Source organism: Salminus brasiliensis, chromosome 8 (assembly GCF_030463535.1).
Source record: "Salminus brasiliensis chromosome 8, fSalBra1.hap2, whole genome shotgun sequence".
NCBI classification, from domain to species: domain Eukaryota; kingdom Metazoa; phylum Chordata; class Actinopteri; order Characiformes; family Bryconidae; genus Salminus; species Salminus brasiliensis.
The window spans coordinates 14,250,505-14,322,593 of NC_132885.1; the positions used below are offsets into that span (position 1 = coordinate 14,250,505).

Below are 72,089 nucleotides of genomic sequence, written 5' to 3' on the forward strand. Positions count from 1 at the left end.
GTGAGCTTCATCAGAAACCAGAGCAGATCACAGAATCCTGTAGATATCGTTTGAAACTTATCTTAAGGTTAAACTTAGTGAACTATTTTATAACCCAAATAAAAAAGTATAATCTGTGTGTCAGTCAGGTTAAAAGAATTTGATTTCATTTGTTTGATTAGACATTATCCAAATGCAACTTTTCAGAGATCTAGCCAACTACCTGAGACGTTAAGAAGAAGCATTGAGCCAAGCTTCAAAAGGGAAACCCACCCTACACACTCCGGTGATGCTAAATAACATTATAGGAAGAAGAAACTTGAAGAAGATTAAAAATAGAGAGAGAGCTGGGAGATAATCCAGTTACTAAAGGTCTAGGACTATGAGAGATTGACAAAGTTATACAGTTCTTATAATCCGAGGTATTTGATCAGTGTTTATTAAATTAAAGTTGTCCCTGGAGAATTCAGGGTGGTAGTAGCATGAAGTGGTATGTAAATGAACCTTGATTCTTTAACCCTGGTGTCTTTAAAACCCTTGGGAATTTAAACATGTACACTATATATACTCTATAAAAGCCATTTTCATCAGGTTTCCCCCCCCAGAAACCTTATTAGATTAAATAAACACTCATCAGACTTTCAGTAACACATCAGTAACATATCAGTAGATTATAACATTAAAAAAATGCAAGACAATTAACTGAAGACTTCTATTGACTTTTGCTGTTCTCAAACTCAAACTGTGTTTAAGTTCAGATCTGTAGATGTTCACCTGAGAAAACACTGGTCAGGTAGCAGGTCTAATACAGACCATCTCAACATCCTCAACAAACTGTTATAGACCTGCTGCTGACACCAGTCTGGAACTGGGGTGTAACTGGATTAGGTTGGGATTAAGGAGCCAGGATGAGGTTTAGGATTAGGTTTTGGGTTGAGGTTAGGGTTAGGTTTTTGGCCAGGGTGAAGGGTAGGATTAGGTTTTGAGTTGAGATTAAGGTTAAGATTAGGTTTTAGAATTAAGGCCAGATGTAAGGTTACGTTTTCTGGTGCGACTGGGTTAGGTTTTGCCTAATGGAAGTAAAATTCAGGCTACTTGACATAACATATCAACAGTAAATCTACTTAATATCAATAATGCATCAACAGAACATCTTCAAGATATTCACCTTAGTGTATTCAGCAGCTTCAGTGATGTTCCTTCACTGATATGTTGTTGATGTGTTGATGTGTCACTGATACTCTAATAATAAACTTTAATAATAATATGCAAGGCACCACTCAAAATAAAGTGTTCTTGTTTCCTTTACAAATTAGTAATCATCAATAAGGACATTTTTGCTATTTTTGCTATATAAGTATAGGTACACTATATAGGTAAAAGTATTGGGACACCTGCTCATTTATTGTTTCTTTCAAAGTCAAACTAAAAGAGTTCATAATGCTTTTGTTGGGGTATCTATATATAACTACTGTCCAGGGAAGGCTTTCTACTTGATTTTGGAGACTTGCTGTAAGGATTTGTTTGCTTTCTGTGACAAGAGCGTTAGTGAGGTCAGGATGTTTGATGATCACCACCTCACCTCATTCCCATCTCTCTGACTCATTCCAAAAGTATTGGATGGAGCACCATCCATCAACCCAGAGAGCACAGTTCCACTGTTCCACAGCTCCGTGCTGGGGGTTGGGGCTGCCCACCTGATATTAGGCATGGTGTCAAAAGGTTCAAGTTTTGCTCCAGAGAGTCCTTTTCTACTGGCAATACTTCTCTACAGGAACTAGACAAGCTGCATGTGTGCATTTGCACATGTGTGTCAGCAGTGGGTGCTGTTTAAAGTAGCTGAATGAATTCCTTAGAAGGTGTGTCCACAAACATTTGGACCTATAGTGTATCTTGAATTTGGTGTAACTTCTAGGTGACTTATTACAAACATCTCACTCAATGCTACAGGGTTGCCATCAGCTCTTGAGGAGATCCAGGAAAAAGAGGAGACGCCTATAATCACAGAGGCCCTTGTTACCCCTGTGAGCTCCAGCCCAATCAGCCCCAGTCCGGAGAGCCCCAGTCCTATACAGGAGCTGCTGGAAGATGACAGCAGCATCAACCTGTCTGCAGACATCTCCATGGACTCTGGAAGAGAAGGCACTGCCTCCCCCTCTCAAGACTCTCAAGAGGTGGATAACGTGGCACCACCCGGGGGAAGCACGGAAGAAGTGTCATGTGATCTGACCACAGATGGCAAGTACGACACTCTTGCAGGGATGAAAATGATCCTTTTTTTTAGCCTGGTTGAGTTGCCAAAGCTGATACATGATTTTCACTCCTGACAGACTAGCTGCACACAGTAAGGTGAATGGACATCAGCCAGAGACTGATGATGCTTTGCTACAGCCGGGAGACAATGGTGTGTTGTATTTCCATTTTCTTTGTGGTGGAACTGTTTTAGTCGTGCAGTTGTTATTGAGTAACTTGACTTGACTGTGTTTGTTATTCTCCACATGTTCAGCCGATTTTGAGAAGAGGACTGAAGCTGCCTCTTTGGCTACTGAAACGTACACAGTTATGAAAGATGAGAGCACTTCCACAGCAGTCTTTACGCAAGATGACATATTCCAGGGTCCTGCCTCGCCACACACATACGCAGTCACACACACTCAGCAAGCCGAGCCCCAGGCACCTCCTAGGCCCGGCCCTGCAGCAGCCTCGGGGCCAGCGGCACAGAGTGCTGCCGCCGCTATAGCCAGCATGAGTCACACACATGCACAGATTCAGACAGAGACATGGTACACGTCTACTGAGCCTGAGCCTTCAGACAGCCCAAATGAGCTGGTCTCTGCTGTGCCTTCAGCCTCATCTAGCTTAAAGCGGGACATGGCGACATCTACAGAAGAGCTCCACACGCATGTGGTTCACAGCCTTGAGAAACAGTCCTCAATACACACTCATGCCCCTGAGAGCCAGACATCCATAGAAACTCGCGTCCCTGAGAGCCAGACATCCACACATACGCTGGCCTCGAAAAGTCAGCTGGCCACACCGATTCTCTCAGCCACCACTGCAGGCAGCTTGCAATACATTGCTGAGTCTGAGCCTAAACCCAAACCCTCAAACGAGCTCACCCGCAACTACATCCCCAAAGTGGGCATGACCACCTACACCATTGTGCCTCAGAGGTCCCTGGACAAGCTGCGTTTCTTCGAGGTGGAGTTGACACTCGAGTCCCCCAGCAAGACTGAAGCTCAAGAGGTGAGCGTAGAAGGTTCAGAAGCTTTGGAGGATCCTCTTGGTATCACGTCCCAAGTTACAGCACCCCCTCAGTCCACAAATGGCCCTGCTGCTCTGCTCAGGTCTGGCAATAGTGAACTGTCTCACTCAATTCCCTCATCTCCAGCATCGCCTGAGGCTGGTGACTCCGCTTTCACAGCAGATCGAGAAGGCCCTGAGGTTAAGGAGAAGAAAGTTCCACCTGCAACAAGGCCCAAACCAGCTTCTTTCCGCTTACCACAGCACAAAAGAACACCTGGGAGTTATGTAAGCTCAGCAGCAGTGCGGAGCATGAGTCTGAGTGACAGCAGCAGCAGCAGCACTGCCGGAGGGGGCCATTGGGAGGCCCTAGGCAGTCTGCAGACAGAGAGTTACCCTGGGGTAACACAGAACTTCCCACCTTCTCCTCCACCACCCATCCAATGGGAAGAGAAAAAAGAGACGTGGCTAAAACAGGATGTGCCACAGAAACCCACTGCAGACTTCTCTCAGAAAGAGGCTGAAATGCCTGGAGAGACAAGGCATTCCCTTCCTCCCCGCCAAATGAGTCTTCCCTCAAGGGAGCCAACTGCTGGTCTGACCCTGGAGAAGCTGCGGAGCTTCGCAGCACCGAAACCCTACTCCCCTATCACACCATCCCGCTTTGCCCAGGCTGTCTCTTCCGCAGTCAAAAGATCCCATTCCCTTAGCATCAGTCCAGTGGGGCAACAGTATGGCCACAAGGTGCCCCTAGCACTGACCAAACACAGTCCAGTTGGAGAGTCACTTGACTTGCCTGAGTCACCTACTACTGCAGTAAGTAGGACTTGTCTTGTTTTGAATCACTTAAACTTAAAGCATATTGCTCAGTTGTTAATTTTCATATTAACTAAAGTTAATCCGATTGGTTTGATGTGAAATACCAATCTAGAATTGGTAGGCACTGGTCGAATGGGGACATCTGGGGTGTTTAATGCCTCTCAAAGCTACATCACAGAAAGGTATTACATTAACGTAATTACGTTACGGATATAACTCCTGATGCCTGAGATCATTTTCAAGAAAGTTTTGGCCTAAGACACATTTATATAAAGTCCCAAAGAAAAGAGTGTGCAAGTTTCCCACTATTTTACCATTATCAGCAATACATATAAAACTCAGATTGCCAAAAAAGATGACGTTCCCAAATCAGAGTAGTTTCTCATCAGTGAAACAAAAAACTTTGAATGGCACTCTGTACCTACCAATGATTGAATGCAGAAATCATGGAATTTAGGTAGAATTCCTTTTAAGGTTTAGCATCCAGTAACTACTGTGAATTGCTGCAAAGAGTAACTTCAGTGAATGCAATATTTAATATTTAGTGTTTGTTGTTATAAGAGCGAGACCTCCCAAAGGGTACATACAATTCTTCATTTATATTTTTTGGTGCACTCTTCTGTATTTAGGGCTGCACAGTATACCATTTCAGCATCATTGCAGTGTGTACATGTGCAAAAGTCACATCACAGGATGTGGAATGTCACATTAGACAAATTAAATCATACACATCATGCTACTTGCGTGATACAAAAAGAACATTTGCATATTTGCCCATTTTATTTTAGGACATTATTAATATCGTAACATGTCAGCTCTAGCAGAGACCTGGTGAAAATTCTTGTATTTTGTAATATTGCAATACATATTGCAGAAAAGTAAAAATCCAGAGTAAGCAGTGAATTAAAACTCCTATGAATGGTAAAGTCCTATGAAGCTATTTTTTTATGACATAATGGAACTATTTTTTGGTCAATGTGTCCCAGAACGACCTGTCTCCTGAGCTGGTGTCATTGAGGTCATCTCAGAGTTTACTCAATAAGGGAAGACTGCACTGTTCTTTTCTTTCAACCCACACAATATGCCATTTTCGCTCCGTGGCGTCACAGTACAACACCTTTGAGAAAAGCTTTTGTTTGATGATGGGATAGAGTGTGCGTGCCGACGTTTGCGCTGACAGATGATCTTATGCGTTTGTTTCTCACTGGTGTCAGACAAAACCTCCATCTGAGAGCATGTGTGTGAGGGATGTCAGCATGTCAATGTCTCCATCATCAGCCAGCTGCCTGTGGGAGCGCTTTGTGTGTATGTGTGTGTAGCTGTTTGAGTTATCCGCGCAGTCAGTCTGTGTCAGGGTATCCACAGCTTCCATCCGGCTGTATTTAACTGTGTACATTTCACAAGAGCAGCACATTCCTGCTTCTTCTCCATGATGTTCCTTTTGTGTGCAAGTGTGTGTTTATGTGTACACACGTCATGAATAATTGTCTATCGTTGTAGGCGTATGTGTGCGCTTTCACATTGTGGAAGACGTGCACATGTGTATGTACGCCTGGGAGCAGTGTGTAGCAGTCTCTGCAACATGCCATTGAGTAGTTTCAGAATGTTCTTTCTGGTTTGGCTCGGCAGCACACGCTTCTGCGCGCAGAGCAATGACTGTGTGTATGTGGGATTTCTTTGCAGGATCTGGACAGTGAGTGTGGACAGAAGAAGGCCGGCTGTGAGACTCTGACTCCTCCAGCAGGCTGCAGTGACCCAGCACAGAGCTCTCCTCATACTGAAGCCCCTCATCCTGAGGTGACATGGAAGAATGGAACGACTGATCTATCATCAGTGAGTAGAACTTGGCCTTCCTCTAAAGCATTGGTTCCCATACCTGGTCCTGGAAGTACCCCTGCATATTTTTTTTTATGCTGATCCGAGCGGCTAATGGCATTGCATCTGTTCTCGTGTGTGTTTCCATGATAAAACATGTTTATAATGCTTGTAATTTGTAACCCTGTCTTGCTGATCAGTCATGTACAGGGCAAACCACACTGAATAAAAGATTCCTGATTACAAGACAAGAAGTTGTGTAGTGTGAGGGGTACAACAATCCTAAGACTCTGAAAGTAGTGTACGGAGTCCTTTGCCAAAACTCCTCACACTAAAAGCGTTTACCTCAGTTAATCAAATAGTACGTCGTCCTGGATAAGAGCATCTGACAAGTGCGATAAATGCAAATGCCTTAAATTTAGAAGGACGGAAAACCTCATGCTATTCCAAGCTCATCTGTAACCTTTCTTATTGCACTAGCAGCGTCTAAAAAACATAAAGAAGCCAAAACTGGCTACTCTAACTCCAGCCCTAACTCAAGTTGTTCTGTATTTGTTTTGCAGGGATGTGTGGTGTCTCCTGTGACGTGTCCTGCACCAAAAAGTTTGCAAGATGCAGCACAATGTCAGGAGGAATAAAGCATCTTTCCACGTCTTTAGCTTTAGCTTTGATCCCACTGTGCCTTAGTGAGCACTTTTAAGAGTAGTGCCTCTGCATCCTGTTCTTTGGTTTCTCCAGCCATCCCACACATTTCCCCTTTCCTGTCCACACCGAGGACACAGCAGCCCAACATCATTAAGCCAGGGCAGTCGCAGTGCTGGAAGCTACAACTCGCTCCCTGATCTAATGTTCCTGATCTGGTTTAACTCATCAGAGACATGATGAACAGTTTATGGGTCAGTTTTCTGAACATGGCTTGAACCTAGTCCAAGACTATATGTTCCTTTCAGTGGAGAATCCCCATTCAGACTTCTGTGTAGTCCAGGGCTAGGCTTAATCCCTGTCTGGGGAAACCGACCCTGGAAGTTGCAACAGGTGGGTTACTGCACAGAGGAAACTACACTGAGCACTGCGTCTGCCTTCTAGGACTGGAAGTACACATCCCTACTATAAACTGCCCTCTGGCCTCTTTCCTTTTCTGTCTGAGTAGGAGTGTGAATGTATAGTCAGTCAGCTTTTGCCTCTCATATCTTATTGATTATAAAGACTGACCTTTAAATCAGCACTCTTTACTTGGAAAGTTTTAGTGCAGTATATTGTGGCCCTGGCTTCTTTGTGGTGATATTGGAAAAACATAAAACACATTGAGCACCTGAGGGAAATAAATCACTGAGGTTTAAAACCTCTGACCTAACTTATTATGCTTATTATGAGACTTACTGGGTCTGTAATTGTTTGGAGATTTATTAGCATATGTTGTGTTTATTTTATTCTCACTCAAATGTATTATATTGAAATCTTTATTAATGATCATTCATATGGATTCTGAACCTTGAGTTAAGTTGTTTTATATGATTTTTATTTCATTAATTATGAATATGTTCAGTTTTATGGAAGTTTGTTTGTTTTTTCTTTAACTTATTAGGTGTAGGGTGTAGAATACTGTTATCAGCCAATGTGGAAAAGGGTACTGACACCAAACCGGTGACGCCATATACCCGTGTGCGTGTATACTGAACACATACCTTTTGTGCTGGTAAACACTACTAGCACACATGACATAATTGTAAATTACATGAAACACAATGAAGTAAGCAGTATGTAATGGCATGCATCTACACATAGATTATAAAGCATTACACATGTGGGTATTGTGTAAGAAACGGAGAAGAGAGTGGCCAAAAAAAGGAGTTAAATCTTTTCAACAAAGCTGAGCTCAAAAAGAAAGACACTGGGCTGCTCATGCTTGGTTTGAAGACGATACTGCTGTAATCTCTGAAATTCCTTCCAGTCACTTGTGTCATTTCCTGAATGGGCTTGTTGCTGCGTTTCACACTGTACAGCTCAGGACATCTTTAGACATGCTATTCAGATGACATTATTTGCAGCAAATAGGCTTACAGAGCTACCCAGTCATGGTCATGTGGATTTGTGTTATGTTGCCTACTGTAGCTCCCCTTGTGTACACCAATACAGAGTAAATGAAACAAATAAATGAACCCAAATTTTAATGGTGTGAATGTTTATTTATTTAGTTTCCCACCTCAAAAGTATGTCTACCTCATTGTACCTGGTTGTGGAGGAATGTTAAGGATTCCTATACATCATGGAGAACTTATAAAACTTAGAAACATGCTCTACAGCCACTGCACAGCACTGCTCAAGTTCATGTCCACTATAAATGTTTTCCTTTCCTCTCGCTGTCCCCCACTTCCTGTTGGCCTAGGGGATCAAACTAGCAACCATGGCTGCCCTCAATCTATCATATCATATTATATTAATAATAATATTATTAGTAAAGAACTGGAAAAGCTTATACCTTTTACAGTTTGCAGTGGTACAGTGTCCCATGTGTGGACGCTATAACGTGCTATCTTGTTGAGGTCAGTTCTGTTCACTTAGATTTCTTAGACTAAGATTTCAGCAGAACTTGATTGGTTGTGGAATTGTGTGTATTGGTGTGTGTGTGTGTGTGTGTGTGTGTGTGTGTGATTGATCTGATCAGTATGCAAAGGGCCTTTATGGATTGTATTATACATGTCCACATCATTTTAAGGTAACCTTTCAAGAGTACATTAGATCTATCCTATCCTAAGTCATCACATTTCTGGCAAGTCTGGAAATGATTTCCTCAAGTAAAGGAGAACCCTGATGGACACGTGAGTAATATGTACCTAAATAAGACATGCTACATCGATGCCCCTCCTGCTATGAAGCTACACGTCTTAATTTCCTCTAAGTGCGCGCAGCTGGGTGCACGTGGTTCCCTCCAGAACGCTTAGGAGGACTTTCGGGACTTTGCGCATTACAATAGTCTTAAAAACATGGAAATAGTCATTTGGAGTCCAGATACAATGAGTCTCTGCTGAAAGCCCAGTCACAACACCGTGACGTAGCGTTTGTGCATGAGTAATAAGTGGCGCCCCTTAACCCAGTGAGCGCGGTGCCGGACAGCCATGGGAGCAGTAAGAGCGCTGCACAGGCTCCGGACAGCAGGTACAGGGCACCAGCCTACGCCGGTTTACACGCGTAAGTTACCCATAACACATCACCAGTCCTTATGCTTCGTTTCATGTCGTTACTTTTGTATTTTCTCGTACCGTGTTGGCATATATACAGTGGAAGCTACTGTACGTACGCGGATACTGTGTATATATATATATATATATATATATATATATATATATATATATATATATATCACGTTGTGTCTAAAACGTTCACGTCAGCAAACAGGGAGGCACCACCGTTTACTAGAAAGCCCGAACGGCTGCGTCCCGGTTTGTCTCGGGAATATCCTGTGGTTTAGTGTTGCGCTGATGGGCTCTGTGTTACTCCGAGGACCGCGGCGCACGCGAACAGGTAGGCTATGCTAGTGACAGCAGCTTCAGGTAGGGCAGGATTTTAGCTGCTACTGTACTCGTGTCTTTGTGTCAGATCTGCAAGGTGTAGCTTTTGTTAATAAGCTACTTCCAGCGGGTGTGTTGTGGAACTGTGTGATTATAGTGCTTAAGTCAGAAGAATGAGAACTTTACCTTCTTTGCGCACCACCGCTGGGTTTGGTATTTATTCCAAGAAGACCAGCAGCTTCTCGGAGGAATTTTACATGCACCTCACCGGGGGGGTTTGATTGGGGCTACATTGGCGCTCCAAATGTTAGTGCCACCTGTTGGTAAGGTCGAGAAACCTATAAGGGAATTTATGAGGGAGTCAGGCATGTTGGAAACTGTTACTGTTACTGAACAAGCCCTGAATGTATTATTTTTTGAAAGCCAAAACTCTATGGAGTCAAAAGTATATCCTTTCTATACATTTACTGCTATTGCAGTTCTCTGAACTACCTAATCTAGCTGGGAACTGTGTTCCTAGCATGGATCAACCTGTGAGAAACGTGCACTGTTCTAAACGGGACAGTGTTAATAGCTGTAGCTTGTGCAAATCAGTGTCAGTGCCATCAGTTATCAGTGGTGAACCGTGTCTATTAGGCCGGCCTTCACTTTAGCCACACATTTTAAAACTCAGGCAAAAAAAGAAGATAACAATGCTAATTTCTGCTAGCCCCAAAATAGGTTGGAGGGGGTGGGTTTAGGGGAAGGTGTTAAATATACCTAAATCAAGTTTATTATTGAACATTAGTACATAAACATAATAAACCAAAACTATTAAATAGGTAAATTCAGTACAGTTGTACTTTTTTGTACTGTAACTTTTTACAGAAAGAAAATATTAATAAATACATACATTAAAAAAGGTTTTTCTAGATGCAGGTACACGTAGACCAAAGTTATAGGATCATGGCAATGTGTATGGGTGTGGGTGGGAAAGAGTTAAATACCTCTAAACCATGAAACTATGTAAATGTGCATTAATACAGAAGCATTTACTAATTTAACAAGACTAATAAATAGCCCTAATAGCCTATATGACCAAATCATCTCCTTACATTTGGGGATTTTTTGGCCAGACAGGAAGGCAGGATTTAAAGTGACATGTTTAAAGCAGTTTAAAGCAAAAGATCTATACATTGAATGTAGAAGCAAATGCTTGTCTGAAATCTATTTCACATTGCCTGTTGTGTCTTTCAGTGGTCCCAGCACAGAGCTGCCACTGCTGTTTTCCATGTCTAACAAATGACTAAAAACTTCTTACACGACTGCTCCTATTAACAATCAGGGGCATTTTAATCAAGAATCAGGAAATCATTACATTTTTACATTATGGTTTGTCTGAATGCTGATCTTTGCAAGTTCCCCAGCGTATCTGTGTATATGGAGGGAAGGCGCTTCAGCACTGTGCATGTGCTTGTTCAGCAAGTCCTCCCTATGCTGACTGTGGGTCACAGATCTCACCCTTTTTGTCTTTCTGGCTCCTCACCACTTTTCCCCAGACATGCAAAGTGTCTGTTTGTAACATGATTGCATGTTAATGGCACATTGCACTTAACGGGATGAATGTAGAAACTGCAGTGCTAGGGAGCAGTGGGCTGTGTGCGTGGTTGGGAGCATGCTTTGGGCTATAATTACCTGCTCCTCTGTGTCTTTTATATTACCTGGTTCGTACACTGAAATGAAAACGCATGTGAGAGTCACTCCTCAACCGGTTCCCTGCACAACATTCACCAGAACTGGCCCTGCAGACTGTCAGTTTCTTCAGGGAATTTTTTTTACCAGTCTAATTTCATGACATGTTCAAGTGCAGCATGAAACAATAACAACACTGACATGTAAAGGAGGACATTTGGCACTTGGCCTTCACAGTTTGATTAGTTAAAGGTGCTATTTCAGCACACTGTGTGGATTGTCCATTTTTTAAATGAGAATTACTGTTATGGAGAAGAAAAAAAGCAACATTCGACAAAGGTCCCTCATTTTTTTCTTCATTTGTTTGGCCTCATCCTTGCATGGTTGTAATGCTGCAATTGGCATTAGTTTGCTTTAGCCTTATCAGATTATCTAACCAATAAGGTAGTTTATGCACAGTTTGTGGAGATGTAAGAATTATTACATACCAAGCCATATTAGGTGGTTGTTAGTGGCCTAAACCTTAGATTGTTATTGTAGTTACAAAAGAAATGCTTAACTTTGAATAATCTTTTTATTTCTTCTACGTCTTTCTTTAAATAAGATTCAGGGCTTCTTTTCTTCACACAGGTTCTGCTTCAGGCTAAACTATGCAGCCAAAATGAATTCTACATCCAAATGCTTAAGTGTAAGGATAAAACCAAAGATTTTATGTGTAGATGAACAAATTTAATTCCATTTAGAAACCTACCAGTCTTTGCTTCTTACCTCCGCCTGAGCTACAGGTTTCTCAGGGTTCTAACTTTCAGCCAATAATCACTTAACAAAACTACAGAAACTGAAGTTTGTAATTATTAGCACAGATCCTTGGTTTCAGCCTCAAGCTTCAGAACTCTAATCTTCCCTCAGCCCTTTAGATTTATGGACTGGGCTCATGAATGACCTCATCACAAAACCACAATCCCCTACGGAGAGACCTAGGCAGCAGTAGGCACATTTGCAGCAAGGATAAAGTATGCAGTATGTTTATTGTATTGTTAATGATTATGGTGCACATTTTGTATTCCTAACTGTTTGAGCCAGTTGGCATTTCCGTACTTAGCTAAACAGTAATCTGTATGCACCTAACCTTTATGTAATATCTGTGCTTTAAAAAAAAAAAACAATTTTTGATTTAGCCATTGCTAATTCCATCCACCAGCTAAATGACGATGCCTCCAGCACTGGGAGGGAGAGAGCTAGCACATGCATTCTCCGAGACACATGAAGCAAAACCACATCTTATCAAACTGCTGCTAACACAAAGTCATTGAACAGCTGAACATGCTTGGAGGACAGCGCTAACTGCCAGTTATGTTACATCAGCTAACAGACGCCAGCGCTTGCTAGCGTTGCGCTGACCCGCCCAGAGAGAGCAAGGCCAATTATGCTGCCTTGGATTTCCAACGACGGCTGTGGATCTTTTACTCTTTCATACAAATACATAGATTATATACACAGTGAACCTTTTGGGCATGTTTACACTTTTAGAGCCTTTAGTTAATTCATATATTAATATTGTATCAGAATATCAGACTTTTTAAGAATATGTCAGAACACTGCAGCAGTAGTCTCCACTCTGGGAAGGGTTGCTGTGAGAATTTGATTGATTTCAGCCAGTATTAGTGAGGTCAGGTTCTCACGTTGGGTGTTTAGTTTTGGACCACAAATGTCACTCCAACTCATTCCAAAGGTATTGAATGGAGCTTCATCACTCCAGAAAATGCCAGTACCCAATACCCCTCTAGCCTATGCTTGGAATTGGGCATGGTGACCTCAGGCTCATGTGCAGCTGCTCCAGAGCATCTCATTCTATTAGCAGAGCTTTTTGTTGGAGATCATACAAGCTGTGTGTGCAGTAAAATAGCAACGTGCCAATACTTAAAGACCAATCTTGTGTGTACAAGTGAATGAATCTATGCCTCCCGTCTAGATCCTGTGCAAATAACACATTACTTTGTGATTCCGCCATAGTTCCTAATCCTGTATGTTGAGAAAGCCTGTTGAGCTGCATGCTGGGAATTTCAACACTGACAGTGTTGAAAATGATTGCCTAATATGAAAAACATTACAAAATGGACATACACAGCTGTCCTATGCACAACCAGGCGATGTGCAAAACCAAAAACAAAGTGCTGATGGAAATGTCTGGTAGTGGTAGGGTAATGGTAATGATCTCAGACTTTTGAAGTGAACAAATGAAAGGGAACATGCTGTCTTTCACACAGAGGTTTGCTATTGTCTCCTCTTCCCCCATCAGCATAGTTCTTACTCATGCAATAATGCCTAACTTCTGAGGTTCTTTTGGATGCAAAAAATAGTCAACTGTGTGTTTTAGTTATTATGTCCTAAAGGATAGAGATATTCAAGTTAAGATCTCCTCTTAGTCTCACAGACTAGCATTTCACAGACTGACTTTTATTTTGTTTGTTTCCAGTATGTATTTCCTCATTGATTCAAAAGGTTTTGCTTATTTACATTTACCAAATTTTTTTTAAAAATGGACACCTAGTAAAGTCAGCTTGGGGGCTTAAAGGAATCTTGACACCAGTTATAATCAAGTCTATGCACTAGTCTATAATATAAGTCTATGCACCTCTCTTCAAAAGCCTTCAATGTAAGAACAGGACCAAAACATGTGAAGAAGAGAACCTAATTCTTTCTTGCATCTTGGGCAAAATTTAGAGTATCTAAAATGTATCTTATTTAGCCTCTTATTTAGCCAAGTGTGATATAAATCATGTTTTTTTTCCTGTTTCTGAAATTCAGCTCCTGAGAAAAACCCTTAGGTTTTCTCACTTTGATCAGAATTATGTCACAGGTGGCCTAATCTCTTTTTGATCAGACTGATCTCACCTCAGTCTCAGCTGAATAAGACAATTGTAAGATCTCTTCTACATCTCAGAGATCTGTCAGCAGTCTATCCGGGCAAAATAAGACATCGATTTGTGTCCAAAACTTCTCACAGCACTGATGTTGATCACCTCTTTTACCTTAAGGGTTAAAAAGGTTAAGTTTAAGGAAAAGTCCTTGCCATATATCTGTGTTGATTATTTTTGTATTTTTTTTTTTTTGCAAAAAAGAGCAAAACTGTTCTTAATGTATTCTGTAAATGTATTCTCTTTGATATTAAGGGATTTGACTGATAATTTGACTGATTTCACTAATAAATGTATTAATTTATGTGATGCTATATCTGCATTCATGTAAATTCTACCCAAATGAATTTCACAGACTAGCAGGCTATGATCTGCAATTCATCATAAAGAATAAAAGTTTATTTTAAAATGTATGTACTATTTCTTTAGATGTGCTACTATGTTACTATTAGAAGGAAAACTGTAAAACAATTACATTAAAATTCAACAAAGGATTTACTACCAACCATATATATATATATATATATATATATATATGAGAGTGAGAGTGAGAGAGATTGGGATCTTTACTATCATGAGGCCGGTGTCCTGTAGAATTTGGTGACTTTGGTTGGAGTAAAAATTGCCCAGAGCTGGTAAAAGCCAGTTGGTTCACGTTAGCTTTTAGCCTAGCATCGATCCCACTTGCTTACTGTGGCTTTTTCTTCATTGATGCAGAGTTGGAGTTTCTCTTTTGTGGACATTAGGACAGGAAAAAGACCTGGTTCACATACCAACTGCTATTGTCATGACTAGCAGAGTCTGGAGTCTGCTCCAGTATCAGCAACACAACAAGACTGTTACAAAGCAGGAGGAACAACAGTGTTTTAGGTTCATGGTATGTTAGTTCCATGTACTAAACTCTCATTATTCAACTATGCCAAGCCAAATACAGTTTGACATGCTAGTGCCCCTTTAAACCAATCAGGATCAGCTCTTGTGTATTTTGAGCATGTAAACGGCTTACGAGAATTGCTGGTATGACCGTTTTTTTGGATCCAAGCCTCCAATGGTGCAGTTTCAACTGAGCTGTTGTCCAAGGACTCAGGTCTTGATCCTTTCTGGTTCTCTTGGGACCAATAATATGGGACCTTCGGATACACAAAGCTTTTAGTGTTCATTCCATTACGTTCAAAATAATGTTGATGAATTAACATGAATGCATTAAGGGATATGTTTCTTACTTTTGTAATTATATAACATAGGGTTAGCATAGTTTTGAACTCTTTTGAACCATACATATGAGGGTGAAGCTATAGAAGCTTTAGTTTGTTGGAACATGTGGTGGAGTTGCTTTATGATGTGTGCGAGGATTTGTTTTCAAACAGCTACTGAAATGTGGAAATGAACTAAGCCCTGAGTCAGTCTTTAGTATGCACATAGGTGTAGGCTTGTGTGTGTGAATGTATGCACCTACAGTGAACATTTTAGATCTGTTTAGCAGGAGATTTTTTTAACTGTAGATGTGGGTCTCTGTTCCTATTTTCTGCACAGCCTCCTTCTTGAGTGCTCCTCCTTCTCACTCTGCACTGTCAGTCAGCATGGGCTCAGAGCAGCAGCTGAGGGAATAAAGTAGCGTGCTGGTGTTTTTTGCTGTCATGGAGCCAGCGTGATGATGGCTCCTGATTTGGCGCCCCTCTTCTGCTATAATGTAATTAGAAAGCATTTGCATTGACTGATTGCAGAAGAATGTGACCAGGGCTATTTTTGGAATAATGCTACTTGGCCTTAGTGTCCTTGTCTTAGTAGGACTTTAGCATGCATACCTTTGCTAATACACATGAACAGCCATACGCACTCACACTCTCAGATATTACAAAAGACTTACCTTGACTTTTCTTTGGTTTTTGTTAGGTTGTGTGTTTGTTTGTTTCTTTGCTTGTTCGTTTATGTATTTACCATATTTTAACATGGACATTTGATCTTCACTTAAACAATATTGGGAGATGGAGGTAATACACTTAAACTTGAAATGCCTAAAATTAGAATCAGATGCAGCACATCAGCTGCAGATGATTAGAAGATCATTAGAGAGTTTTTGGAAAAGCTTGTCTTATTTAAACCTCAGACATTTAGTTTGGTTTGCTCTTGATTGATCCAAAAAGCTCCCTGAGGCCTTCAGAAAGAAGTCTAGGAAGGAGTTTAAAAAGATTTAGAAAAAGAACAAATGAGTTGTTCCATTTTCTGCAAAACAATTTACATGTGAAATAAGCTACCAACATGGCCAGGTTGCGTAAAGAAGTCTCCAACAATCCTAAAATGACATCACATGATCTTCATGCAGATCTTACCACAGCTGATGTCAAAGTGCAGCATCTGCCTTCAGAAAGAGACTGCACAAATTTGTGCAAATTATCACGGGTGGTGTTCAAGGAGGACAATCTTGCTGTTAAAAACATCCGGGCAAGAAAAAAGTTTGCACGAGAACTCAACCTTAACAAAGACCAGGACTTCTGTGTTATGGGCAGATGAATCCAAAGTTGAATTATTTCAGTAACAGACATTTGTGCACGAGAACCTCCTATCAACTGTGAAGCATGGAGGTGGAAATGTCATGGTTTGGGGCTGTGTTACTGCAGCAGGACCTGGAGAGCTCTCCATCATAGAATCCACTGTGAATTCTTTATTGTATCAGGGGGCGCATAAGGGAAATGTGAGACCATATGTACAAAAACTGAAGCTGACACATCACAGCTGAAAGAATTCGGCATGGAAGACTGGTACACAGGAAACGTCTAATTGAGGAAATACCAGCTTTAGGGTAGGATGACTTTTTTGTCTCACAAGACAATTGCATATCTAATAATTACATTTTACAAATGTCACTGCCCAATGAAAAACATGATGATTTTATAGGAGAATGCAAACAAATTTACTTTGAATAGAAATGAATGTAAAATAAAGAGTTTATTCCAAGTGATTTTAGAGTATTTCTACTTGTGTAAAGGTTTCAGACTACAGAGAAAATTAAAAACAAACAAAATGAAAAATGTTTTTCGTTAGACAGCAGCAAAACTTTTTTTTAACATGAAGATCAAATGTTCATATTTTTAAATATGTTTTTAAAAAAAGAGGTTTTCATGGGCTGTTCTAACGGTTTTATTTTACACTTTAGTGCAACTGGGCTATGTCAAAACTATAATACATAACATAAACAGATAAATAAATAAACAAATAAATAAATAAATAAATCAAACTTGTATCTCCAAAATGGCCATTTTACAGAAGAAGGAAAAGACTTCTGAACTTTCTATGAAAGTTGATGCAAGAAGGTTTTATTTCAAGTCATTTTGGAGCCTTTCTATTGGTCCATTCTTCATCCAACACTTATCTTTATCCAACTACCAAACATAAATTCTGTCAAAATGTAAAAAATAGAGGTGTAAGTATTTTTTGAGTGACAGTGACTAATGCTGCCTTTGGAAGTTCGTACTTATGACTTCGGAGCTCGCAAGTACAACATGGTTTCTGTCCAAACTAACGCCCTGAAACAAGACGAGGCCTGAAGCCTGAAGCCTGAAGCCTGAAGCCTTTTCCAGCGCCAGCCTCTGTCGGTCTTTAAACAACCGTAAACAGCGCGAGATCATTTTGAATTCTAACGGCTTCAACCGTCCGTGTCAGTCGCAGCGCATCAGGACCACACCGAAACGGCTTAGGTGGCGCAGATGAAGTATTGAGACAGTCTGATGATAGGAAACACTGCAGTTAACCTGGTATTACTCTTTATTATTCACTACTGGAGCTAGTGAAGCAGGTGAGCTAGCACTAACTAGCTTTCTGGCTAATACAGTTCGTGTTTAACTGACCTGCTTCTGCAGCAGCATCAGACAGGAATGCCAGAGGTCTGTGTAGTAGGGAAATGCTAGCTAGCGATCTGTTATTGTTTATTATTTTATTCACTTCTTAATACTCGTTTGGAAGGTGCAGTTTTACAGGTTTAACATTAATATTGCAGTGTCACGCAGTTGCTATATTAGGATAAAGAAAGTATTACTAAATGAACGCTACTCTCTCCCTCTCTCTGTCTCTCTCTCTCTCTCTCTCTCTCTCTCTCTCTCTCCCTCTATCTCCCTTTCTCTCTGTCTCTCTCTGTCTCTCTGTCTCTCTCTCTCTCTCTCTCTCTGTCTCTCTCTCTCTCTCTCTCTCTCTCTCTGTCTCTCTCTCTGTCTCCCTTTCTCTCTGTCTCTCTCTGTCTCTCTGTCTCTCTCTCTCTCTCTCTGTCTCTCTCTCTCTGTATCTCTGTCTCTCTCTCTCTGTCTTTCTCTCTGTCTCTCTCCTCACTTCTCTGTCTCTCTCTGTCTCTCTCTCTGTCTCCTCATTTCTCTGTCTCTCTCTCTCTCTGTCTCTCCTCACTTCTCTCTGTCTCTCTCTCTCTTCACTTCTCTCTCTTTGTCTCTCTCTTTCTCTCTCTCTTCACTTCTCTCTCTCTCTCTCTCTCTCTCTCTCTCTCTCTCTCTCTCTCTCTCTCTCTCTCTCTCTCTCCTCACTTCTCTCTTCCTATCTCTCCAATGATAAACTTTGGATAAACTGTAAAGTTTGAAGAAAGTTAGCTAGCTAAAGTTTCTCTCTCTTTGACTTACACTCTCTCTCTCTCTCTCTCTCTCTCTCTCTCTCTCTCTCATACACAGGCAGTCCGCACCACTTCTGATTCAGCTTATCCGTGGCTGTCTGGCTGCAGTCTGGCCCTGTAACAGCCCGGAGGAGAGGAGCAGGAGAGCTGGAGAGCGGCTGAGGGCTGGGGGGTGCGGTGCGAAGTCCATGACAAAGGAACAGTAGGTTTTACTGTCTGGCTGACCTCCAGGCCTCATTACTGCACTAAGTTGCATACCAACAACGAAGAACCCTTTTGTAAGAGTGAGCTGCCTTTGGGGGTTTGCTTTCCAGGTATAAAAAAATGAAAAAGCAGAAATGCAAAAGTGAAGAAGGAGAGAAAGAGACATAAGAAAATGTAGTGGGGTAGTAAAGCTTTTTCAGGCAGGGCTAAGTGGACAGGATGAAGCAGTGGAGAGGATTTTGAGCCGGGGGTGTGCGTGTGTATGTGTGTGTGAGCACTGCTCGTTTGGGAGTCATCGAGTTAAAAATAACTTTATTGTGGTAGATCATGTTTTGGTAGGAGGGACCTGCTTCCCATGCTAGGACAGCCTGTCGGGCAAGAGAGCAGTGTGTGTGTGTGCGTGTGTGTGTGTGTGCACGCTGACAGAAGAGGAGTGCTGCGCCGTGCTCAGCGCACACACGTTCACGCTCGTACTCTACTCCCCTGACGCTGTGTGTGCTCTTGTTCTGTGCTTTAGATGATGCGGTGGATATAAGCAGTCTCCATGAGTGCTATGAGCGAATCTCTGGATGAACTAGACACTCCAGGCAGCCTCGGCGAGAAAGCGGCCATATTTCGGGAAGGGAAGGGGAATGTGAGTGTGCTCGACAGCGGCCCTGCCCTTATCCCGCTACGCTCGCCCTTCCAGCCACCCGGTGCCCTGCACAACAGGAGTACTGCTGCTGCTGCCGCTGCTCTCTTCAGAGGGACTAGGTAGGGCTGCTTTTCTCCCACCAGTGGGTCTCATTGCTGCCTGTAATCATGACTTTTCAGCAATAGGCTTTGTTCGCCTTACTGCTGCTAACAGTGTTGGTCTTTCGTTTTGTGGGAAGCAGTGGGAAGTGCAGAACAAGTCTGAAGTGCAGATCTGTCTGTGTGACTGTTTGAGTGTGAATGTGTGTGCATACATGTGTTAGCGTTGCCCTGTCATTCCAGTAGTTTCCCTTCTTTGTGTATGTGGATCTCTCTGTGTCTGTAACTCACTTTTCTGCGGTTAATCTTTAACATATGTAATCGGTAAGAACATACTGCAGAGCCACAGAGCAGCCTTTGTGCTCTCCCACAGGTTTGGCTGAAAAGTGCAGTAGACTTTGTCCCTGTAAACAGCGTCCCAGCACTCGGCCACAGCACTTCCTAATTGACAGCTCTGAGACACGGGCACAAACTGGACTCAAATCAAGCACCTGCTACTTTCCAGGCCATGCTCAGTAACTCAGTAATCGCAGTGTTAACAGAGGGCTTACGCTACACCGAGAGATGACCCGAATCGGGAATGCAAGGCCTCTGTGTACAATAGTGTATTTAAACCTCAATTCGATTGGTTCACATGGTCGCAGATTCCTGCAGACACGTCGTTCTTTGTTCACTTCACCTTAACTTGAGGGGATTAAACGGAAAGTGGACATGGACAACGCGTTTGTGGCATAAACGAAATTCAAAACAAACAATATGGCCGCCGTGCTTGCTCATAGCATCGGCCTGAGCAGATTGCTTTGTTCGGAACAGTTACGCAGTAAGAATTTCACAGTAAATGGTTGTAGGAATAGTGAGTAGTAAGAGTTTCACAGTAATAAAACACACAAGTCCAATGGTCTAAAAAGGCTTTAAAGAAACATCTTCTAGTCGTTAGGCATGGGCTGCTAGTTAGCAAAAGAGTACTTGACCATGGCTAAGGGTAGGTTCTTTCAGTGGCACACACTGACGCAAAGTCTCCCCCTCAGTACCCTTCTCTGTCCCATTTTCACATACTCCCTATTTTTCTCTCCTTTCACCATCATTCGTCTCTGTTGTCCTAGGGAACATTTATCTCTTCTATCTTATGTGTAACCATTCCAATTGACGTTGTTCATGTTTATGTTTACATTGGCCCTAATGTTAATTTTGTTCATTAACACCCATTCAAGTATGAGGGCTATCTGCTGCATGCTGCCCATTAGGAAGGATGAGCTCACTGCTCCAGCCTGCTGCTCTTCAGCCTGCATGAGTGATGAGATGTGTCTCAGGTAGACACGATGATGTCATTCCCTGGCTTAAGAGCGTGCGTCTCCAGGGAGACGGGACTTCAGTCAGCTGGCCCATCATCACAATGACCTCACCTCTGCCTCCTGTGCCCTGCAGCACAGTCTCTCGATGTCAACATTTTCCTAATGGAAGCAGCTCTGGAGCTGCATTAAGAATATCAAGCTGTGACAAGATGATTTCTTCTCTGTTTTTTTATACACTGTACTGACCTCCAAAGTAATAGTATTTGGATGATTAATCTTATGCTATTTGTCTGTCTGTCTGCCTGTCTCACTCTTTCTTTAGGAAATGCAGAGAGGGAGAGGAGATGCAGATGGAGCTGGTCCCAAGCGCCTTCCCAGACCTTTTACCCTCAGAGTGTTTGTTACCCTGGACCAAAAACAGTGCAACTCAGGTAAGAGACCCGCATCATTCCCAGACGGACTCCCCTACCATAATGCCATTTGGATACACATCCACAGTAGGCTGACATTAGACATAATCACATAAGGTGATTACAGAGCTGTTAAAAGTTGAGTCGTAGCGGGTCAGTCAATATTGCAAAAACAATTGTTTCACTGTAGGCAGGCTAAACCATACTTAATTAAAGTAAACTAAAGAGACTGACTAGTTTTATGGAAAGATGTGCCGGCATTTGTACAGAAGGGTTGAACTGAGACCTCCACACCCCCACATCTCTAGGCGCAATACCCAAGGGAGCCAAGCCATTGCAGTTTTATCGGCGGAAAGTAAACACAGTCAGTGTGTCACAGTGTCCGGTTTAATGTCATGGTAACTATTTTGTGTTAACATTCTGATTGCTGGATGTTGGCCTTTATTCTTGTTGTGTGTGTGATGTACATGATGGGTTACTGCATAAAATATTGCACAAAACATTCACACAGTCACTAGAGATGTCCTAAAACAGTTATTTTGCCCTCTGATTCATCTTTTAATCCTAAATCTGTCAGCTGACAAGGATTCGATCCGAACTCTGTGTTTGTATAAATAATACACTCCGTTTGGGTAAGATGTGCTGCTAATTACTTAAGTGAAATTAGTTTGTTTTTTAATAGCAGTTTATATAATGTGATGCTTGGACTGATTTATTGCCTATTTTAACTAGAACTATTATGCCTAGAACGGCCATGACTCGATCCGCTGGATTAGATAGGGACCTTTCTAGCAGAGACTCTTTCCAAAATTACACTGCAAATGACGTGTAAATATCATGCATGCTCCAAGCTTTACATTTACACACAAGTTAAATTAAACCAGAGCTGAATTGTGTTAATTACTACTATACCGTATCTCTATAAATTCAACCATAAAAGCTTGTGCGTGCTAAATCGAGACCATGCTGACGCAAGACTAAGAAGTCACTCTCACTCTCAAAGAATTAGGAGGCAGTAAGTTTGTTGACCCAGTTATGTGTGTGTGTGAGTATGTGTCAGTGAGGAAAGAAACTGCAGTCTCAGCGTGAATATCTCACAGGGCCTTCACGTATTAGTCCTTTTAGTGTTGGAGTTCTAATCTTGGATCAGCCTTTGCTTTTGGTATCCTGATTAGAAGAACTACAATATGAGTCAGAGGATCTGATCAGCACCTTATAATCACTATCTACAAGTCTATTAAACAAAGGCTTCTCACAAAGCTTATCTCTTTCACTACTGTTGTAGTGCATGTGCATGTGATCTTTATTAAGGCTGCATATTCCCATTCTTTTGGTGGCTTCAGATTAAGTGATTTGTTAAGAGTGGTTTATCGGGAGGTATTTCTAGTAATGAAGAAAAGCAGTTGAGAAAATAGTTGAAAGAGACCCTTAAAGAGGGTGGAGAGTAAGAGTGGAATATAACTTGCTAGATGTGGCTTTTATAACAGCATGGATGTCATGCTGTTCTAGAATGTGTAAGAAATGAGCATTTGATGAATTGGTAGCTAAATTGTATTTAATGATATTAAATAATCATAGCTTTAAATAAAAGAAACTCATCATTTTACATGGAAATGGTGCACATCAATTAAATATTTTATATATAATATATAGAGTCTTAAAAACACCCTAACACATCTATGCAACATTTTCTCAGACAACACACCAACTGCGCAAAAATTTAGATCATATAATGTGAGCATTGTGAAACAACGAATCCTCTCCCCCACAGAAAATATTTCAGAATGAAGAAATTGAGAATGCAGCTGTCACATTATGTATGCCTTTGTTTGTGTTGTACCCACTGGAGAAAACATAAAGAACCTGCATAATAATTTACTGCATTTTTTGTCAGTTCCCCAAACACTTAATGCTTTTTGAGTTTACAGAAAGAAATCTGTCATATATTCGCATTAAATGACACACTTTCATGAATATAATTATACAATAACAAAGAAATCTTCAGATGAACTAATTTATAAATGATAACACTAAACAAATAGACCATGCAGAGTTCTCTCTCTGCACAAAATGTCATCAACCACAGATATGATTACTCTAGGCTAACAACTGGAAAAATAATCTGGAATGCTTGATCTAGCAATTCCCTATCCCCATGTCACTGAACATGTTCTCTGTGTTCTGAAGTAGAGTGACCTGTTGTTTAGGTCTGCAATCATAGACCTTCTAATACCAAAAGGAAAAACTCTGGTATTAAACTGATAAATCTAGTGGGAACCTCATGGTTCTGAGCTTAAATGACTACTGCATGTTGACAATTAACATTGTCCCATATTACTGTGCAGGTTGTCTTTTTTTGTGGATGTGGATCTCTTGTTTATATGGGCGGAGTCTCTTGCTTGGCTTGGAATTAATATTTTATTAATGACCACGCGTGGTAGTGGAGGACCCCATGCTGAGCAGAAGTGTGCCATATCTGTTTAATGAAGATAAACCTTGTCTAATGCAAGAAAATCCAAGCACTCTCTGAAAAAGAAAGCAGCATCAAAATTGTTAGGTGCAACCATAAGACTGTACTTTCATCCTATTTGAAATGACCAGTGCACTCTAAACGCTCACACATCTCTAATACGTAATGGTTCATTATGAAACCAAAAGTTTGCACCTTTATTTTTAAAGGGTGGTTGCAAATTCTTATAACAGTATATTGCATTTCTACGTAAAAAAAAAGCCTGCATAAATGAGTTTTATATTCTTGTGTGGGGCTTTACACTATGATCTGTACAAGAATGATATTTTCATACTAGACCATGAAAATCATGTCCATATTTTTGCAGTCTTCTCCAAAGATGGCACAACAATTTGTTGCAATCGTAAAACATGTATTTAGTGTTATTGTATGTGTATGAAGACAAAAATGAATAAAGAAATGAAAGTCACTATTGAAATGGAAAGTTTGTATAGTGTTATTTAGAGTGGTGAGTTGAGGAAGACTTGAAGCCATGACTGTGGGCCTGTATAGAGGTGCTAATTACCATCAGGTGTGTGTCTGTGTATTTATGTGTGATACAGAAGGACCAGATTGGCAGCTTGTGTGTGTGTGTGTGCCTGTGTATGTGTAAGACAGAAAGGCCAGCTCGGCAGGACTCTGTGTGTGTGTGTGTGTGTGTGTGTGTGTGTGTGTGTGTGTGTGTGAGACAGAAAGGCCAGCTCGGACTTGTGCTAAAGGCTGAAATTACAGCCTGCAGAGCAGCGCACAGCAGAGTGGACGATCTTGGGGCAGTATCAGACCGGCTGTGCACAGGCTCTTGATGAACTGCTTTCAGGGCTTATTATTCTCTCAGGAGCTCCTGCTAGCTCTATAGTCAGTAATTGTGTGATTCAGCACTAGCGCAGTTAATCAGACTATTTGTTCTCATGCTTCTTGTCTGATCAAGTATCTTTTAAAGGAATTCATTGCATATATTTTTTCTTGTCTCTTTTTTTTAAAGAAGTACCTTCTCAAGACATTGGCTGTGTCACAAACAAGGTTTCTGGTCCCTGATTCGGCTCACACTTGACCCCGGTTTGACATCCCTGCATTACTGAGCATTGCAATTCTTTAATGCCTGCTCTGCTATTGTGGGAGCCGTGTGGGAGGATTGTGCTGGCTTTGCTTTTGTCTTTCGGTGGTTTGGAGGAGTGGAGCTGTTAAGTTGCAGCTATAGAAGCGGGATGACACCACTCTGACCTTGTGCTCCTCATTGGCCGCTGTGAATGGCGTCTTTGGTGGAGCGCTGTTGTGAGCCTGCGTGCCAGCCTGATGGGCCTGACAGGTCTTTCACGGGGACCTTCGGAGTCGCTGCCGTGGCCGGAACAAAAGGAACATGTCACCAAGCACAGCTGTTTGCCTGTCCCAACCTCTAAGGCAGGAGGGTTAATATGCTCTCACTGCAGTCCTCTACACAGCAATGACATCATCACCTCCCCCCAGCCTGCCACTGAATAGAGCAAGAGAGTTTGACTAGGTTAAGTGTTGCATCATTGCGGCCCCACTCTCTTAATGGCTGGGTTGTGTAGGTCAAACAGAACTGAAGATGCATGCAGACATTGAATTCCCATGTAAAATACCTTAAAAAATACCTTACTTCAGAAATATGACATATATGTAGTACTGTTCTTTGTAGTCTTTGCATCTTTATTTTTTGCTTTTGATTTGATTTTTATCTAATTGATCTAATTTATTGTCTTTTATGTATTTCCATCTATCTGCAGTAGTTAGAGCAGTGTAATTACAATGCACATTATTTATGGATGGTGTCAAAGTTATCAACAAGAGGGCACTGTTCCCCAGATATTAGAATACAGAAACATAGTCCACTTAGGAGACCTTGAGACTTTTCCATTACATACTAGAGCATTATTCATGCTGTACAAAAGAAGGAACCCTGTCAGGAAACCCTTGGCTGTATTAGGTTGAAGCCCATGCCTGATTCACACTAACAATGTTTACGCTGGTTAGCAACATGAGCTTGAGTTTGAGTGGGCTCTGTGTTTGAGTGATGGGTCAGTTGTGAGCAGGTTTGCAGCAGATGAGCCTTGTATTGTGGACAGGGCCTTGGCTGCTGACACGCCATTGTTTTAGCCAGGTTTTTAAGAAGCTATTTCAGTCGTGAGAAAGCACTTCTCCCAGGCTCCGCGTTTGCAGTGTCATGCTAGATTTCCATGACAAAGGCAGCGTGGCAGGCCTGCTGTCTCAAAGCTCTTTTGAGCACGAGAACCGCAGCGCTTGTATCACTCGCATAAGCCTTACCGCTGCCCTCGGACTCCTGCCTTGATCCGCTTTCACACTTCAGTAAGTCCATATGCAGTGAAAGTGTTGGGTGTCCTATATTAGAAGAACGTTCTGTAGAAATCTCTCTCTCAACACACACAGGCGACTGTATAGGTAATGCAAGTCTTGCATGAGTGTGATGTGAACAGTGATTTATGATCTCTTATTTACAGAAATGCTGTTTTGGTGTGTGGGGCTCTGAGAGAACCTTAAAGAGAATTCATGAATGAAGAGCAGTGGAGTCTTCTCTAGTGAAGCTTTTTGTTTTGAGTACAGTGCCACAGCTGTGGTTTCTGTGTTTATGCTTGTCTAGAATAAGTATCTTATCTCAGCTTTGCACTGCTTCGTTTACTTATGTAAGCATTCCTATATGTACAGTCTCGTGTAATTATGTAAGTTTCGACCATGACTGCCAGTTTATTTATGGAGCAAATTACAGCTCTATTACACATTTCAGCATCATCCTTTATAGTTCAAGGACTGCAGGTTATCCTTCTCCCTCGACACAGACTAAGAACATGCTGCAATATTTCAAGGCAACAGAGAAGGTATTATTAGCCTAAATACTATCTCTCTCCCTCTCTTTCTCCCCCTCGCTCTCTCCCTCTCTTTCCATCCCTCTACACCACAGTTTGTCCTTCCTTTATTTGCTGAGCATGCTAAATGTGTCCTTCCAAGACCAAATGGAGTTTTCAGAATCAACTTCCCCTGAGCCAGTGTCCATAGGCAAATTTAGTCTTTGTCTGAACTCAGCAGCTCTGCTTTCCCTCATATCCCATGAATGAAAATAAGACCCCCAATAGTAAATGAAGAATTTACATTTAACATCTCACTACAATAATGTATTAGCTCAGAGGTATCAGACTGTAGCAGTGCTTGAGAATGTTATGCCCCATAAATTGTACTAGATATCATAGCAGGACCAAGTTTTTTTTAATTAACCTGAGAGTTGCAGTACTAAACTGTGGCACAACTCACTGCTAAAGTGACAAACATTAGTTCTGTCCGAAGTACTTTGTGTCTACAAGTGTAAGCATAGGAGCAATACCTTTTGTTAAGCCCTGTATTGTGTGTATGCCTATACCCTTTGAGCAGTGCCCTAGAAAAAACAATTTTGGTTCCACAAAGAAGCATGTTTGTAAGTGAACGTTTTGGTGAAGGTTCTTCACGCTGATGCACCTCGATTTCAAACATGTTTCTTTATTGATCCAAAAGTGGTTCTTTGTTTTTAAGACTGTACGTACAGTATGTGTCACACAATGCTAGCGTCCTTGTGTATCTTGCTAGTCACTTTTGAAAGCTTGTACCTCATTGAAAGTTTATTCGCCAGTGGAAACTGATGATCATGAGCATGATCACAATTGTTTAATGGAGTACCTGTGTTTCTGAAGGTGTTTATTTAAAAGTGAAGTGAGAATCGCATCATTAGTCCTTCCCTGACCAAGCTGTGTGGTTTAGTGCAAGATGTATCAGAGACACGTAGTTGACGACCTTGTGAAATAAAATCCTGCTGCTCTTTGGATTATGACCTCAGTCCGGCTCACACTGCCCACCCCCAGGGACCCACAAACCCCTGCTCCACACAGCAGCGTATACAGCTCTCCAAACATGGTCTTACAGCATTCAACTAAGTCAACTAATAGGAAGTTGGCTTATTTAATTATATTTTGTGCTAATTTCACTGACATTGTAGACCAGTTTAGATTTCCATTTGGTCATGTTTGGATTAGATACTGATACCGTCTGTTTGATTAATTGTGATTAACCCTTACTTACACTGCCTTGCTGAGACAAATAAAGGCAAGCAGTTCAGCCAAGACAAATTTCAGTTTTTTATTCCTCACTTTATGATTATGATCATAACCAAGCATGTGAGTTGTATCAGAGCTCTTTGGCTCGCCTGCCACAGTCCAGTGCGCAGACAGCAGTAATCTGATAATCTGCCAAGATTAGACCGATTGCAGATTAAACTCATAACAGGTTTTCTGAATTGCTTAAACACAACTGTTGACAGATCATCGAAAATTCCAAGTGGGTTCAAACGTTATAAGATAGTAAAAAGTGCACAAAAATATTTTTTAAAAAATGAATAGCAATTTTATTGCACATACACACAGTTTTTAATTGCAAGATTATGTCAGTTAAAACATACTGTTTTTGAGAGCACTAACACTATTTTTTGTGAATGTATTTGTTTTAGCATAAAGAGATAAATAAAACTGTACAACTGTATCTATATAACTATATATATTTGACATGCTTACATTGTGTCAACATTTCTTGATACATGGACCAATACACATGCTTCGAAATATAAAAATGTCAAAATATAAAGCTGTTGAGAAGGTATTTTCCTTCTCCTGTAAATCCAGTCCCATTGCCACAGGTAGGAGTGGGCAATATGACAATATTTTATAGTGTCATGACAAATTTTGTTATTATGATACACAATATGCTTAAAGTAAGTATATTGCGATATTGTCAGGACTTAAAGAACACTGACCAACTGCACGATTAAATACAGAGAGTGTAACTTAGTCCAGTTTAATTGAATGGTGTTGAAAAAATATATATATATCTCACTGTACTTGGTACGGGAGAGTCTATGAACAGCAGTTTTTAAAATCTGCAGCTACTGCAGGATGTAATAGGATGCCATTTGTTGCAACAAGTCAGTTTGTAAAATGTCTTCCCTCTTAGATAATCCATAATTCACAGTGAGTGGTATTATTGAAAAGCAGAAGATTTTAGGAACTGCAGCAACGTGGCAGACCACATAAGGTTACAGAGCAGGGTCACTGAGTGCTGAGGTGCATGACTCAATAACTACAGAGTTCCAAACTTGCTGTTCGAGCTGCAAAGGGGGGCCAACTCTATAGTAATGCCTATGTATTTAGAATGGGATGTCAGAAAAGCTCCTGTAGATGTTAAGTGGCCCAATACTGTTGTCTATATAGTGTATGATCTGACCCTGCTTCAATATGTGTTGTATAGATATGAAGACTTTTTGCCTTTGATTGATTACAGTACATCTTATCAGTTTAAAAGCCTGTGTGAAGTAAAAAAATATCACTATTATCACTGTAACAAAGTGGTAAATGTTGTCACTCTGTTTATCCTATTCATATGAGATTGGAAATGCGATTTTAATGTCTGTCTAACATTTTTGTTTGTTTTGTTTTCCTTGTGAGAAAGGTCAAAGTTGAAAACAAATGATTTGCTAAGAATCAGTCACCAGCCAAAAGTGCATTAATGTGCAGTAAGTGTAACTAAAGTTCTGGTAACATTTCCTACTACAAATTAGAAGAAAAATTAAGGTGGTGAACTAGGCCCTGTCATGCATTATGAATAATTTGAGAGAGTCTGTTTCTGCTGACTAAGATTCTCTAAGAGGGGAGAGACAAGAAGAGACAGACGGGTAAAGTGAGAGAGAGAGGAGAGATGGATTCTTAGCAGTCACAGACAGAGTCGTCACAGGTGTTCTGGTGTGGTGTTTAAACACATGGCTGAGAGACGGTGTGTGTGTGTGTGTGTTGTGTCCAGTCACTGCACATACACTCATCATGCACTGTTAAGCATTTATCTCACCCATCCACACTTCTTAGTTAGATAAAGTCAGTTAGATAAAGATATAAATAAAAATAAGTAGAATTTATTTAGCACCATTCTTAAACCAAGACACTTTATAAAAGTACAATAAACAATAGAGCAAACAAAATATACATACACACACAGTTATATTCTTCGCTCAGTTCTCAGCTCACATGGGCAAACTCTCCTAACCCTAATGTAAAATGCCATAATCCCTGCTAAACTCCACTGCCTCTGCAAAAAGTCCCAGCATGCAGTCCAGTCAAACTTTTGGTTCATAGCTCAGTTAAACTCCGCTTGATTCACAAGAGTCCTGGCTTGTGTCCTAGTCAAACGCCCGGCTCACGACCCAGCCAAACTCCGCTGTCCCAGCATAAAAGTCCTGGTTCCAGACCCAACCATACTGTTGGCTCAGTGAAATGTCTTGGCTCGTGGCCCTGCCAAACTACACCACCTAAGCTAGAAGCATTCTGCCTGAAGGCCCAGGCACAAAGTGTCCCGGGAGGTTCTCCAGGGATGATGGGAAAAGAGCCAAAACTATGATGTAGAACATGCATGCAGCATTCCCATCTCTGCCACAAAACACAAAATTAAGACTAAAACAAACATGTATCATTTAAAAAACTTAATTAATTTCAGACACTTTTCAAACAGCTTTACTTTACTTGCCACAGTTTATAAATAATATACTCATGTACCTGCTTCATACCTACTCTAACTAAGTCTCAGAGTCATGAGATCATTCTGGATTACAGATGACACTGGTATTTTATGTTGTCGAATTTCATACTAAAAGATGCACCATCATAATTCCATTATTGAAAGGGTTTTTACTTTTATGTAAATAATCCCCTTAATGGAGGCACCATTTGTAAGACTGTAAATTTGAAGAAAGGAAGTTGCTTAATACCACTCAGACACTGCCTAGACAAGGTCATACTATGAAGGGGATGTGTAAGGGAAATCACAGAAGCTGGCAAACACTACAGAGCTACAGGGTTCAGTGGTTAAATATTAATCATCACTGAAGAAAAATATATATAAAGCACATCTGGAGATTTACAGAAAGCATCAGAGTGAGAAAACTCTGTCCTAGATAAAGCATCTAAGAAAAAATGCTGGATAATGCTTTTACTTGGGGACTGAGCATTGAAAAATGGAAAGACAGATGGATGACAAGCCCATGGTCAGAGCAACACAGTGCATATTCTACAGTGGCCAATCAATCCAAATGAGGAGAATATGTGGCACTACTTGACATTTGTAGTACTTGTGGAATTTGTAGTCCAGACAAATCCAATAGTGTCTAAGGAGGATGCAATGCACTGTGCATAACACCGTGATCTCTCTTTAGACTAATAACACTAAAAGAATTAAGACATTTGGCATTAGGCATGGTAACCTTATTCTTTTATGGTATATTCCTTTACTTACAAATATGCATGACTATTCTCATTTGTCAGAAAAAAACAACTGATTGACAACTCATCCTTAAATCTTATGTATGTATGTATAGTTCATGTGTTAATGGAGCTGTATTATGGGCTGTGAGCCTGTGTGTCACCTCAATGACCGGAAAGCTCAGCTCTCTAGTTTTGCCTTTCTCAGCTAGTGTGGTGGTTAGTGTCTTGCTGCCGGTCAAGGCCAGTGTCTCTGAGTCTGCCTGTGTTTTGAGAATGGCAGAGACTTGCTTATCAACAGGCCCTATTCATTTCACTTCATTTTTTTTGGTTGGCTGTGATAAGTATTAGCGTCTGCCTGTCTGTGCTACCATTCCAGATAAAGACACAGAGCACTGGACTCTTCTCGCACTTTCTTTCTCTCCTTCTCTCTCTACAAATGAATGTATATATATGTGTGTGTGTGTGTGTGTGTGTGTGTGTGTGTGTGTGTGTGTGTGTATATATATAATATACACACACACACATACATATGTACACACTAATTGTCCATTGTATTAACTCTTATAGAAGCACTTTGTAGTTCTATAATTACAGACTGTAGTCTATTTGTTTCTCTGCATACTTTGTTAGCAGAGTACTTTGTTTTGTGTACCGTCACACCCCTTGTATGTACAAAGTCTTTATTCCATGTTTTAACCAATGCCCTTTAATAGCAACACCAGTTGTAGTTCCAGTGGGGAGAAATGTTCATACTGATACCATTTTTAGCCACTATATACCAAAATATAGTGGTCCATTTTGGAATTTTGACTCTTCTGATGAGTCCCCCCCTCTTGACTCACTTCACACTTTTGCAGAGTTTTTTCCTACCTTTGTCACTTTCAGCTTGCTTTTGGATTTTTTTTATTTTTGCTTTGTAACTGCAGGAAATCTGACAAGATCAGTCCAAGATCAGGCGTGGTTTGGACATTAGGGCATTCATAATTCCTTCTGCATACACACACTCACATCAACCCCTTATTGCTGTCAAAAAGAGATAGACAGATAAATAATGAAATCCTAACCAAATTAGATCTTCCCCATGAGCTAGATTCTAATGTTTTTAAATTGGTCATAGATATCCACATCTTATTACATTATATGACATTAATATTTCAATCTGATTGGGCACACACTGTTTTTGTACAGATGTGGGAAACATTGTGGCCATTAAAATCCTACTGATTCTCACGTCGTTTTCTGTCTCTCACACTCCCTCTCTTTTTCTCTCTCACTCACTCATTCTACATCTCCCTTTTTTTCTCTCTCCCTCTCTTTCCCTCACTCTCGTCACTCCCTGCCCTCCTCCCTTTCATCCAAATCAGCTCAAGTATCCATTATCCCTTGTGAGGCTCAATTGAAGTCCACTCTGCTCTGGAGACAGATGTTGCTTTTGCCATGCTCCATCAATTTATTTAGCCAACACTCTTTTTAATCTCTGCCTCTTCACCATGAAATAAGTAAAGTCCCTTTTTGTTTTCAAGCAGAAATTTGCGCAAATGTAAAAGCCTTGAAGTTGCTGCGGGCTTCTGAGTATGACTCCAAATCAGTGTGGGGATTTTCAAATGCATTTGCCTCAAGAGACAGGTTATAATTATACTACTAGCATTGCAGTATGACCAATAACACCTGGTGCTTTAGAGCAAAAAATATGTTTTACCTCATTTAGTTCTTCAGAGGTGATTGTGAAATGTGGAAGTCACATCATCCTTGGGTGCCTTTTTTGAGGAGAGGTTTACATGTTGTCAGCAGATAAAGTTAATGTAGGTCTTTTCCCTGACCTTCGGAGCTTTAGCTGAACTCCCTAGTGCTTTATCAGGCATTTTTATTAGAATGGAGCACTTTTCTTGTAGGGGAAAAACACGGCATGTTTCCAAGGCCACAGGAGGAGTTAGAAAGTAGAAGAACACTTATCTGGCTTTTTAGTCTCATATGACCACTGTCTTTGGTCCCCAGAACTCCAGAATTTCATAGATTACAGTACTTCCATTTTAAATTTCACAGACATTTAATCTCAGCAACTAAATTGACACACAAATAAAGACGCATTTAGATGGACATAGCCGGAGAGGAGCAGTATGAATTTCCAGGCCAGAAGAGTTACACTACCTGCCATCACTCCACTTTGCTTACCAAAACGGGTAAGAACACGTAAAAACTCTTTCCTTTTAGCCTAAAGAATTTACTTTGTAGTACGGCTTTATGAATCTCTACATTCTATTCTGTGAAAAACTGTGTAAGAATGGTGTAACAGTATAATCAAACTTTTCTTTAGTGTTTTTAGACTTTTTGTTGTTTGGAACAGAGACATTGCATTCAGTTTATCCTGCTCTTTTGACTAATCAGTGATTCCACATGCTGTATTCAGATAATATACAAGACTAACATAAAGGCAATATACCAGTATATCATTGCTGTCATCTCCATTTTTGTTGCTTTTCACTTTTTGGCATAATGTGAATCTGGGAGTTGTTCTTTACGTTGTTTGATGATGAATGGACTGTAGAAAATGCTGCAAAATGACAAAATCATTTTACATTGACTTTCATTGAGAGTTTTTTTTTTACAGTGATGATGTGGTGTATGAATATTACAGTGTGATTCATTACTTGTGTTCTCTGTTCAGAGGTAAAGAGTAAGATTCTATGTGGAGGTAAAATGTACTGCGTAGGATATGATTTACTTATTCACATTCATAAACCCAATTTTACATATCTTGATCATTAAGTTATACTAGAAATCAAGTTCAGATTAGAATGTTTCTAGTGAAATGAGACATGCTGAGTAAAACATGCCTAAAATGGTTTATTGAAGCTGCCAGTTTGAGCTTTAAGTGAGAGTTTACAAAGGTCACATGCAATGCTGGAGGGTGTAAAATGTCTGTAAATGCTCAGCCAAATGTTAAACTCACAGATCCTTCTGGAGAGCTGTAAGACAGAGCTGATGAAAATGGATTAATCTGTCACTTAATGACCACTTTTTAAATGATTAATGGGCATTTTTAGATTTCTTCTATTTTTGATTATTTGTGACACACAATTTTTTTAGATCTCCAAACAAAATGTAATATATGACATTGACAACGTGAGTATGCATAAAGTGCAGTTTTCAGTCAGTTTTCCAAAAACTTTTAGATGTTTCTTATAGGAGAATAAGCACCACCATGAAAACCTTCTCTACTACTTGATGATCTTAACACTATGATGCTTTTGGAAAATTTGGCACATTTGTTTATTGAGGGAAAGAAAGTTATCCAACACCTATGTGAAAAATTAACTGCCCTCTTAGTTACTCGGTCAAACAGGTTAAGTTTATAACTGGGATCAATTCAACTAGACACCCCCAGGTATACCCTGGCTACTGCCAACACTGTTACATCTAAATATCATTAAAATACATGTATTACATGTATTGTATGAGGTCAATTTTCCCTTTCGTGATATTTATTGTTGTATTGCCAGTGTGTTTTTGGTCATTGTCAAGATCTTTTCAATTAGAGAGGATGCATTTGGCTTCTGTAGTATTCTGAATTCATTCTGCTGCTACCATTATGAGTTTCATCATCAGTAAAGATTAATGAGCTCTTTCCAGAGGCAGCCAAGCAATGCTGACTGATGAATTTTTATTACTTGATTCATGAGCAGATACTTTCTTTCTCACTTTGGCCTTTACATCACTCTGGTAGAGGTCAATCTTGGTCTCAGCAGTCCATGAAGCTTCAAAACTTTTGTGACAATTCCAAACTGGTCTTCCAATTCTTACTGCTGATCAGTGGTTTGTACCTTGTGGTCTGACATATATGTCTGCTTTCTTTAAATAATAGATTGTGATATCTTCACTCCTGCCCTGTTGTCACTAAATGCTGTTTTGGGGTTTTCTTCACAGCTCTGTCATCAACTTCTGTTGTTCTTTCTGGGTTGACTGTTTAATGTCTGGTTGTTAACACCAGTGGTTTCCTTCTGATGGGCATTTCAATTGCTGTATTGGCTCTGCCCAATGTTTGTGCCATGTCTCTGACTAATTTGTACTTTTTGTCTCAGCTTCAGAATGGCTTGTTATAATCAGTCTAAGTGGAAAGTGGAAAACCATGGTCCTGTCACACCTGGCAAAAAGCTAACTCAGCTTTCCACAGTAAAAACATACCAGGAGCCAAACATGGCAGGGGTACTGTAATGGTGTGGGGATGCTCCTGTGCCTTGATGGCTTGACAGGTCATACTTGAAAGCACTCTAGTGTGACTGAATTAAAGCAATTATGCAAAGAAGAGTAGGTGACGTGAACGAATACTCTAAAGTTATTAAAACTGTTTGGTTGCAGTTGTTAGGTTTAAGAGGAAATTACTTTTTAACATGGGTAAGACAGCATATTTAAGACAAAATGGTTTGCCCTCCCTGTTCTGAATCATCAGTGTTATAAGAATGGACATTTTGAAACAATAAAAGGGTTCATTTTTTTAAAGACTTCAGTAATGACTTTCTCAGTACATCACTCTGAGGTTTCCCTCTCCCTGTAGTTTGCTCCAGGGTTTCTTACAGCAGCTTCTGAAATAGGCTGATTGAAAGATGTGTTCAAATGTCTGTATGGCTGTAATCATTTCACCTGTAATGTCAGCTTTAGTGCTTCAAAAACATTAGTAGGAAATATTGTAGGAATGGTTAATAGTTTCTATATTTCTTTATTACCGTCTCCTGGCTTGGTTAAAAATAAGACAATACAAAGAGGGAGGAGTTGATTCCAGAAAACCAGGAGTGCATCGATAGCTGAAATTTACCATTTCTTTTGATTCTAAATCTGTAGCTCACTTGCTAAGCTAACCTTTGCTTAGCTAGCCCACTTACAGATTCAACAAGTGCCACACAACACAGTACAGCTACAATTCTGACCAAATGACAATTTAAAAAAAAGGGACAACTGAAATCACATATTCTCATAATTTTTAATCATACCACAATATACCTTATTACCATTATAGCACCCAAGCCTAATTAAAAGTGATGCCATGTTGACTGTAAAATAATATTATCTTCATGTTCTTTTTAGTTATATGTTACATTTTGTCTGAGGATCTAAAATCAATTAATATGATACATATGCAAGTATTGAGGAGAACAATTTCTTTTTCATGGTACTGCAAACCAAAACACTAAAGGTCTAGATTACTAAGCAGTAAAAGCAGGTGAGAAGTCTGAGCTGGGAAAGTGTGGACTGCAGGAGGACATTTTTGAACACTCATTCATTCATTTGGAGTTTGTTTGGAACAAGAGACAGACAGATGGAGAGAAAGATGAAGAGAACATAGGATAAGCACTGGTCATGCCAAGGACAGTTGTGTGAGATACTACGATAAAAATGCAGCTGTGGGGCGAGAGGTCACGATAACAGAAGGCCAGACTTGTTAGAGAACAGGTCTATGTAGTACTGACCTTGAGCTGAAGAGCATTAAACCATCAATGCAGCCTGCAAGTAGGCTTAATCAACCTGGAAAACACATACAGTACATACGGCTGCCCTGGAAAGTGGACATTCAACATATGTCATATTTGTGGCTTTTAAGAATGTATTGGCTGATTTCTATTCATCCCTTTTTAAATCAGCTACTCAATGCATTTTTGCAACAAATCCAAGTAAAATTGGCACCTTAAGATCTCAACAGAAATGCTGTTTGTAATGATATTGTTAGCAGAACAGGTATTCCAAGAGGCCAAAGCTTCTAGTTCTCATCCACTGAGTGGATGTTGACTTGTGTTTATGAGTGATTATTCCATTGGGGACTTTTTTTTTACCAAGACAGAATGAAACAGAATCTCTTTATTATTTATTTTACTGTGAGAGCTAAACAAGTATGACATGTAACAAACACACAGACTGTTAACAAGTATTACACTAAGAGAGAAAAATACACTAAACAATAAGTAAAATAAAGAATAATAAGTACTAAAATCGAGAGCTGTAAAAGAGAGAGAGAGATGTAAAAAGCTGTGCTTGTACAGGTATAAATACTACATAACCATATGTAGCCTCAGAAGCTATTATGTACAGAAAGTTACAGGTGATATCAACATTTACAGAAAGTTAACATCTGTACAGCTGTGCAAATAATCACTGTACTGTGTTGCTGTTAAAATGATTTTGCATGACCACAACTATACATACGTGCACAAACACATGCATATAGTACTGTACTACTGTATAGTAGTTTTAGGCACAAATTATGTTATGTACTGTTTGTGTGCAATTAAAATATTTACACAACTACGATAATAGTTAAATTTAAGTGCACTGTGCTCTTTAAGTGCACTGATCATTAGTGTAGCTACAAGTACATTTGTACTGTACTAGCATGTTGAATGCAGACACTGATTATATGTAGCGCTCTCCAGCTTTTGTCAGTCAAACTGCTTTCTGTTGGAGCCATAACTTTCTAATTTTGAAAGTTCAGAGCACCTGCTGCCACTATGCTGCACCCCAGTTCTTGTGTTTTATGCACATTTGCTTTGTTTCTCCCTTCTAGCTTTTTAATCGCTCTTCCATGAACATTGTTTGTGACAAGACTTCTCCAGACTGTATATAGGTGTACCAGGGTCCCGGTGCTTTTTGCTAGTTTTGATTCGAGAGCAGTACCCACTTCACAGCTACTTCTGTTACTGTTAATCCCAAAATAGAATTTAATTTTTTGCAAAAGAAATATTTGGAAATCGAAGATATGTTGTTTTGCACTAATACACTAAATGTGTGTGTATGTATATGTATTTAAAAAATCCAATTAAATACATGCACTAGCAGTACCCTTTTTTCTTGCAGTCACCATTGACAATTCAAGCAGCAAAATACAGCAAAATACTTTGACAACTGTAAAATGCTGTAAAGGATTCAAATTCAGTCTAGACTCTGTCCTCTCACAGCTTAATCTCAGGAAGCTCAGTAAAATATTGCCTCAGTTTGAAAGCAACAGTCCTCATCTATAATGCATGCCCTTTACCAGGGTATAGAAGAATAGATTGTGTCTAACTGTTTTTAGAGATGGGTATGGAATGTTGAGAGATGGTAAGAGAATCTTGACGTTTACTACTGAAATATGTCAGTTTTGAAATACAGATCTCACAAAGAGCAAACAACATTAAATAATGCACAACTAGTGCCTGCAAGAAAAAGTTTGAATCCCTTTTTTGAACGAAGCCAATGTAAATGTTCAAGTATCAGGCTTGAGAGCTCTTTTATTTCTGATGTTCTCTGGGAAAAGATAGGCTTCTGCACTGTATGTGTGTGTATTGATAAGACATCATAGACCCCGTCTGCAATAGCCCTGTATAAATACATGTGTAAATGTTTGGTTAAACTGTAATTCTTTAATGGGAACTAGTTTAAAACTGGAACCAAAAAATGTAATCAATGCCCATCCTTGGCTGCTTTGTGTGATGTGATGACGACAGTTGGTGCATAAAGCTGTCATGGGTGTAATCAGGTTACTGCTAATCTTATTTCCTTGTTTGCCTGAGTGATAGTCTGAGGGAGACAGTCTCTCAGTGTTCCACTGTTCCCAGCATGCTCTGATCCAGAGCTTATCTCTGCACACGGAGAGCCAGACACCCATTACACACACACACACACACACACACACACACACACATTTTAATGCTTGGATTCCTCTGTCTTCTCAGTTTTTAGAATGTGCTGAATGAAGCAATGGATTGCGCTGTGCATGTGTCTGTGTGCTTGTGTGTATGGTGTGATGTCTGTGTGTGTGTGTGTTTTTCTGCATCTGTTTGTGATGGGGGGTTGAACAGTGGAAGCTGCTGAATGCAAGTCTTTGTGTTCAGTGATGGCACTCTGCACACTTAGTCCCACCTTTAAAGACGTTTTATCTGTACTTGTATCACGCACACTATATCTATCTCTCTCTCACACTGTCTCTGTCACTCTCTCACACTCTCTCTCTATCTCTCTTTCTTTTGCTCTTGTGTTATATCTTTCTCACACATGCTTATGCCCTTGATGCTCGAATCTGTAAGTAAAAATTTCATTAAAAGTTGTCAAGTAATTAAATATTATGTAATAACTAAAGTTTGAGAGAAAGACCACTCCCCCACAATTGGGAATTGGGTTTCTATATATACTGCCAGCTCTCCAGTCTGTTCTCTGTGACATTTCATTTCATTCCACCACCTCTATGTCTCCTCTCTGTCCCTCCGTGACCTCTGGGCTCACCTCTCTGCCCTTTAGAAAGGAGGGATTTAACCTTTTGGTACACAGCACGTAGCCCAGAACTCTAGACTAAGTTCTCTCTGAGTTCTTTCTTAATGCCTGCAATTCCACAGTCCCTCAACATACCACAACCATGGACTCATCATGAACATCATCAGTTTTGTCTGTATTTGGGCTGTATTTGAAGATATCTGTAGACATTTCCCCTGCTCTGTCCTCAAAATTGAGTTGAAAGTTCCATTTTACTATTGGTATAGTAACCTTGTTTGGACCTGAATCACTCAGACTTCATGCACACATTTGCACATGCATATGTTTGTATATGTCTGTATTTATTGTATTTAATTGTCTGTTGTCCTTGCACTATTGTATCATGTCCTACCTATTCTGCACCAGAGACTTAATCTGACAGTGTTTCATTGTACTGTACTGCACATCCCTGTATTAACATATTGACAGTACAGTTGAATTAAACTTAATTGAATTGAATACAAAGGGCCTATCCCACAATGCCCTGTGTCTGTATGTATTTGTAAGTGTCTAATCAAACTAGACTGAGCTGTTGTCACAGTTGTGTGTATCTCAGTGTGGAAGAATCATAAAACATGTACACCCAAGCACATGCACTCTCTGTCTCATACACACTCACAGAAGTGGTCTCTAGAGTTTCTTGTAGTTACAGTCTCCAAAATGCGCTCAGCAGGCAGCTACAACTTTTAAAATGATATTTGTTTTAGCTGAAGGCAGCACTCTTCTTTCTTACTCTGATCAAAGCAGTGGTACTCTGTATACTGATACATGATTTTACTGACTCTGTCCACTAATTACATCTCCTGCTATTTCCTAATCAACAGTCATAGACTTAGAGTAAATATTAAAAATCATCAATGTTATGTAAAATCGCTTTGCATTTTACAACACCACAGAAGGAGAAAAAAGATGGTATTCAGGGTGAATGTGGTGTTACCCCAGCTGACCATCGCTAGATGTTATCTAATTCAGTCTAGATTGAGATATCGGGTGACATCAGGTCTACTGCGAACATCAGTTTGACTTAGAATAGTGACAACAGCTGATGTTGATACTAAACAATGTATGTTCACTTCATAAGGTTAACATCCACACAATGTAAAATTATTTAAATATTAAATGTTATTTTGCTGAATTAATGCCATGGTTTAGATAACTAAAATTCAATGTCGGTATAACATTGGAGCTTAATGTCCACCCAGTATTGATTTTTGACGAATATGTGACTGAAGTCTTTCTGACGTCAATTTGACGTCCAGTGCATCATGCAGTCTTCACGTACCTCTGTTTAGCCTTTCTGTTGACAGATCTAAAGCTGTGCCACATTAGCTACTGTTGTCCACAGCACTTCCTTGCAGTGGAGACTCAGGCAAAACTGAAAGGTACTATGATGACTTCATCAAGACAGTGCTGTTAAAAGCCGAGGACAGGTTCTGAATCATCTGCAGCCTGAAGAATCACTGTTTATTAGTGCATCCAGCCATATCGGCTTAAAGAGAATTTCATTTAGCCAGGCCTTGAGCTTTTGTGTGCTTTCTTCTTTTTCTCCTCTTAAGTCTGGTTTATCAATTCAATTTACTGAGTAAACACTAGATTTCTTTCATTCTAGAATTGTCTGAATTGTCTGAAGACATTTTTAGGAAATGTCTGTTTCTGTGATATCTCAGGATGTGTGCAGATATTCCCACAGGTATCTGCCAACACACTTGAATGTGTATACTAGTTGGCAGTGTTGTAGACAATTTTTCTTTTTTCCATCATTTCCATAAGAAATACTTGCTTTACTTTTCTTGTTATGTTTTAAGTATGTCATATAAATGTCTATGTCTAAGTCACATCACTTCTGTCAGCCAATCCTCTAGCTTCCCCATTTGAGCTACTATCAATGAAAGGGGCAGAACAATTTTTGACTGATTTGTAGAGGAAGTATGCTAGCTTGCTTGTATAATGGCAAATCCTGCTTTTAGGAAATCCAGGTTTTAGGACAAAAGGGTCAAACACTAGTCTGCCCCGTGGGTAGTCTCTACCTCTCAATTTGATTCAGTTATGATTCAGAGAAAACAATAATTGATGCATCATTATTTTTTTCTTTTTCTTAGCAGTGTGACTGCTTGGTATTTTAAAGGCAGTAAACATATTTGTAATTATTCATTATAAATTTACTGCCAATATATTATATTATTATAACAAATGAAAGCAAGTAAACTGGAAGGTTCTACAGTGGGGCTGCAGTCAAATAGCTAAAACTAAATATCTTAGTGATCTGCTATATGTCTGCTATAGTCTTGAACATCTCAGCCATATCTGCATCCGTATAGCTCTCCTTCACTTCTCTTGTTTAAAGCACATGAGATTTTAGCTGCTACTCATCGTTAATAAAAGTTATGGTAACATAAGATTCTATGGCAGTGGTTGTTCACACTTCACATTACAGCTATCATGCGTTTTCTTCACTGATTCCATGACTTCGGCTTTGGTCTCGTTGTACAGTTTTGGGATCACTGTGTCAGAGACAGGATGCTGTATCTCTGCTCCATTGTGTGCAACATAGCACGAAAGCCCTGGTTCTCAATGACTAAATACAGATGCTTATGCTTGGCAGTAAAAGTTGGTTTAGATATTCACTTCGTCCTTTCCAAGTTGGGTGAAAGTTTTGACATTGCTTGCTCGTCCTTTGGTTGGCTAGCTTTTAATGCATAGGGTGCCAGTCAGATTTCACACTCATCCATCTTTTCTGTGTGATGTGCAAGCAACAGACTGTCTGGCGCTGCACTTTTGCATTTCCGAGTTCCACCTTTTGCGTTTCGGCAACATTACATTACATCAATATTAGCCTATATTTTACCAACACTGTGCATAACTAGGCAATGTCACACACTCCAGGTTGGAAAAGAGGTTCATTTACTGCATAAAGTTTTGCAGTATTTAAAACATTTTGTTGCTTTTTTCTCTCTGGCTTAAATTTTGTAAGTCTAGTGTCTTGAGTGTGAGTTGAGTTGCAAGTCATTCAAGTATAAGTTAAGTTGCAAATCAAGTGAAGTGAAAGTGAACATTCGAATTTGCATCACCATCTCTGTTCCTTCTAAAATCAGTCTAGAGGATCATGACTGACCATAAAAAATGAGAACATGGTTTTCATGGTGGAAAAAATGGTTCTGCATTGTGCAAAGAAATGTGTTGGTTGCTGAGATGAAAGTTCAAAATGTTGTTCAGTTGGTTCTTTTAGGAACATCAAATTAACACCACTAACAAATCTGTCCTCACAGTATTCCCCTTATGTTCACTCGTATTTGTTTATGTTAACCTGTCGCTCTGTAGCTTGCTGCCTATTACCTAAACAAAAATAATAATAGCCCTAAACTAGGCCCTGGCTGGACACCTTACACCAAGACACAGCCGCCTTCTCTTTCTTTTTGCCTCTATCTGTGTCTGCCCTCTTTCTTTTATCTTTTTTCTGTCTTTCTTTCACTCTCCCTACATTTTATCCCATCTCTCTTTATCTTCTCTCACTCTGTCTCCCTTCTCCCCCGCCCACCTTTAGCAACATTAGACAGAGTTGATCCAAACTAGAATTGCATTTAGGCAGCACCTTTGGAATTGCTGCAGCTCCCATGCTGAGCATTAGACAGAGGGCAGGGGTTGGTTACAGCCATGGGAAAAGGTAGGTGGAGCAAGCCTTGTGTCTTTTTCTAGCCCTTCTCCCCTCCTCCTCCTTTCCCCTCCTCCCTTCTCTGCCCTTCGTTTCCCCCTCCCCTCCCGCCCTGGTGTTGTTGGTTTGGCGGGGGAGGTGGGAAGCTGGGGGGGTGACAAGAGGTGTAGGGTTTGCCCCCTGAGCCTGCAGTGGGTGAGAGATGGTAGGTGATTGGGCAGAGTGCTGGTGACATGCAGTAGGGGAGGCAGGAAGTGCTGGAGCTCTGAGGCTGCTCTTTAATTACCTAATTTCAGCTCAGCTGCAGAGAGGGGGAGAGAGAGAGGAGAGAGTGAGGGACAGAGGAAGAGGAAAACGAGAGAGCAGAACAAGAGGGAGAGAGAGTAGAAAAAGAGAGTGAGCCAGAACAGAGAGGGGAGGGAGAGAGCTGCTTCTCCCTCAGCTGATGCATGTTTCTATGTTCTACATAAAATCCTGCTCCTACAATGCTGTGTACTCAGCCTTACCTAAGCTGCAGAGCTAGCCCCAAATCACAGCTCTGCCTGCCACCCAACACAGGGGTAAGTTATGCTCAAATACTCAATGCTTGTGGTAAAATGCTAGGATTTCCTTATTTGTTTCAGTGTGCCTGTCTTCGTGCATGCGTATGTCTGTGTGCAAACATCTGTCTGTATGTGTGTGTGTATCTAATGGCTTTTTCCCTGTAGAAGAGCTTGAAACAGTGCTCCCTTTCTGTGAGGGATAATTTGAGAACTCTGTGATAGCTGTTCTAAACTTAGCTGACCGAATGGACCCAGATTTGGTGATAATACGTGCTGCTCCAACTGCTGCTGCCACCACTGCTTTCAGAGAACATGAGGCTAGGAAATGTGCAGCAAGTGAAAGGGAACATTCATGATTTTCTCCCAGTTTGCTGGCCTGGTTCTCACTGCCTCGCTGTCATTTTAAATGAATGGAGTGTTGAGTGTGTAGGGTGTGAGGTGGACAGTTTGGCTTGTGGGATCAAATGAGCTCCATCAATGCACTGATTCTCTGCTCCAGCACAAAAGGCATATTACTGGCTGTAAGATTCATGGGTCACCTTTGTCAAAAGGCTTTTCAGTTGGCAGTCTGTAGGCAATCTGCTAGCATCACAATATGACTAATGGCCGGTTCTTGATAAATTCATCTAGTTTTGTGAGTCTGAAAAGTTTTTCTCTGGCTGATAACCGGGTTCCCATGTGGCAGGTGATCAAAGTGTACACAGAGGACAACAGCAGTCGAGCTGTGGAGGTCCCGAGTGACATCACTGCTCGGGATATTTGCCAGCTGTTCGTGCTGAAGAACCACTGCATCGATGACCACAGCTGGACATTGTTTGAGCACCTTGCTCATTTGGGTATTGGTAAGCACACTTACCCTATATGTCTGAAATGTAATGTTTTCTCTGATGGAACCTAAGAGAATCACCGTTTAATCCTTATATCAAATAATTTTGCCCTGATCTTCATGCATTGTCATTCATTAATTTTAACATAATTCATGTTACATAATTATTATGTAACATGATCCACTGCACGATAAATCTCCTCTTTGATGTCTGACCTTAATTGCTTTTGTCACACATTGCATCATGCCAAAGGTTGGTTTTCTTAACATATGTCTAGTCTTGGAGAGGAATGCTGCCAATTGAGATTCTGCTTTGAAAACCCATTTTTCTTTTTGGCAGTATCCATTTGAGAGTAAGCTTAATCTGTGTCGGAGTCATAGTGTAGACACTGCAGGCATTCTATATGTTCTGAACCTTGTAAAGAGTGTAGGAAGATGTGTCCTTTCATCTGTAGAATAAAATGCTTCCATCTAGCTCTAGAGCAGAGCTCTCAATGTGACTGCAGTATCAGTGCTTCTTAAGCTTAAGCCAGTAAAGCCAGGAATGCTCTGCATGACTTGGACAATCTTCATGTTTGGAAACCTTTTCACAATAAAACATTTCATTGCTGAATATACTCTAATACCTACACCCTAGTCCTGTATGACAGGCAAAAATCTTGAGTCTCTTGAGATGCTCAGTATGTCATCTTCTGCATTTCATGCTGCAGTTCTGGTCACACTTCAGAATTAACGATAAACATCACTGTCATATCTGACAATAATCAGTGCATCTCAGACGGTTGAAGCAGCTGGAAACTGCCAGCCATGGAGGATCTTTCACACGCTCACAATGTGAGACTGAAGACGTGACAAAGATTGAAAGATTTCATTGTATGAAAGACCCATCGTAGGCAGGAAAGATGGCGTAAAACCATGATGTGGTGTGTGCAAGGCACTAAGAGGTTAAATGTGTTAGTTTGCTAGAAGGCCTTTGTGAAGTTAATGTGCTGTGAATTTGCATCTGACACCAAAGGTTTAATGTGCTTTAATGTGAGCCTCCAGCAGGCAGTAAACGGTTAACTCCGCTAGCAGTGACTCCCGCGCCCCGCTGGTGTAGCCTACCCTTCACACAGGAATATTCCTCAGCAGAATTCTTCACACCGTTGCATAATTCAACCATCTGTTCCCTCCTTCCTCTTATTCTCTCGCTTTATCTCTCGCTCCCTCTCTCGCTCTATGTCTGTCTCTCTCGCTCTCTCTCTCTCACACATTCTCTCTCTGTCTATCTGTATTTTGTTTCTCTAATATGTATCTATTCCTCAGTTAGATACTTCTTCTGCCTCACAATGATCACACCCCTCCTCACCCTTTCCTCCTCTTCAGGGTAGATCTTCATAGAGCATATCCGAGTAGGAGTACCGCTTCCAGAGCAGTTAAATGTTAGATAGGTTCAGTGTGTTTCTGAATGAAAAAGTATCCTAAATCAAGATACTTTCTGAACACACACACACAGTCTCTAACACAGGTTTCTAGCATAGAAACAGTGTCTTGTGTGTTGCATGCAGGATAGCCCTGTTTAATTAGCAAACATCTGGGCTTGCTGCCACAAGTTAGTGTCATTTATTGCATAAAAGCATGATTGATTCCTCAATGCAGACAGCTTTTCTGAAGTGAACCAAGTCCTTGTCAACACTGTTTATAACAGCAGTCTATGATGTTTGAAACAGCATCTGTGGTGTATGTTGTTAGTCATAGGTTATAACAGGAGAATGAGAGATCTAACTAAACAGTGAACAATGAAGAATTAATGACAGCCCATTGCATTTGTAGAAATTCACTAATCTTGAACTGTGGTAGTCCCAATTTTGCAACGCAAGGAAGAAAACCGGTTTCTTTAACACATCTCTGTAGTACAGTAAGTTATGATTGAGATCATAAAAGCCTACAACCTCTTACAGACAAACTACAGCTCCAAAGAATTCCTGCATTTATGAATATACTGTAAGATTTACTCTTAAATTACTTAATGCAGACAGAACCTTCAAAAGTAGTGGCTATGACAAACAACCCTTTTACTGTAATAAACAGTTCATTTGGTTGAAAAGACCAGAAGCTGTTCCTAAAGCTGTGCTTTAAATGGTCTATGTGTAAGGAAAGCCTAATCAGACTGTGCATCACTGTCTGGTGATTAGAGGTAAAGGACACTGAAGCATGCACAATAAGCTCAGTGAACCGTGCCGCCTGCTATTAGCCTCTGTGCTGCTAGATTTACCTGATGTGTATTTCAGTGATATCACAGTGACTAAAACACTACTTACAACTAATGGGGGCTACGATTCAAGAATATATGTGGTATTTTGAAAGAAAATTGCCTTGAAGGTATTGACTGCTTGTTAGTAATTTATCGCAGTTTGTAATATGGCTTTTATAATGTGGTTTAGTCTAAAAATGTGAACAGTCACTTATTAATTGTCTTCATTCATACATCATAATTTGTAGGATTTAGTTATAATTAGATCATACAGCAATTAAGCATTACAGTTTGAACCGTTTGTATTTTCTCATTTACAAAACTTGTACTTTACATTTGTCTTTGAAGGTACCAAAATGTATTAAAAATTTTAAGCTGTTTCAAGATGTTTAAATAATGTGCTAATTTGGTTAGTGTGAAAAATCCTTTTACAACAAACTGTTACTTTCTCATATTGAAATGCAGATTTTTGTTTAACAGAAAACAAGATACACTCTGCTTGTTCTGGCTGGTTTACGGCACAGGTGAAATCTCACAGAATATTATAGTGTTAATACTGTAAGTTGCTGTTCTCGCATTATGTGTTCTAAGAGATGTGTGGTTGTCAAGCTGATGAGAATGTAGCTGGGTTAGGTTTTAGACTTGCTTACACTTTGAGAAGTGGGCAGGACAGCACTCATGAGAACTGCACATCACTGCATAACCCAAGTCAAATTAGTGTAATCCGGTAATATTACTATACCATGTCAGTCCACATGCTTTTTTCACTTTCAGTGACTGGTTTGTATCTCTCAGCTTGTCCAGAAAAATGTGTTCTTTGGTGGTGTCTCAAAGCACAAATTGCATTTCCCGACTGTAGTGGAAACCCAGGAGCTAGAAATCCCAATTTGCATAGCGTTGCTTTATGTTTTGCCAGTTAATAATAAGACAGTAACAAGGATGCTACATGGAACAAAACGAGAACAAAAACAATACAGGACAGGACACACTGCAGAAAGTGCAACGTGCAAGACAATACAATAAATACAACTCAATTCTGAGAAGTATTCAATGTAAGGTGCATAGATGTTTAACAGGGCAGGTATTGATAACAAGGTGCATATAAATTTAACATGTCATGACATTATATGTAGACAGCATACAACGCACATGAAACATCAGCTACTTAGGTTAAAAGTATAGAACATATAAATAAGATTAGGATGCAGACAGGTTAAATGCTATGTGTAGTGGGGGTAGGGGATTTAATTCAGTCTCTGTGAGTTTAAAAGTCTGACTGCTTATGGGACAAAGCTATTGCAGAAGCTATGTTGAAGAGCTAAAAGCTAACATTGGGTAGCATCACTGTTTAGCCTAATATGAATCTGATCTGTTTGCTCTCCTCTGGCTTTCACTTTGTTGCATGCAGAGTTTGAGCTCCCATTTGGGGCACACCAAAACCTGGTTTGCATAGCAACCAATTTTCCCACAACTAGCTAATTCTGGTAGTAATGTGCTGCTCTCCAGTATCAGCACCATAGTCTCCTGTCGCTGTCACCATTGTGCACCATTTCTCCAGCTTTGGCTAGTGCCTTCTATAGTGGGATGAGTTTATGTAAAATTCCAAGCACTATAAGCCTCTGAGCTCAACACTAGATTCATATCTGCTCAGTCTGGTGCATTATTGCCATAGCTCAGGTGATAATGGAGCTTTTTTCCACCTGAGCCTAAAATCAGCTCCTTTTTTAATTCCACCTCATTGCCGGAGTTTCCCCTGAAGAGCTGCCTCTCGGAGCGCTGACAGTGTGTTCAAACGCTACTCATCCAAACTACTATGCAAGATATAATTCTACTCTGGATGCAGGTCTCTTTAAAGTGATGAAGTGCTGCTTTAGGAATAGTTTCATCAGTCCTTGGTGCATCACTGGTAAAACCTCTTAACTGTCCACAGATCAGCCACTAGTAGAATGCCCTCTGCCTCGCAGCAGGAGAGCACAGGCACCCAGAGAGATGCCAAGCGCTCCAGCACCCAGGATGCCAGCGCATTTTGATGAGTCTCTTCAGCCCTGATTGCAGTTATGCTATGGGAATTAATTAGTCTTGAATAACATTGCTCTCACTCTTCCAGATGGCTTCCTCTAAATAGCCGCTTTCCATTCATTCATCAAACATTCATTTGGGGTTCAAGGAACTGAATAATGTTTAATGATAAAGTAAAGCAATGCAGCCAGCTCACCCAGTTTCCCCCTGACTCCCTGCACCTCACACTCGTTATTATTGAAGATTACTCATTAATGAAGCATAATTTAAAAAAAAAAAAAAAAAACGTGTTAATAATTAATTTGTCAGGCCCGTGTTGCCAAGGGGGAGTAAAGGCTGAGACTTTAAGTGAATAAAAATTGTAAAACACTTAAGGTGCTCCAACTGCAGGGTTTAGTTTTAAAAGAGTGCAATAATTAAGTCTAATGACTAACTGTTCTGTTCTGTTTTGTCTGTGTGTGTGTGTGTGTGTGTGTGTGTGTGTGTGAGTGTTTTTTGCGCGTTTGTGTGACTATATGCAAAAGTGCATTTGGGAGATTCTTTTTTGTTCTCTTTTTCTCTCTCCTTTTGTTTCCCATGTGGTCTTAAGTCTCATTTATGCTTTCAGAGAGAACTATAGAAGACCACGAGTCAGTCCTGGAGGTACAGTCTAACTGGGGCATGGACTCAGACAGCCGGCTATATTTCAGGAAGAATTATGCCAAATATGAATTCTTCAAGAAACCTCTGGTGTGTGCTTTTTTTCTCAGAACAAAAGCAGAGCACTCTGCCTTGGTAATGTACAATTGATTGGCTAGGTAGCAGAGGTGCAATAATGTACACAAGGTGGCTCATTTAACTGCAGTTAATAAAACATGTCCAGTAGGATGCCTCACCCATTTGGAGTGGAAACAGTTAAGCAAAACGAAAACCTCTAAGGCTTAAGCGCCAGAGACTGGACAAACTGACACTCAGTTCCAACACCTGTAGAGCGTCACTAAAGTTTAAAGACTTCGGACTCATGTCTGGTTTTGCTCATTTTTATAGAGGGTTATTCCATTCCACCAGGTTGAAGAGAAAATATGACTTATGTAGCTTACATGTAAGTCAACTTTAAGGGCATAAAAATCATGCAAGATCTCAATGTCACAGTATTTGCTGATCCTGTGCAGTGACTGATTTGATAATGATTGATGGTTTCCTCATCTCGTTAGGATTTTTTCCCAGAGAACATGGTGTCTATATCGAGTGAAGCCAACGGCCTAATGAACCACTCAGAACTTATTCAGGTATCCACTTTCAGCACCGTCATTTTCTCTCTCAAATCTCCACTATTATCATAGAACACATAAAACCTAGCCATCTGGCTTTTGAAGGGTCTTGTATTAAAGATGATCAGTCAGGCTCTTGATATGTAATGCTGAACAAAAAGGAACATAGTCTTTTTGACAAGGTCTATTCATTTCTGTGTCTTTTCAGACATTTCTCAACTCCAGTACGTGTCCAGAGATCCATGGCTTCCTCCACTCAAAAGAGCAAGGCAGGAAGTCATGGAAGAAGTTCTACTTTGTGTTGAGAAGGTCTGGCCTGTACTTTTCCAATAAGGGCACATCGAAGGTAATTCTGAATATGACGTATTATTCATTTGTCTCTTGATTTCTCCTATTTCCCTCTCATTCTCTCTCCACAGGTTCCAAATAGTGTATAACCCATTTGACTTGTTCAGCCTCTTTTACTCAGGGTCTAAAATACCTGCAGCCAGTAGTCAGCCAGTAGTCAGTAGCCAATCATGCACTGCACCACTTGATCTCAGTGATTAGGTTCCTCTAAAGGCAGGCAACATTGCTTACTCAAATACCCCTTAGCTTTTCCAGTCTGGGACTCATATAACAGACAGACAGAGCTTGGTTTGATAAACCTGTCGTGGGTCATTCCCGAGCACCCTCATTCGAGCGCTAATCTCCCGCAGTACTGTTGCTAGATGTGATGGTGAGATCAAACAGCGCAGCATTGTAGACCTTGGCTGGGTGGAACTGGTTGAGCAGGATTTTGTGCGGCTGGGGCTGGGGCTATGCCAGGCTCGGAACCCTTTCCCCTCACTACAGGTGAAGCTTATACCTGTTCTGTGCTGTGCCAGCCAGTGCTGCCGTTCTCCTCTTCCTTCTCCTTCTTCTTTTTCTTCTTCTTACTTTTTTGTGTCATTTTTAACAACAAAGAGTTGTTGTTAGGCACGTAAGAAGAGATGTCTCTATACTTGCTAACACCGCCGGGAGCGCAGACCTGCTCTGAGTCTGCAGCACCATCTTCATTTTTGATTTAGGCTTTGGACAGGTGCCCTTGCCGCAGATAAAATATTAGGGCTGGTTGGTTGTTGCTCATAGTATAGTATGTCTTTTTGTTTTTCTGCCTGCATGTCTGTCAATCTGTCCACCTCTTTGTCTGTCTGCTTGTCTGTCCATGTCTGTCTGTTGGCAGTTGGAAAATTAGAATAGTGTAGCACATAGAAATGAGACAAAGACTTGCTTTGTATTGCTTTGCTTGGGAAAGGCCTTCTTTCTTTCCTCTCTCTCTCTCTCTCTCTCTCTCTCTCTCTCTCTTACTTTCTTTTCACTTGGCTCCATTTCACTGTTGTTAAGATAAAGCTGTTGGCATTGCAACATGTATTTGGTTCTATCTCCTGTTGTACATATTACACCCTGGTTGTAATTGAGAGGGCAGCCCTGTTTGAAATTGAAGAGATTGCCTTAAGTCTCTTACATTGTGCGAGCATTGCCCTTTATTTTAACTATAGGCTGCAGAGTCCTTGAGAATGTTTCCAAACACTGAATGCTAAATCTGAACCTTTTAAGTGGAGCTTAGATGAACCATCAAACTAAATCCACACAATTTAAACTGGTCCAGTAATTTCAGTCCCAGTGCTGCAACCTAAGCCATGGTATTACATGCCTAAATGTCCTCCTACTCTTTAAATCCTGTTGCTGCAGTGTCAGCTATAAGTCTTAGAATAACAGTGTTAAACCACAACAACCTCAGTGGTGCTTTCAGAGCTTCAAGAGAAGTCCTTCGCCTTCAGCTTGGCTTCAGCTTAATAAATCAGGATTGCACCACTCAAACCTGTTTCCTTCACCTTCCTGAGAGCTTATATAGTCCGGTTGTGGAGTCTTTTAGTAAGTAGCGTAGCCTCCTTCTTCAATTGTCTCCTGTCCCTCCTCACTCCTCTGCCTCTTCAGGAGCTCCAAGGGCTCTCCAGCCCCAAGCGCTTTGGAGTGCTTGCATATTCACACTAGGTGCTAGGCTTTCAGTATTATAGTACAACCTTCGTTTGTGTAGCATGTGTCCTGACAATATGCTGGATGCTGCACATAATTCGCATGTTTACATTCATCCCCTTGCTACAGCAGGCTTAGTGCTGGAACTCAGGGATAGAGGCAGAGGAATGCAGGGCAGCTCAGCTCCACCCTCCTTCATCAGCCCTGCAGAAGAAGCCTCACAGGCTGAAAACACAGCAGCGTTTTGTTTTGTTTTTTTGAATAAGTATAAGAAAGTGTTTGTGATAACTGATTCCACTGAACAGCAACTAATGTATAATTCCCTCCTCCTCTCTCTATTTCTCTCTCTCATTGTAAGGAACCCAGGCATTTGCAGTTTGCTGCAGAGTTTTGTGACAGTGATGTCTACACTTTGCTATCAGCCAGAAAAACACACGGAGCTCCCACAGACTACGGATTCTGTGTGAAAGTATTTATGCTCTCTCCTACACAACACACCCAGCTAAATCCGTGATCACATATAGCACACATATTTGGTTGTGCAATAGCTAATTATATTGCGCATGCCAGTTGTGCACAGTTAGCTTTATGATATAATAAGCCTAATTAAATGTGCCAATTATCTAAGTCTCATTGTTTAATGGAGTTATATAAAGCCTTAATCAAACATAGTGTCTGGCTTTTTATCACCCGTGACCTTTGTAGTGTTGTGAGAGGCCCAAACTGATCTTGGATCAGAGAGATGTTTACACAGGACATAGAGTTTATTAACTATTACACTGAGGTTAGATTATTTCTAAGATGTGTGTGTGTGCACCCTGTAGGCAAGGTCCAGGCCTTTCCCCAATGTTTAAAGATACTAAAGGTAGTAGTAGGTGAATGCTGATGTACTAGAATGATGTTATAGAGTACTGTATTGTAAAATATTGTTTTACCTAACAATAATACTTGTGGTACAATACTGGTACAATGTAGTTTAACTGGGTTTATTGACTTCAGCTAGATGCTTTGTAAAGCTTGATTGAAAGGCACAGTTTACTTTTAATAAACAAAGCAATATTTACAGTATTTCTCAAACCTTAAACACACAAATGGACTTCTGTCCTGTTCTACTTTTTACACCTACACCTAAACAAGCTGTTTAAAAAGCATTGATCTGGACAGTAAATGTGTTTTTGCTCGTAAATAATAAATAATTTAATTAGAATAATTTCAAACAATAATGTGCAACATTAAACCGAAAAAATATATATGTTTATTTAAGTTAAATAAACATTTAAAAAGAAACAGTGATGACATTCAAAACAAAACATTCAAAGTATTTATTTAAATATTTAAAATCAGGTGAGGATAGTTCTTATGGGTTGGTAAGGTGTGTTTTTGCATGTGATTTTGTGTGCAGCCAAGTAAGTCTAGCTCTGCACGGGACCTCAAACTGCTGTGTGCTGATGATGAGCAGACCAGAACCTGCTGGATCACAGCCATGCGCCTCTTCAAGGTAAAAACTCTCTCTCTCAGCCTCTCCAGCTCACTCTCTTCTTCCTTTACTTTCCTCTCTCTCACTTGCCCTCATTTTTACCCCACAAAATTTCAAACATACAATTACATGTGCTTCCATTTGTGAAAGAGATGTCCGAAAATAGTTTCTCTGTGGCGTTGCTCAAAGAAGCTTGTGTAGCACCTCTTGGAGAGCAGAGACATGGAAGAATGAAGCATGTTCTTTAAGAAGTAGTTCGGTTCACCTGTTTGCTTGTTTTCCACATCTGCATGACCGGATTAACATGGTACTGTTCTAATGTGTGCAGTTTGGGATGCAGCTGTACCAAAACTTCATCCAGCCTCATCAGAAACAGAAAAACTCCCCAATGGTAAGTTATTTTGTCCTTCATCACCTTTATAAGGATTATATGGATTATAATGGATTATATAATATGAAGTCATATAACACCAACGATCAGTTCCAGCTTTACAACATACGAAACTGGAACCAAGAGTTGTTTGCAAAGCTCAAAATGTGCCTTTGTTCTGGTACCACTCTGTAAAGTACTGGAGTGGGCTGCTATACAGGCCCTCTGTTCAGCAAGGCTCCTCAAAGATGCTATAAATGGGAGCCTGTAGTTTCATACTAATTTCTGAGAACAATTTAGTCATTTTTCCTCTAAATGAAGGTATTGTGTGTAAGTAAGCCCCTTGGTTATTTTTGTGTCTGGGACATGCTGGGGGAGCCAGGCTCGCTCTAAATATAACTCTACATCAGCTGCTTGCTGACTTTACAACTCATCACCTCTGCCTTGTTGTTAGAGGAACGCACAGAGTGTGTCCTGACCTGGACATACGCGCATGCATGCCCCATCCCAGTCTAAACACAAACACACACGCACACATAGCTCTGCCTTAATCTTTAGCTTGTGCCCACAAGCACTTTAACCCTCCAGTGCTCCTGAGACGTGTGTGTGTGTATGTGCACGTGCCTTTCCTGAGTTCATGCTTAAATGAGCAGTGACCCATCAGTTTGTAATGTGGAACTTCAGATGTGTCTGTGGGTGAAGTATGAAACATGAGGTGACTTGCAGTACTTTAAGAGAGTCAACAGGCTAGTCTGGATTCTCAGAAAAGCTCAGTGTCTGAGAACATCCCTCAGTCAATCAGATTTCTTTTAAGTATAATGTTTTGAACACAGTTTAGCATTTTTCGACTGGTCGCACTGTTTCAGAGGAAGAGGCAACATAAAATGTTGGTTCCCAAAGCTCTTGCTGAAGTTATTAATTCCTTTGTTAGTTTGATGGTTTTCAGGAAACTCACCCCCGGTGGGATATTCACATTTGAACTCTGTGAAACAGACAGACACTTTACACAGGGAGGAATGTCTATATTCTAAGAACCGAACACTGGCCACTTTGTTTAAATGCTCTTTAAGGATTTTGTGACTCACAAGCCTAAATGTGCATAAACCATGTCGGTTTCTAAGCGCATGCTTGGTAATCTTGAAAAAATAATCATTTGCTTTTTCTTAGCGATTATGGAGGATGGAGAGCTAGTGAGTGTGACAGCTTAAAAAGACCAAAAGCTGTGAGTCCTATTGTCAATCTATGCAAGCCCCTAAATCACACGCTCTTAGCCTGCTAATACTGCCATTCTAAACATGTTACATGATTAGAACACTGGGTGGCAGCATGACTCCACGAAGACAAAAGAGCTTAAAAGTATTGAGCTTTAGTCTTTTCTTTGTGTGTGTGCACTGAACAGAAAAAAGGAGTTACTGTGAGTGCTTAATCTTTGTGTGTGCTTAATGTAATGCATGTGTGTTATGCAGAGAAGCATCTCGGAGAACTCTCTTGTGGCCATGGATTTCTCAGGGCACAGGAGCCGTGTGATTGAGAACCCGTCGGAGGCTCTGTCAGTGGCTGTGGAGGAGGGTCTGTCGTGGAGGGTGAGGCATAGATCTGGCTTTTATCACAGCAGCACTACATTAGGAGATTTTTAGCTGGTCAAACTTTTGGTTTAATGGGCTTGGTCCAAGTTCATGGATCACTAATGATTACAGCAGGTCCTGTATAAAAAAGTATTACAAGGTAAGGTGATCATTTTATGTGAGGACTGTTTTTCCCTCAGAGGAAGAGCTGTCATCGACTGAGCCACGGAAGCTGTTCCCCCTCCCAAAGCTCCCTCTCCAACATAGGTCAGCTCCTTGTCTTATCATTCTCCCATTCATTTTTCTCAGTCTCCACCTGTCTTCTTGTCTTTGGTAAACATGTTCTCTTGCTCTCTAGCAATTCACATGGCTCAGCCGTGGTTCCACAGCAAGCTATCCCGAGACGAGGCTCAGAAACTGATCACCCAGCATGGTCTCATTGATGGGTATGTCCTGCTTAGATTGCTTTGTACAGTGCTGACTCTTATCGGAATTTCTCAGCTTCATAGTTTACAAGAACATTTGTTGGTTTCTTGACATCTTTCTTTCTCTTCAGCGTTTTTCTCCTAAGGGACAGTCAAAGCAACCCCAAGACATTTGTTCTGTCTCTGTGTCACACTCAGAGAATCAGACACTTTCAAATTCTACCCGTAAGTTCTCATTTAACCAAAGGCAACATGCAATCTCTGTATTTTATCAGACCAATGAAACTGTGTGTGCGTGTGTTTGTACAAGGTGGAGGATGATGGTGAGCTCTTCTACAGTCTGGATGATGGAAGCACACGCTTCAGTGATCTGCTGCAGCTGGTGGAGTTTTACCAGTTGAATCGAGGCGTGTTGCCCTGCAAGCTAAAACACCACTGTGCCCGAACCACCCTGTGAGCCCGTCCCCAACACCTGCCCCATCTCTTTTGACCCAAGTCCAGCAATGCTGTGAGTCCCCCTTTATCTCCACCCAGCTACCTTGTGAGCAACCCCTTACTTCAGTCCCAGACACCCACCCAGCCTCTTTCTGTTCCAAGCCCAACTGCTTTGTACCCAGCCAGCCTCCAATTCCTGCCTGAGTCCCTCTGTAAACCCTGCCATTCGCCTTTAACCCTCTGCACATCATCACAACCACACACACACACAGGGAAACTCTGGACAAATCGCCAGCGCAGCTCGTGCCTTGGACAGGAAACTCGGAGGGAAGCCAGCCAGCCTAAACCACTGACTCTCCCCCTGCCTGGTTTCTCTGTTCACCCCCCTGCCTCGTATGTGAGCATTAGGGTCATTTTCTGTACACAGGGGTGCTGGGAGATCAAACTTTTGTGGAAAGGTAAAAAGGACTTGTTACGTGCTGTCAGTTGGATTCAGTGTGTGTGATAGTAGATCTGTTTTGAGACTGCGTTTTTACAATAAGGGAGGATTTGATGTTTTTTGCAATGAAGGCTTTGGTTGAGTATAATGTGCTGCCATTTGCAGCTCTAATGATCTGAATTCAAGGCTCTCTCTGAGGATGGGAGGGGGCAACAGTAGCAAACTGTCAATCGAAGCTTAGTTCTAATGGCAGACAGCCTGTGTGTCCATATCATGTGAACAGAATTGACAGACATGGTACAGCCATAATCACATGTGCACAAATAAGCTGAACCTGTTGGTTTTGCCAGAAGGGGGAGGGTATTTGAAGAATACGGATACCTTCCCCCTCTGAGCATTTGGGTAAATGTTTTCTTTTTCTCTTGCTTTTAATCATGTGACAAAATATTCAGGTATTTTATAAAAGAAAATGTGATATGTGTAGTTTGTTTGAGAGGTGTGTGGCTAGCTGAAGAGACTCTTAACTCTGTGCATGCTGTAGGCCACAATCTGTCCAACTGCGATTGGTTGCATTAGCATGAACAAGCAGCCATGGACGCACATGCAGACATACACACACACACTTTCCCTTCAGTTTCTGCTCTACCAGAACGTGGAATGTATCAATACACCCACTGACACACATGCACAAACACAATCACAGACAAAGACATTTGTACCCACCACCCTAGAATGATGCTGGATCACACTGTAAGTGGTTTACATTCAAGCTCGGACAAAATGCGTGAGCGAAAAATCGCGTCACTCTTATTAGTCATTGAAAGTTTAAAAATTGTTGTATATTATAATTCATATTTTATAGATACTTTTCGATATTCAGGTTAACAGTGTTCCACACCTAAAACTTAAATGTTTTCTAGACAAGTGAAGAACACCACTACAGTCAAGATTCTGAACCTGTGCTGTTACTTCAGGTCTTGAGATGTATCATTTTACCCTCAAACCTTCCCGTATGAAAACAGAAGCTGATAGGGTTTGCAAATCACATGACTAACGTTGTACTGTAAAGAAAAAACAAAACAAAACAGAAACCTAAAGAGCAATGTACTTGATAAGAAAACTAAGTATGCTATTTTAATACTGTAAAAAAAGGTAATGCATTTTGAGTTGAAAGCCAGGAAAACCTTTCTTTTTTTCTTTTTAATGAAAAAAGAACCATGCATAAATATCATAGGCTGCAATGTCCTTTTTTTGTAGAAAAGCAAATTTCCTGTCTGTGTGTACTGCTTGAGTCCTGTTTTGTAACCTTTAGTATGCAGAATGAACTGTAAAATGATTATTATAAGTTGTTTTATATCCATGGATAAAAATGCATTTTGAAAGGTTTTGATTTGCCATGGTTATTGCACTGTAGTCGAAAACACTGGTAAACTTTTCATTTCCATTGCAGAGGGATATCTGTGACTGTTAAAGACTTTTGATAATGTGTAGATTTATTACTGCTGCAAATTCCTGTGCTTCTGCTCAGAAATGCTCTGCTCTTTTGATACAAACCCCAACAGTGTAGTGTATGTGAAATTTATATGTCTCCTATAAAACTGGCTTTGTTCACCTGCTTTTACACCATCATCATTTCTCTTTCATATGCTTTGTTACTGTGAGAGCATCGTTATCATAAGGACACATCATGATGTATCCTGGACTTGTGGTTACAGTGGTGGAAGGTTTCTCAGTAGATCTGCGTCATTAATGTAAACTGTACACCCCTAAAGTTTGCACACACCTGCTCATCAAACTATTCTTCTAAAATGAAGGGTGAAAATATGGGTATGCAGTTTGCCCCCCCTCCTTTTACTGCAGTTACAGCTGCTGCTTGTCTGCAAATGTTTCACAATAGAGGTTGGATGAATGTGGGAAGGTTTTGATTACATTCAGTCACACAAACTATAGTGAGGTTATGTACAGATGTTGGATAATGTCCTGGATCACAAATGCCACTCGCAAAAAAAGTACTGGAAGGTGCTTTTACATAGTAGTGGGCAATGTGGTGATATTGTATAGAATCGGGATAAATTTTGTTATCATGATACAAACGTACATACTTTTCTAAGCATATCAAGGATATTGTCAGTGCTTGAAGAACACTGATCTACTGCATGTTCCATTACAAACAGTGTAATTAGTCCAGAGCAACATAATAACTATCCCTGTATTTAAGTATGGGAGAGTATTTGAATAGCAGTTTTTGACAAAATTCTGTCGCTACTTAATAAATATAATAGTATTTTTACCATGTTGCCCACCCCTACTGGTCTTCTTCAGAGCTGCCCAGTGTTAGTAACCCAGTACATCTACTCCATTAATGTCTGCTATATGTCACAAAAGTTTGCAAGCACCTGCTTATCCAATGTTTTTTTCAAAATCAATGGTACTGATTTGATCTAAAAAAAATCCATGTACACAAAGTCTGATACTGACGTTGGACAATTAGTTCCAGATTACAAATGCCATTCCAACTGATCCATCAACTGGTCAATCACTCCAGAGAACACTGTTCCACTGCTCCACAGTCTAATGCAAAAGGGATGAAGAGGTTTGTGGACATGTGCTCTGCACCTTGTGTGCACCAGGCACAAAGGGTAATGACTTTTAAATATAGTTTAAATACAATTTTATGACACACAGTGTTCTTCTAATTTGGATTATTCTAATGATATCCAGTTCATACAGTGGGATGGTTCTGCCTGTTGCATTTGTGAAAGTGAGGAACAGGTATTTGAGATCAGCTGATACTGCAGAAGGCACCACTTTTTATTTTCTGCAGGTATGTGCTAATTGGGTAAGCCACATATAAAAAAAAATCTGCTGCAGCCAATTATGTCACTTTGAGATGAAATCTAGCACCTTGTCTGTAAACTCATTATAACGTGCCTACAATCTGTGAAGCACAATAATTACAAACTGATTTTTTTTGCATAAACAGTTTTTTAAACGGTAATGGTAAAATATATATTTCATTTTCACTGTAATGAGCCGTAGGCCTTGAATGTCTTTATACTTTAACTCAAAGAACTTAAGTTACCACAGCTAACTATTCTAATTTTGTAGTCACAACCTTCATATCTCTACTAACATTGCTAATTGCATGCTATTATAAGTGTGGGTCCATTGACTCTATAATATAAACTGTCCCTAGCTTCAGTATGAACTCGTCTTATTGTTGTTATGAATCATAAAAATATATAATTCAAAAGCTACTGTGAAACTAACAGGTCACAATATATCTTCATATGTAGTTATGAGTATAGAATTAGGCCCGTAGTATTGGTTTCCCAGACAGGAATTGGGCCTAAACCTGGACTACACAGCATGCTTAATAAAGATAATAAAGCTTAATAATGGTAGTCCAGGACTAGGCTTAATCCCTGTCTGGGAAATTGATAATTCGAGTTTAAGGGATTAAATCTGAGGTGATTGTTATCTAGAAAAAGAGAAGAAACTACCATGGTTACAGGAAATTATGAGCTAGAACGGGTTTGAACAATTAAGTATTTTTTAATAGCCCACAACCAAATGACATAGTTAGTCATTGCTGAGAATTAGTAAACATAAACACAAACATGCAAACCAAAAAAAGACTATTTTCAGCAAATCCTAACTCACAGTTTCACGGTCTTTTAAAACATTAAAAATAAGTTGTGTATCACGTGTGGGAAATATAAACAAACAGCCAGCATTAATACACACTAGTAAAGCACACTGCACATGGCACATTATTCTGGTTTATAGTGTAAAGCCTGAACTATCAAAAACTTAATATCAAAAACAATTTTTTTTACCATTTTAAAGAGTTGTTAACCATTTCACAAATTATTACAAAATTAACACTTTGCATATTTTACACTTTTATTTTGTGTCATATTTGATACATCCAGAATGTATTGCTCAAAGCAGTTTTTAAAGCAAACTTTAAACTGCTTTTAAAATTTTACACAAGTCATTTTAAACTTAAGACCCCGATTACATATGGTCACTTACATTAAAACTTACATAGGGTCACTTCACTTCACTTCACTTCACTTTCTTATCTTAAAAAAAAGAGAATTTCCCCACTGTGGGAGTAATAAAGGATTATCTTATCTTATCTTCATGGCCAAACCACATAAAAACAAGTGTAAACACAGCCGAGACGCATTTTAAACAGATACAAATCTGATCACTTCAACCACTTCAGGAGCGGGTCTGAGACACATTTGAGCCACGTGTTATAGCAGTGTAACTCTTTAAGACACATTCATCAACCAAATCCCCTCCCAATAGAACCTGAACACCACCAATAACTGCCCTGCAGCAAGCAAATCTGCAAATTCCATTCTACACAGCAACCGGATTTCAACTGGAAACACATTTCACCACCAGTGAACAATCCAGATACTAGTCACATGAAGTGACCAGGTGTAAACAAGATCAGTGCCACTTCAGAATCTGTATGTATTGTCCTGATGCGTGCAGTGCACAGATAATCCACAAAAGAGCAGAAAACATGTATCTGATTCCCCCTTATTTATGTAATTAATTATTGTTTATTTCATTTGTTATATATTAATGTCATTATTTAGATATTGTTTCATAATTATTTAAGATAATTCATTCTTTAATTATCACTGATGTTGCAGAGGTCTCAAAAACCCATGTATCAAATATGATACACTTGGCTTTTAAGGGCTGTGTTTGACTGTGCATAGCTGGTTTCCTAGAAAGACGAGAAGAACATGTAAATATTAATGATGAAAATGAAATCCTGAGAGAGAACAAAAATGACACTTGATTGATTCATAACCATTTCATACATTGCACCTAACTGGACTACTCGTCCTGGTTTGTTCACCAAAAAAGAAACCGATGCCCTGTTGATACTAAAAAGTACAGCCACCACCAAGCTGCAGGGTCGTTAGACTGTTGACCCTTTATCAGGAGGGCTGCAGCCTGCAAATTAACATCCTGCTGAACTGCAGGTCTTTCGGAACAGCCTGACCTTGGCAGATGATACAGGTTAGAGTGCTGGCTTGTTGTACCTCCTGTAGTCCTTATAAGATTGCTGACCTTGTCTTCAATGACTCCAAGTCTATTGTATCCAAAGCACGTTACAGTGAGGATGGATGACAGCCAAAATTTAAATATGTCATTGCTTAGACATCTTACTGATTTAAGCAACAACCGTTTAAGACCCCATGTCTCAATACCAACTGCCCTTATGTGAGATTATTATAAAATGATTCTAGATTCAGTGACATTTGAAGACCTCTTGATAGGGTGCAATCCCGTCTTTAACCTTTCTTTTCCTAAAAGAAAATGGGCAAGCAGATTAAGACTACAAATATTAAAGCATAAGCAAATAACCAGTAGTTGCAAAAATCATCTGGGAAAGATAATTCAACCACTGTCTGTTTCTGTGGGAAAAGTATTAAACAAGCATTTAATGATCCTATTATGACATTTACCTTCACATTACATTACATGCAGCCTAACAAGTACGATTCTGCAATTATCGTCCTAGAAGGCCAGTTCCCAGCACAGTTTGGTCATGATCTCCCTGCTCAAACAGACCCAGTAAGCCTGGCAATTTACAGGTAATATCAGTCAGGTGTGTTTGAGCAGGAATATCACCAAACTGTGCTAGAAACAGGTCATCCAGCACTGTAATTGAAGACGTCTACCCTTTGGGTTGTATGATAATGTAGTGGAATTGGCATAACAAGTGCATTAAATGCTTGTTAATTTTTTTTCCCACAAAAAAGACTCAGACTTCCAAAACTAGAAATGTAGAACCTTGCTCTAAGATGACCCTGATATCAGTAAGCCTGTATATTGTTTGACTAGCAAAGCAATAGGAAATAGTAGAATATTGAAAGAGGATATCATTCAAAAACTCTTGACACCTTGACAGGTACTGAGGTATTACAGAGCATCATTATGAACTCAAGCCCTAGAACATGTGGTATTTTGGTAGATAATACAGTGTGTTATACAGAGTTGCAGAGTTGACAGAGATGCAGTGTGCACTAAGTGCATTAGAGTAAAACCAATCCAGTTGAAGGGAAACATAATACCGGTATGCATTCATTTTTGCTGTGTGACGCATTCTGAGCTTAACTTAATTCTGAATTTAACAGTATCAGTATTGCAAGTCTACTTAACCCACTTCTCAACTTTGACACATGTTCACTGCTACAATCATTACATATCAGCATTTTGATAAAACCTGGGACATTTACACCAATATTCACCACTCTCAGAAGACATGGGAATGTACTGCAAGTAAAATTTGCATTAGTCAGTAATTCTTTTGTTGGATGAGAAAAAAAAGAACTGTGTAGTTGTACTCTCAAATTAATAAACAGAAAGTACATGTATATGCATGCAGTACCATCAAATCCGCTTAGAAAATAATGTGTGAAGCTTTTGCTCTGGCAGGAAGCATTTCTTTGTTAATTAATAGAATAAAGTAAACAAATAAGAAGGTAGTTCAGTAATTTAGCATTCAGTACCTGCTTCAGCTTATCAACTCTTCATTAAAACAAATCAGGTGAGGTGCTGGTGGAACTGAACAAATCCATATAGTGAAAGAACTGCTTAGTGTTCTTCTAAATGTGTCCTTCTGACCAACATACAAATAAACCTAATACAATAAGAAGTTTGTCTACCCTATTTCTACATTAACTTGAGTTTATTCTAAAGTCATAGAGTGTTTATTCAATTACTGCTTGTTTTGGCTGCGTTTACACAAAATGCTTTTCTTTTTAAAGACAATCCCAAGAACTTAAAAGACCTATTTAAAGGTTCTTCTCATTGGTGAACTTTTTTTTAAAGATGGTAATTATTGGTAAAACTGGAACCCCATGTATTGTCATGCTATATAATTGACATTTTAATCTGAATAGAAATGTGCAAAAAAGTTCAGTATAATATTCTGCATATTTTAAAGCTACAATTATTTATTCAGTGTTGAACTCTATATGACCAGAAAAGCTACCCAAAGATAAAAAAAATCAACTATAACTGTTTACTTGACGCTTTACTATTTCATACATCGTGTGCTGTTTTCCAAAACATAAACACAGCTTAATCTGGACTTAATGTCAGTGCCAATGCAGAATTACCACTGGCAATACTAATACAGCAGAGTTAAGCTTAATCTGGGTCTGAAAAACTGGTCCAAAGTATTATATAAAGTAACAGTGTAAAGTTCTCCCAGTGGCTGATTGTGAGTACAGTGCAGTGTGTTTTTTATTATGTAGAACACAGCCTTTAGGGGTTCACTTGTGTATAAATTTATATTGGGGCATAATTAATAACATACTGTATCTTCCGGTAGGAAAAACCCCATGCTATGATGAATGATGCCGCTGCACTTTGTTGCCTTCAGTTATTTGAATATCCACTAGATGGCAGTAGGTGACCTTGCTGAGTCTGCAGTTTAGCGTTATCTTATGAATTCTCTAATGAAGTTTCTGCACAATTCTACTGTTCAATACCTACTGCTTTAAATATGTATTTACTTTTATTCTAGCAGTGTGTACTTTTTACAATATATCAATATAATTTATTACATTAAAATAATATGTAAAAAAAAATAATCTTAATTGCCTAGTTTGAATTGATTAATTCCCAAAGATAATACATGGCTGCCATTTTTTATTGAGAAGGAGTAGCCTCTATTGCTAATCACATGTAAAACATTAATATAATTTATATTATATTTCAGTAAATACTAATTCACAATTACTCTGTCTTTCATAACATAAACAATATAATCATCAATACAACCTGCAAACAATCTGGGCACCTAAGCATTGCAACGACTCTGATTGTTTTATTTTTAATTTTACAAGGTCTTACACATTGGTTATCAAATCAGGTCTGAGGTATGTAACCAAGTGTAATTAGAAACTGTCAGTTGAATCAAATTTCCAAACTTTATACATTCTTTGATTTTTCAAATATTGAATTTACACTAAGCAAACATAGGCAAAATGAAAGCATTGCAAGACAGAGAAAGGCTATAAGACAATAGCCAGTCATATTTAGCTAGTGGTTTCTACAGTGCAGAACTACTTGTATGCTGTTCAGAGATGCAAATCAAAACTCCCATATTACTGACAAAGACCTGTATGAACGCTTGGCTGAGTCAAGAGAGTGATGCACTACAGAACATCTAGAGAAGCCACATGAGTTTTGGAAACAAGTGCTGTGGACTGATGAAGTCAAAATGAAACTCTTTGGGCACAATCAGTAAAGGTATGTTCATAGAAAAAAAGAACTGCATTTCAAGAACTCTTTGCCAACTATGAATGCATGGGGGTGGATCTATCATGTTTTTTGGGTCTTGTTGTCGCCAGTGGCATTGGCAGTATTGCATGGGTGGAGGGAAGAATAGACTTCACGAAATACCAGCAAATCCTAGATGCAAAGGCTGAAGCTAAAAACATAATGGCTTCCACAACAGGGTGATGATCCACAACATACCTCAAAACCACCATGGACTACCTAAAGACACACAAACCAAAGCTTTTGGAATGGCCTCCACAACCCCCTGACCTAAACATCATAGAAAATTTGTGAATAGACCTTAAACAAGCTGTGCATGCAAGATGCCCCAAGAATATCTCAGGACTAGAGGCCTTCTTGCAAAGACAAGTTGGAAAAATTCCAACTAGAAGAATTGAAAAACTTTTAGCTGTCAACAAAAACCATTTGCATACTGTTATTTCTGACATCCAGGCTCTGTAAGGTGTCCAAACCTTTGCACAGGCCACACGAAACTATGAAAGTGTTAGGAACTGTGCTTTAGAATTTGCTGAAATGATTAGCTGCAGAAGCTGTGTTTGCTACATTTTGTGATTAAAAACATGATAGAGTGTGTCTTTTGGCCAAGGGTGCACAGACTTTTGCATAAGAGTGTATATTAATATCATGTTCATAAGTATTTAGACTATGAAACATTTTCTGTGTACACTTGAATTTGAAATGAATCAATACAGATGTAACTAAAGTGTAGCATTTTCAGGTTACTGATGTTTTTTTTACATAGTGCTTCCATTTTCACAGGTTCAAAAGTAACTGGACAATTAATCTAATCTGAAGTCTGGAACCATGGAAAGGCACCAAAAGCTGAAGTTCCTCCCCTGAGATGCTGTGCTGGTGTTTTTACTCTAGGCACCTTCAATTGCTGATTGCTTGTGGGTCTTACGTTTTGTCAACAGTAAGTGAAAAGCTGCTCAATTGGATTGAGCCTTTTAAATACACTCCATTTCTTTGCTCTTTGGTTTCATTTGTAATACTTTGGGTCAATATCCATCTGAATTTTGAAGCACATTATGGGGTTTTGTTTCACAGCATTTTAATGAATCTGAAAAGAAAATATAGCTATATACAGATAATTCATCCCATGACGTCTATCAGCAGTTGTTTCATTAAACAACCCAGTGCCAATGACAGTGACCCAGTTCCACTGGCAGTCATACATACCCATACCATAACAGTGCCTCCATCATGTTTGACAGATGACTGATTATGTATATTATCATTCCTAATTTGTCATGAATTAACAAGGGGTCAGGCCACATTTGGCCATGAAACTGCCAGTCAACTGTCAGTCAGCTATACAATTATTTTTGAGCCTGTGAAAATGAGAAATTATGTTAAAAATGTCTATAATTTCTAAAAGATGAAAACAATATTTTGTAAACATATCAAACTACATGTCAATCATATCTTAACAAGGTGGTGGTCCACGGAGGCAAAATAACAAAAATGACAAAGTGTCACTGTCCACTTACTTATGGCATTTCTGTTGCAGTACCTTCTTGAGGTGCATTATTTATAATAATCTAATCCAACAGGTCTCCTTAAACTGAAGGCTACAGATTGTATAGTCCTGTGTGCAGCAGAGCTGTCAGGGCAGTGTCAGTGTGGTGTACAGCTCTAACCCTATCACTTTAGAAAGAAACACACTCAGACACGGGCAAGTTCACACCAAGTTCATGTGACATAATGCGTTTCATCCACATGGTCATAAAAAGTACCTATTCCCTCCAGAGAATATGAATATATCACCTCTCCTCCTCCCTGACCCCCCTCACTCATCTCTCTCTCTCTCTCTCTCTCTCTCTCTCCCTCTCTCTCTCTTCCCGTTCTGATGCATGGCACATGTGTACAGTGATATCTTAAATACACCCCTTTTCTTCCAGGGTCTGCTGCTGTTAAACGCTCTCTTGGATGTGTTTCTCTCATTGATCCATGTCTGGCTCCAGGGCCTTCCACAGACAGCAGCTGTCAGAGAGAGAGAGAAAGAGAGTAGCTGCAGTTGTGGAGTAGCTGCTCCTTAATGAATTCACCCCGCTAGCTGCAGCCCAGAGTGCCTGTGGATAGCAGCGCTCTGTCTGGGGCGCTCCTCCGCTGGCTGCAGCGCTCTCTCGCTAGCCGTCAGAGGCAGCTGGGAGCACAGTGTCCGTTGGACGCACCTGGCAGAGGGGAGGCCAACAAACAGCTGAGCCCTAGACTGGGGGGTGGTGGGGGGTGGGCACGCTAACTCAAGCTGGAGGTGAGGGGACAAAACTGCAGCGTGTCTCAGGAAGTGTTCCCTGTAGAGGGGTCAGGCTGGGCTCAAAGGCATATATGACTTTGCTTCCTATTGTTAATGCCACAGCTAATGTCACTTAAGCCCCAAAGGTAGAGGAAGTAATGCCATCAGTCTACGTGGGGATGATAAGAGATACAGCAAAGCAACATATTGCCATGCAAACACTCTCCCTCACACGCTTTTTTTTTTTTACCTTATTCCTTATTATTCACATTGTCTTTGTCATGCAAAAACCTTGTATCTATTTTTTTTTGTTTATTGAATTTTCTCCAAATTTGGTACTGCAACTTGACCCACCCGTTCATAACTCGCCCTAGCACTAGCAATGCTCCCCACACTAGGAGGGTAGGGACTTAATATACTGAATGTCTCCTCCGACACAACTGCCTCTTTTTAAACATTGCCTGGTAGCCGAAATGGTTGGGCACCAGCTAACCGCACCAGCTAACAGACGCTAACAGTGCTGGCCAACATCGCTTAAGAGTAATGAGGGAAGAGAGTACCATCTACCCACCTGGAGAGAGCATGGCCAGTTGTGCTCTCTCTGACTCTGGCCGCTGATGGCAAAGCAGCATGGCTCTGGATTTGACCTTGCAACCCCCAGGCCATATCGGTACACATTAGATCCCTTGAATCTCCATTTTTGACATTTTTTACTATTTACTTTTTTTTACTTTTACTTCTCCAAAATGACTTGAAATCAAATCTTTTTACATTGACTTCCATTAAATGATTTATTTCTCTCCATTTCCAATGCTGATAAAAGCTGGATGTGAAAAGTTTCAGAATCAGAATCAGAAATACTTTATTGATCCCAGGAGGGAAATTGCAGATCTTGAATTTATGAGCAGCCACTTTTTTTCTGTCTTCTTTTCACGTTACCTTCTGTAATTATTTGAATATGGCTTCAGACTACAAATATTCAAGTATTCATGTGAATTAGTAGAGCAATAATCACTTAATTGGCCTGAAAGTGGCCTGGAAATGTGAATATGTGAAATAAGTTAAAAACAAACAACTTACTGCACTCCCTTCACATTTCCAGAAAGGATGAATGTACTGCTATTTTAACACACTCATTTGATTTTGTTTAGTTTCACTGCGTGAGTTCTGTGTGAATAAGCTGGATTCAAGAACGAGCTATTGAATGCCCAGTAGTTTTTATTCAGTGTTCCTGTGACTAGTGTTAGTAGTTTAATATTGTGAGCTTGAGTAATTTTTCAGAGCGGCGAGCAGTTCAGTCAGTCAGAACAGAGAACAGATGGAGAAAGCTGCCATTTATGTTAAGATGCTAAGATGGAGAGAGTTTTCCAAAAACCAGCATTTAGCCTGCGTCAGGTTTTGCAAAGCATAGACTGAGCAGAGCAGAGCTTTATAGGCTGTGTTATGGGTCTAAGACGTTACCCATAACCTCATCACACGTCATGCTGAATGCACAGGTGATTTAGAGGGTGATACAAGTGTGAGTGCAGAAACGCTTATCTTCCAGTGGAAACATTTTTAATCACAAATGCGAGTAAAACACACCCACTCTCTTTTTTGATGATGTATCCTGATAAGTTTCTTTGCTCTATTCAATTTCAACGTTTTTCAACTCGATCCACAAGGATCTGCTGCAAAAGAAGTGAAGGCCATGAAATGCATTTAGTCCCATAGGATAAAATAAGAGTTTTGAGCAGACTACGCTCTGCCATCTAAAAGCTGAATTGAACATGTTTGACAAAAAGATTTTTGCTTTCACGGTACTTCTGGTGCACAGAAACGCAACATTACAGATATGCGGAAGTCCAGACCATCTTGTGATGACAATCTATTTTTCTTGTAATCTCAAGATAACAAAATCTTTTCTTAAGATAATTTATTTTTGTGATCTCAAGATGAAATCTACTTTCTCATGACAATTTATTTCCCTAGTGATCTCCAGAATGTTGTTTTCTCATGATTACAACTTATTTTTCTTGAGAAAAAAATTGTAAGTTGTAATCTCCACAAAACAACTTGTTAACTCAAGATCAAAAGAAAAGTAAGTTGTGATCTTAGAATAATGATGCAGTAAAAACATGTAATTAACTCATGGCATTTCTGGACTTCCATAAATTGCTGCCCTTTAAATTAGGTTGGAACCACCATGAAAATGTATCGAACAACTAATAACAAAACACATTTACAAAAAACAAATGTCAGATGCATTTTGCTGGTCTTGATATTAAAAGTTCCAATTGTTTTTCTCTAGCTGTCACACATAATTAGGCCACATTAGGCCCTAAAAAAGTATGAACCACACACACAGGAACACACACACACACACACACACACACACAACCAACCAACTGAACAAACAAACATGCATTGCATGCAAATTGCACAGAGTGCTAAAACTGGAAGATGGAACGGTATGTTAGAAGTTCTTGACAGTAATGACAACAACAACAGAGGAGCACAAATAGTGTCTAGACTGAGATTACACTGACAGTTTTAAAAGCTTTGAATCAGGTAATCAAAGTCAGTCGGACCCTCGAGACATGACTCGCGTGTCATATTTACACAGCTGTCTAATATATAGCAGGGAAAGAGCAGATGATGCTCATATACTGCAGACATGTACGATATCTCTGTGTTATATTTGTCCATGACCTTGACATGCGCAGAAATCCTACAATAACACAAACATACATTGATAAATATTTCATAAACTGTAGCACAATTCCTTGGAGCCATGTACAACAGGACAACAGTATTATAATCATTAATTAACGCGCAAGCTTGAAAACGCTTAAATGACATATAATATGCTTCAAAGAACAACAGATGTGTGTAATGCAAAGGCAGCGATCTGACCAAATGAACTGATTAATAAGTTATTGTCTCCTCCAATTAATGTGAATACATCACGCGCGATGCATATCCAGACAGAACGTCTGTCGGGGATGATTCAATTAGTGTACTGGAAATAAAATGAAGCGTGATAGATCTGCAGTACCTAAGCTGAGCTGCTCGTAGACTGCCTAGGTATCAGAAAAAGAGGATAGGAACATCCTTTTAGCTGTAAAGGGTGTTCAAAAAAGGGGTAAAAACACAAAACAAAAACCTCAAAAACAAGAACAAAAACAAAACACCCTCCCGCTATTGCTCAATATAATGCTTGTACAGTAGAGTTCTTGTGTCTGGGACCTGAACTTGCTCAAAAGTGAAGAATCACCCACACTCAGAGTTAAAACAAATGCTTTTTGCACTTTCAACACTTCCACTTTTTTCTTTTTTCTCGCTTCAAACTTTCCTTCTGTTCTAATTCTCTCTCTCTCTCTCTCTCTCTCTCTCTCTCTCTGATAGATTGCATTGAAGCTAATTGCAGTGTTTTAGAGTGGGCTCCATCGTCTGTAGGATAACCCCAGTTTTTTTTTTTTCCATTTCCGAGGTCTTGGTGCAGGAGGAAGGCAAGTACCCCGCTTTGTTAATTACAAGGATAACACATTCACTCATCAAATAATGGATGTGCTTTGCAATTTCTGGTTTTAATAATCAATTACTGAGAGTAATTCTCCATGGAGTCACAAGAGAGTCATTAAGTCTCAAAAGGCAAGGAGGAAAAAAAAAACTTATAGAGTTCTTTCCAAAGCTCTATTTTTAAAAATATATAATGGGGCAGACTCCGATTCAGTCCTATGCACATTTGATGATGTTATTTTAATAGAAAATAGCTCAATTATACCTGGAGGAAAAAACTAGCGCTGTATGACTGTATGTATCTATAAGGTAAAGGAAGAGTCAGTGGTGTCTTTTGAGGGCGTTGAGTGACTGCTGAGAGCAGCCTAGAGACACAAGAAGGAGTAGCATGCATGGACTGAAATAAGGAGCTATGATTAAAAGGAAACAATATATCCTTGTAACGTATTAGACTTAGTCTTTCAATACACAGTTCAGCATTCAAAACATGAGTATGAATAAATTCAGCATCGTCACTGGTGTGATTATCATATTCAGAAAGGAGTGTTCCTATGTAAGATCCTTCAGTTCAGTGAAATTAACATTTCTACACATGTGAAAGTGTAGAGACATAATGTCAATCTGGCTGTTTTTCCTTAAAATTCTATTAAATTAAATTAAATGAAAAGAATAGATGCTCCAAAATTACTTGGAATAACATTTTTCCATGTTGACTTTGATGTTGTTGTTGTTGTTGTTTTTAACTTCTCCTGCAATGTTGCCATTTTGGAGATGATTGTATAACACTGAGGCTATGCTTGGTGATGTATATTGATTATGGTAATAATGGCTTACTACATTTTTGTAGCATCAACTAGTTTTTCAAACATTTGATATCTTCATATCTGGTTAGAAGAACACAGGTTTCAGGTTTCTCCTTGGTGGCAGTAGCTCAAATCCACCAGCAAAGATCCTGATTTAACTTAATGAGGCACTGATTAACCAGACCAGGAACTGAATGATAATTACAAATAATTCATTACTGAGACAGAATTGTTGAAGCACAGATTTGGAACTGGCTAAATGAACATATTGAAAAACATCAATTCCTCATTTAATGTACTGCTCTTATTTTTATAATAGTAGCAAATAAACAATTAGAAACACATAATAGCATTTATACAGAAGAAAAGAAAAACCTCCAATTGAGGATTGATGTAAAAAATATTTTATTCCAAGGAAAATTTTTGGAGCAAATTCTGCAGCATTTATGTTGGTCCTTTGATCTTAAATTTCTGACACCGCCAGATTCACATCTTGTCAAAAAATGGCACAATTTGAGATGTTTTTTTTTTCACAATAGCTTTTTCTTTCTAAAATAAACAAAATGTCAGTGCCCAGATTAGGAGCTTTACCTATCATCTGTATGTATTTGTGTGTTTCAGGGAAATATGTGCACACTATTTTCTAGTTATTTTTTGCAGCTTACTAAAAGTAACAGGTTTCATGAAGTATGA

At 39.9% G+C, this 72,089-nt stretch overlaps 2 protein-coding genes across 6 annotated transcripts in view; both read left to right on the plus strand.

Moving 5' to 3' along the window:
* Positions 1 to 8,027, plus strand: part of cobll1b (cordon-bleu WH2 repeat protein-like 1b) — a 43,448-nt gene extending 35,421 nt beyond the window's left edge. For 3 of the 4 annotated variants that reach the window (XM_072685716.1, XM_072685717.1, XM_072685719.1), the window contains 5 exons: positions 1,930 to 2,221; positions 2,310 to 2,383; positions 2,486 to 4,038; positions 5,725 to 5,874; positions 6,420 to 8,027. In XM_072685716.1, coding sequence (XP_072541817.1) covers positions 1,930 to 2,221; positions 2,310 to 2,383; positions 2,486 to 4,038; positions 5,725 to 5,874; positions 6,420 to 6,494 — 2,144 coding nt within the window. In that variant the 3' untranslated portion in view covers positions 6,495 to 8,027. The remainder of the gene's footprint in view (positions 1 to 1,929; positions 2,222 to 2,309; positions 2,384 to 2,485; positions 4,039 to 5,724; positions 5,875 to 6,419) is intronic. The other variant, XM_072685718.1, reaches the window with a different exon arrangement.
* Positions 8,028 to 19,163: 11,136 nt separating this feature from the next.
* Positions 19,164 to 58,124, plus strand: grb14 (growth factor receptor-bound protein 14). 2 transcript variants are annotated; one of them, XM_072685720.1, is made up of 14 exons: positions 19,164 to 19,520; positions 21,114 to 21,222; positions 44,156 to 44,312; positions 49,156 to 49,277; positions 49,742 to 49,816; positions 50,007 to 50,144; positions 52,155 to 52,265; positions 53,199 to 53,294; positions 53,602 to 53,664; positions 55,110 to 55,226; positions 55,409 to 55,475; positions 55,567 to 55,654; positions 55,765 to 55,858; positions 55,944 to 58,124. In XM_072685720.1, exons 1-14 carry the CDS (start codon positions 19,312 to 19,314, stop codon positions 56,088 to 56,090), a joined length of 1,593 nt encoding a protein of 530 aa, XP_072541821.1. In that variant the 5' UTR covers positions 19,164 to 19,311; the 3' UTR covers positions 56,091 to 58,124. The 2 variants fall into 2 exon arrangements, with proteins under 2 accessions (XP_072541821.1, XP_072541822.1); XM_072685721.1 differs by lacking the exons at positions 19,164 to 19,520; positions 21,114 to 21,222 and adding an exon at positions 43,100 to 43,488.
* The last annotated feature ends 13,965 nt before the right edge of the window (positions 58,125 to 72,089 follow it).

Bases quoted from the DNA above. Each gene is read 5' to 3' on its own strand.
- grb14 (XM_072685720.1), top strand. From the start codon at position 19,312: ATGAGTGCTATGAGCGAATCTCTGGATGAACTAGACACTCCAGGCAGC. The intron at 44,313-49,155 runs GTAAGCACACTT...TTATGCTTTCAG, and splicing joins CCTTGCTCATTTGGGTATTG to AGAGAACTATAGAAGACCAC. The intron at 50,145-52,154 runs GTAATTCTGAAT...TCTCATTGTAAG, and splicing joins CCAATAAGGGCACATCGAAG to GAACCCAGGCATTTGCAGTT.